The sequence below is a fragment of the Saccopteryx bilineata genome, chromosome 2 (assembly GCF_036850765.1).
Source record: "Saccopteryx bilineata isolate mSacBil1 chromosome 2, mSacBil1_pri_phased_curated, whole genome shotgun sequence".
Classification (NCBI taxonomy): Eukaryota; Metazoa; Chordata; class Mammalia; order Chiroptera; family Emballonuridae; genus Saccopteryx; species Saccopteryx bilineata.
The window spans coordinates 156,009,391-156,070,338 of record NC_089491.1 but is presented as its reverse complement, the minus strand read 5'-3'; the positions used below and the strand labels follow the sequence as shown (position 1 = coordinate 156,070,338).

Here is a 60,948-nt window from a genome sequence, read left to right as displayed (position 1 = left end):
TAACAATTATCAGTAGACCATCCTTTAATGACTGATCTGCAACACCTCCTCTGCCAGCACAAGGCTTTCTAATATGTGTGGATCCAGTTCTGATTTCTCTGCCTTTCTGGTGTCATTTACTATAATTATTACTATCTCAGTTACTATTTACTGATTCTCTCAGTTACTATAGTTTTATAATAAATCTTCAAGTTTAGAAGGACAAGTCTCCCTAACTTGTTCTTTCTCTTCTTTTTAAAAATTGTCTTGGCTATTATTGACCCTTTGCTTTTCCTTGTACATTTTAGAATTAGCTATTCAAATTTCATTTAAAAACCTTCCTGAATAGTATTTGGAATTTTATTTCATTTACAGAATAATTTGGGGATATTTGACCTTTTATACAATATGAAATCTTTCATCTATTTGTGGGCATTCCAACTGTGCCCAATTTAATTCTGTATGAGCAATGCTTTAGGGAATGCCCTTGTGTTTTTCTTCTTGGGTCTTGTGAGATATCTTCCAGGGCACAGCTCCTGATATACACATATCAATGGAAAAACATAAAAAACATACATTGAGTGACAAAAGTAAAGTATAGAAGAAAATGGATAGTAAGATTCCATTTAGTCTAACTCAGGAGTCCCCAAACTACGGCTTGCGGGCCGCATGTGCCCCAAGGCCATTTATCCGGCCCCGCTGCACTTCCGGAAGGGGCACCTCTTTGATTGGTGGTCAGTGAGAGGAGCATAGTTCCCATTGAAATACTGGTCAGTTTGTTGATTTAAATTTACTTATTCTTTATTTTAAATATTGTATTTGTTCTCGTTTTGTTTTTTTACTTTAAAATAAGATATGTGCAGTGTGCATAGGGATTTGTTCATAGTTTTTTTTATAGTCAGGCCCTCCAACAGTCTGAGGGACAGTGAACTGGCCCCCTGTGTAAAAAGTTTGGGAACCCTTGGTCTAACTTAATGTATTTTGATAAAGCTTCCTATTTTTACCTATAAAGTTTATAAATCTTTTATTGAATCTTCTGTAATAGTTAAGTTTAGCTACATGTAGCAGAGGCTTAAACTGACAGTGACTTAAGAGAGAAATTTATACTGAATTAAAGTTTTGAATAAGCAATATTTTCACTTGTCTCCATAATCCTAATGAAGAGGAAAAAAATGGCAATTAACTAAAGTCTCTATTGCAAGAATAACCTGTATTTTACTCAGAGACTTTTTCTTTTCTTTTTTTTTTTCATTTTTCTGAAGCTGGAAACAGGGAGAGACAGTCAGACAGACTCCCGCATGCGCCCGACCGGGATCCACCCGGCACGCCCACCAGGGGCGATGCTCTGCCCACCAGGGGGCGATGCTCTGCCCATCCTGGGCGTTGCCATGTTGCGACCAGAGCCACTCTAGCGCCTGGGGCAGAGGCCAAGGAGCCATCCCCAGCGCCCAGGCCATCTTTGCTCCAATGGAGCCTTGGCTGCGGGAGGGGAAGAGAGAGACAGAGAGGAAAGCGCGGCGGAGGGGTGGAGAAGCAAATGGGCGCTTCTCCTGTGTGCCCTGGCCGGGAATCGAACCCGGGTCCTCCGCACGCTAGGCCGACGCTCTACCGCTGAGCCAACCGGCCAGGGCTCAGAGACTTTTTGAACAAGCATATTAGCACAACAGAACTGAAAATGATTCTAGTATCTGAACCAATATCTTAATCCCTTTATGATAAAACTAAGGAAGACAAGCCAGAAAGGCATTCTTTGAAACTCACTGCAGCTTACTATCTATAAAAAGGGGGTAGTCCTTGTATATTTTTTGTTTTGTTTTATTTTTATTTAATATGTATGTTACTACTTTTGAAAATTTTATGTTTAAAAAATTTATTTATTTCTTCTTTTTTTTTTTTTTTTTTTGTATTTTTCTGAAGCTGGAAACGGGAGACAGTCAGACAGACTCCCGCATGCGCCCGACCAGGATCCACCTGGCACGCCCACCAGGGGCGACGCTCTGCCCACCAGGGGGTGATGCTCTGTCCCTCCAGGGTGTCGCTCTGCCACGACCAGAGCCACTCTAGTGCCTGGGGCAGAGGCCAAGGAGCCATCCCCAGCGCCTGGGCCATCTTTGCTCCAATGGAGCCTTGGCTGCGGGAGGGGAAGAGAGAGACAGAGAGGAAGGAAGGGGGGGGTGGAGAAGCAAATGGGTGCTTCTCCTATGTGCCCTGGCCGGGAATCGAACCCGGGTCCCCCGCACACCAGGCCGATGCTCTACCGCTGAGCCAATGGCCAGGGCCTAAAAAATTTATTTCTTGATTGAAAGAGCCATCGCCTAAATCAGACTGATTCCTGTTCTCAAAGTGGTAGCTAGAGGACATAAGGACGTGCTAAGAATGGACTGAGGTGGCTGGTATTGGAGTTTTATTTTTGTTTGTTTTAGTAAAGAATGACTGGTGATGAGGAGGAGGTGATGGAGTAGGCAGACGTACCAACTTCCACCTCCCAGAACCAAAGTTGATTACAATTTAATTTTAACAACCATCATCTGGAAAAACCAACTTTCGACTAAACCAAGAGGACTCTTTAACTAAGAAACACTGAAGAAGCCATGCAGAGACTGGTAGGAGGGGTGGAAACATGGAGAGGGCTGCCCAGCTCCTGGGAGCAAATGGCAGCCTGGAGAGAATCACATTGAGGGAAGTGAATTTAGCGGAGAGAGGAGGACCCTGGGCCCAAGGAACAAAGCCCTAGCCTGCAGCCCCAGAGCCTAGAAAAAGCATATAGACAGTATTTAGCTGTGAAACAAATCAGGATATTGTTTGTGAGAAAGAGACAGATTTCTCAGACCCAGGATTCTTTTTAAAGGGACTGCGCAGAAAACCTCTTTCACAACCACTCACCTGGCGATCCAGGGGATGGGGAGAGAGGAGAGGACCAGAGTAGCAGGAAGATAGTATAATCTAGGAAGCATAGGTAGAAACATTTTGATGGACACCCACCCTAGCCCCTGGGCTGAGTTACTCCCCAAATCTGAAGTGAATATTTCCCCTGGAACCAGCAAAACCAGCAAAGGGAAGCAGGACACCAGCCAAACAAGCTCATCTGTGGCACTCAAGCAGAGTCACATAGAAGGAGGGAGCCTTAAGGAATACAGTATTGAGTGCTAGGGTCTGAGGTGCAGTGCCTCCAACCACACTGCTGAGGGCTAGCTGGAGGGCGGGTGGAAGTGGGACATGGAAGTGCGGTCCCATCGGTGGTGGTAGAGGCTGGACTGGCCACTACTGAGGCCCGGCCTGAGAACAGTCTTGCCCGGCAGGAATGGAAGGGGCACAAGAAAGTGGTCCAGCCAGCTTCAGGCACCTTCAGTCCCAATTGCAGGGGAAAGGTGAGACCCGTGGCTGCTCAGCCCCACCCAGCTGGCAGAACCAGGGCTTCTGGCCCAAAGCATGAGCACAACTCAGCCCACGGGAGTGGGTGAAAGCCCAGGAATAGGCTGAGACCCATGGTTGAGCGCAGGTGCGCAGCCCCGCTGGGCTGTTACAACAGCCTGTGGTCCAACTCGTAAGTGCAGCTCCACAAATGGGGGTGGGGTGTAAGCCGGGGAATAGTCTGAGACACACGGCTGAACGAAGGTGCTCACCCCTACCTATGGTGCTGAGGCTTGCAGCCCTGGGCATGGTGCGCAGCCCCACCCATGAGGGTACGGCAAAGGCTGAGGTTTGTAGACCAGGGTACATGTACACAGCCCCTCCCATGGAGGAGAGGCGAAAACCGCAGCGACAGCCGCAGTTAGCCAGAACGGCAACACCCATACCCAAATGCCTGAACGCCCCAATGCCCAAAGAAGTGGCAGAGGGGGTGGTGGGCCTGCAGACAGACCACACCTAGGGAACACAGAGACCACACCCATTGGTCTCCAGTGGCCACACCCTTCTTATACACAGATAAAATGAGAAGGCAGAGAAATGCAACCCAATTGAATCAGAGAAATTCCCAGAAAAGGAATTGAATGAGTCAGATATAACCAAATTACCAAATTCAGAGTTTAAAATAATGATTGTTAGGATGCTCAAAAATCTTAGAATAACAATAGATGATCATAATGAACAACTAAATAAAGAGATAGCAAGTATAAAAAAGGATATTCAAATAGTAAAAAAGAATAAGTCATAAATGACAAATACAATATCAGAAATGAAGCCCACAATGGAAGAAATTAAAAGCAGGATAGATGAAGCTGAGGATCAAAACAGCAAGTTAGAAGACAAGATAAACGAAGGCACAGAAGCAGAGCAGCTAAAAGAAAAGAGACTTAAAAAGTCTGAGAAAACTCTAAGAGAGCTCTGTGACAACATGAAGTGAAATAGCATCCACATCATGGGGTTCCTGAACAAGAAGAGAAAGAACAAGGGATAGAAATATTGTTCAATCATATCATAGCTGAAAATTTCCCAAAATTGATGCAGGAAAAAGTCACACAAGTTCAAGAAGCACAGAGAATTTCATTAAAGAGAAACAAAGAAATTCACACCAAGACATATCATGATTAAAATACCAAAGCTAAGAGATAAAGAGAAAATATTAAAAGCTGCTAGAGAAAAAAAGACTATCACCTACAAAGAAGCCCCCATAAGGATGACATCCAACTTCTTAACAGAAACACTTGAGGCCAGAAGGGAATGGCAAAAATTATTCAAAGTAATGCAGAACAAGAGCCTACAACCAAGACTACTTTATCCAGCAAGGCTTTTGTTTAAAATTGAAGAAGAAATAAAAAAGCTTCCCAGACAAAACAAACAAACAAACCAAAAAAAACCTCAAGAAATTTATTATAACCAAACCAATGCTTCAGGAAATGTTAAGGGGCCTGTTGTAAACAAATCAAAGGTGGAAAGGAATATAGCAAAAGAGGAATACAGCTTTAAAGATTAAAATGGCAATAAACAACTACATATAAATAGTAACCTTAAATGTAAATGGAAAATGACCCAATCAAAAGACATAGGATAGCTGCGTGGATAAGAAAACAGGACCCATACATATGCTGTCTACAAGAGACACATCTTAAAACAAAAGATACATATAGACTGAAGGTAAAAGAATGGAAAGAAATATTTCATGCAAATGGAAATGAAATAAAAAGCTGGGGTAGAAATACTTATATCAGACAAAATGGACTTTAAAACAAAGGCTATAGTAAGAGATAAAGAAGGTCATTACATAATGATAAAGGGAGAAATCCAACAGGAAGATATAATCATTATAAATATCTACACACCTAACATACGAGCATCTAAATATATAAAGCAGACTTTGATGAATATAAAGGGTGAGATCAATAGCAATACTATAATAGTAGGGGATTTCAATACCCCACTAACATCACTAGATAGATCCTCAAGAGAGAAAATTAACAAAAAACAGCAGACTTAAAAAACACACTAGATCAACTGGATTTAATAGGTATCTTCAGAACCTTTCACCCTAAAGCATCTGAATATACATTCTTTTCAAGTGATCATGGTACATTCTCTAGGATAGACCACATGTTAGGGCACAAAAGCGGTCTCAACAAATTTAAGAAGATTGAAATCATATCAAGCACATTCTCTGATCACAATGGCATGAAACTAGAAATCAACCACAACAGAAAAACTGAAAAATACTCAAACACTTGGAAACTAAATAGCATGTTATTAAATAACAAATGGGTTAACAATGAGATCAAAGAAGAAATTTAAAAATTCCTAGAAACAAATGATAATGAGCATACAACAACTCCAAATTTATAGGACACAGCAAAAGCAGTCCTGAGAGGGAAGTTCATAGCATTACAGGCATACCTTAAGAAACTAGAAAAAGCTCAAAAAAACAACTTAATCCTATATTTAAAAGAACTAGAAAAAGAACAGCAAGTAAAGCCCAGATGTAGTAGAAGGAAGGAAATAATAAAGATCAGAGCGGAAATAAATGACACAGAGGCTAAAGAAACAATTCAGAGGATCAACAAAACCAAGAGCTGGTTCTTTGAAAGGGTAAACAATATTGATGAACCTTTAACCAGACTCACCAAGAAAAAAGAGAGAGGACTCAAATAAATAAAATTAGAAATGAGAGTTGAGAAATAACTGACACAACAGAAATACAAAGGGTTATAAGAAAACACTATGTAGAACTGTATACCAAAAAATTAGACAACCTAGATGAAATGGACAAATTCTTTGAAACATATAATATTTTAAAAATCGGGAAGAATCAGAAAACCTAAACAGACCGATTACAGCAGTCAACCTCGTCCCTACCGCCCACTAGTGGGCATTCCAGCTTTCATGGTGGGCGGTAGTGGAGCAACCAAAGTATTTTATAAAGATTTATTCTGCCAAACTTAGTGAAAATTCGACATAAAGTACTCGGTATGTAATTATTATTATATGCTTTAACTTGCTGTAACTCTGCTTTATAAATTTTATAAAGTAAAGTTACTTCCCTACTTTATAAATCACCATTACTGTGGAACTGGTGGGTGGTTAGAAAATTTTACTACTAACAGAAATACAAATGTGAGTGGTAGGTATAAAAACATTGACTACCCCTGAGTTACAACAAATGAGATTGAAACAGCTATCAAAAAACTCCCAACAAAAGTAAATTTAACCAAGGAGATTAAAGACTTGTACTCAGAAAATTATAAAACATTGATAAAAGAAATCAAGGAAGAACAATCAAGTGGAAGCATATACAGTGCTCATGGTTAGGAAGAATAAACATCATTATAATCTCTATATTACCCAAAGCAATTTATAAATTCAATACAATACCAATTAAAATACCAATGACATACTTCAAAGATATAGAACACATATTCCAAAAACTTATATAGAACCAAAAAAGAACATGAATAACCTCAACAATGATGAAAAGGAAGAATAAAGTGGGAGGTATCACACTTTCTGATATCAAGTTATACTACAAGGCCATTGTCATCAAAACAGCCTGGTACTGGCATAAGAAGAGGCGTATTGATCAGTGGAACAGAACAGAGAACCCAGAAATAAACTCACACCTTTATGGACAACTAATACTTGACAAAGGAGGTAAGAGCATACAATGGAGTAAAGACAGTCTCTTCAACAAATGATGTTGGGAAAACTGGACAGCTACCTCCAAAAAATGAAACTAGACCACCAACTTACACCATTCACAAAAATAAACTCAAAATGGATAAAAGACTTAAATGTAAGCCATAAAACCATAAGCATCTTAGAAGAAAACATAGGCAGTAAGCTCTCTGACATCTCTCGCAGCAATATATTTGCTGATTTATCTCCATGGGCAAGTGAAATAAAAGACAGGATAAACAAATGGGACTATATCAAACTAAAAAGCTTTTGCACAGCTAAAGACAATAAGAGCAGAATAAAAAGACAAACTATACAATGGGAGAATATATTTGACAATGCGTCTGATAAGGGGTTAATAACCAAAATTTATAAAGAACTTGTAAAACTCAATACCAGGAAGACAAACAATCCAATCAAAAAATTGGCAAAAGAAATGAACAGACACTTCTCCAAAGAGGACACACAGATGGCCAATAGGCATATGAAAAAATGCTCAACATCACTATTCATTAGAGAAATGCAAATTAAAACCACAATGAGATACCACCTCACACCAGTCAGAATGGCGCTCATCAACAAAACAACACAGAATAAATGCTGGCAAGGATGTGGAGAAAAGGGGACCCTCCTACACTGCTGGTGGGAATGCAGACTGGTGCAACCACTGTTGAAAACAGTATAGAGATTCCTCAAAAAATTAAAAATGAGACTGCCTTCCCACTTTTAGGAATATATCCCAAGAACACCATATCAGTGATTCAATGTTGCACTCCCCATGTTTGTGGCAACATTGTTCACAGTAGCAAAGATCTGGAAACAGCTCAAGTGTTCGTCAGTGGACGAGTGGATTAAAAAGCAGTGATACATATATACAATGGCATACTACATGGCTGCGAAAAAGAAGGAAATCTTACCTTTTCTGATGGTATGGATGGGCCTGGAGATTATTATGCTAAGTGAAATAAGCCAGGCAGAGAAAGAAAAATATCATATGACCTCAACTTATTTGAGGAATCCAATGAACAATGTGAACTGAGGAATGGAATTGAGACTGAGGAGAGATCAAAGGGACCAGAGGAAAAGAGAACAGAGGGAATGGGGATGATAGGATGGGATAAAGCTGAAGGGAAGGGGGAGGGCGCTGGCTTGAGGAAGGCACGGGTAATGTTGAGGGGAATAAGGCGTAGGGGGGATGCATTTGGGGCAACGCTAGAATCTATGTAAACAAAATAAATTAAAATCAATAAAAAAATTTATTTCTTACTAATTTATGTTTAAATAACATTTTAAAAGCATTGTTAATTTACATTTTTATTCTGTGATTATAAGTTCTTTTAGTTGAAACTATCACTGTACATCATTTTTTGAATTTGAAAATACAATTTTTGTGTCTAAATATATACCTATATATATACACACATCATTTTGCATTTTATCTGAGAGTATAGATATACATCACTGAAAAGAACATGCTTTCTGGCCCTGGCCAGATGACTCAGCAGTAGAGCGTCGGCCTGGTGTGCAGGAGTCCTGGGTTCAATTCCCCGCCAGAGCACACAGGAGAAGCGCCCATCTGCTTCTCCACCGCTCCCCCTCTCCTTCCTCTGTCTCTCTCTTCCCCTCCCGCAGCCGAGGCTCCATTGGAGCAAAGATGGCCTGAGCGCTGGGGATGGCTCTGTGGCCTCTGCCTCAGGCGCTAGAATGGCTCTGGATACAACAGAGCGATGCCCCAGAGGGGCAGAACATCGCCCCCTCGTGGGCATGCCGGGTGGATCCCGGTTGGGCGCATGCGGGAGTCTGTCTGACTGCCTCCCCGTTTCCAGCTTCGGAAAAATGAAAAAAAAAAAAAAAAAAAAAGAAAAGAACATGCTTTCTTGTCCCTGAGCTAATCAATTTTGGATCAAGTCATACTTTACTGGTTTTGACTACCTAGTAGTAGGAACAGCCAAGTCTAGCTTAGCTACTTGGTCCAGGAAGTAATTGCTCCTGGAGGTGAAGTGTATAAACCATCCAAAATAGCTTACTTATCAAGAACTTGTTCCAAGATCCTAGTTTCACTGTGTTCATCTATCCAACACTATTATATTGTAAATTTTACCCAATCCCAAACAGGTCCTGCCCTCAAGACTCACCTTAAAAACACCTAACCCAGGCCCAAACCTCCATGTATATTGTGTCCTGATTTTCCTGAGACATTACTTAGTCTCTACCCAGGTTGTGTCTCTCCTTATTCCAGGAACTGTCATTATTCATATTTTTAAATAATTTTCATTGATCAACAGATTCTTTTGGTATTTTTAGGGGGAATGCAAAATTTATATTTACAAATACTGTTATAATCACTGTTAGTATTTATCATATTTGAATATTTATAATTTAAGCTTTTGATTTCATTAGGCAAATAATAATTTTTTTTTTTTCCGGAAGGAGTTTCATTTCTCCTGGGTAAAGGACAAGTGAAAATTGCCTTAGGTTGTAAAGTGTCTTTAGAGGGTGAGTTTTTGGAATTTTTTTTGTTTATGGGTTTGTTTTTTTTTAGTTTCAATAGATTAGGAACTATTTTCCTTTAATTTTATTAAAGTTTAACATATGGTAGAAATATTTATTGAAGTATAAAATGTAATCTCCATATACAAAAGTACAATATCTTAAGTATACAGCTTAATACAGTTTCACAAAGTGAACCTTTTCTGCAACTCTCACTGAGGTCAAGAAACAACATTACTAGCACCTCAAAGAGAGCTGTGTACACCCTTTCAGTCAATACCAAGCCCATCCTGCATAAGAGTAATCGCCTTAGTATTTTTAATTTTTTTTAGGATTAGACTTAAATTCAGAGATTAGGTTTAGGGTTAGATTTAGGGTTAGGTTTAAGTTTAGGACTAGGGTTATGTATAGCAGTGGTCCCCAAACCCCGGGCCGCAGACTGGTACCGGTCCGTGGGCCATTTGGTACCGTCCTGCAGAGAAAGAATAAATGATTTACATTTATTTTCGTTTTATTTATATTTAAGTCTGAATGATGTTTTATTTTTTTAAAATGACCAGATTCCCTCTGTTACATTCGTCTAAGACTCACTCTTGACGCTTGTCTTGGTCAGGTGATACATTTATCCATCCCACCCTAAAGGCCGGTCCGTGAAAATATTTTCTGACATTAAACTGGTACGTGGCCCAAAAGAGGTTGGGAACCACTGATGTATAGGAATAGGTTTATAACTAGTTTCAAGGTTTGGTTATCATTAGTTTTATACCACCCTGTCTTTTAACTCTGTTGATTAGGTCTGTTTGTGTTTAAACTTTATTTAATTTTCTGAATGGCTTCTTTCATTCAACATTGTATTTGCAAAGTTCCCCCATATTTGTGTGTGGTGCTATTGATCATTCTCATGGTTGTATTTCTATTGAAAAGATAACACAATTTATTTACCTGGACTAATTTTAATATTATTTTAGCTTCTGGTTCGTGTTCTAAGCAGGTCTTAAACATTTGGATCCCACATATGTGACTGTAGCAGGCTTTAGCTTTTTATTTTTTTTCTTGATGACTTTGCTTTTCTTCCAAGTTTCTGAGCAGCCAATAAGCTAATTCACAGCTTTCTAGAACTGTGAGCAGAATATCACATTTTCTTTTCTAAGGATGAGACAGACAAAATTCTAGATTTTATGCAAGGGGTTTAGTTCTACTCCTTGCTTCACATAGGACTGAAGTTGTATCTTCTGTTCTGTGGAAACATATCTGATATATATTAGTTAATAACTACTCTCTCTCCATTGTAAATTATTTTTCTCACTATTAAATTATCCTGTTTATTACATTTAATTTATTTTTGATTTAAACTCTATTTTCCATGAATTGATATTTCACTATCAGCTTTCTTTTTGTTTGGTCACAGTTTATTTATTTACTAAAATTTTTTTCAGAGAGAAGCAGGGAGAGAGCGACAGAGAGACAGGAATATCAAACTGTTCCTGCATGTGCCCTGACTGAGTATCGAATGAGCAACCTCTGTGCTTCAGGACAACACTCTGGCCAGGGCTTGCTTGCTTATTTATTTATTTATTTATTTATTTTACTGATTGATTGATTTTTTTTAGAGAGATGGAGAGAAGAAGGAGAGAGGGAATAGGGGGAAGGGAAGCATTCATTCATTGTTCTACTTAGTTTTGTATTCATTGGTTGCTTCCCATGTGTGCCCTGACCCATGGAACCCATAATTTTGTCATTTCAGGACAATGCTCTAATTGACTGAGCTAACTGGCCAGCACTATTTGTGCACAGTTGTTTTTTTAAGCAAAGGGTGGGTGGGGGAGACAGGGAGAGATAGATAGGAAGGGAGAGAGATGAGAAGCACCACATCATAATTGCAGCACCTTAGTTGTTCATTGATTGCTTTTTCATTCATACCTTGATGGGAGGGGGGGATTCTGCTAAGCCAGTGAAGGCTTGCTCAAGCTAGCACCCTTGAGCTCAAGCTAGCAACCACTGAGCTTAAGCCAGCAACCATGGGGTCATGTCTATTATCCCACACTCAAGCTGGTGACCCCCATGCTTAAGCTGGTGAGCCCACGCTCAAGTCGGCAACCTTGGGGATTTGAATCTGGGTCTTCACTGCACCAACGTCTGTCTGGTCAGGCATACAATTTAAATAGTCTATTCCTACAAACAAAGTGTCCCTTGATAGAGGATTTGATCCAGAAGATGTGATATATACTATATATATATATAATATATATATTATATATATATTTATATCTATATGCATACATACAATGGAATACTGCTCCTACTGCTCAGCCATAAGAAATGATGACATATTGCCATTTACAGCAACGTGGATGGACCTTGAGAACATCATACTGAATGAAATAAGTAAATCAGAAAACTCTAAGAACTGTATGATTTCACACATAAGTGGGATATAAAAATGAGACTCATGGACATAGATAAAAGTGAAGTGATTACCAGGTAGAAAGGGGAGGGGAGGGGAAGGAGGGGAGTAAAGACGGACAAATACATTGTGAGGGAAAATGATTTGACCTGGGGTCAAATGAGCACACAATATAATCAATAGTTCAAGTGCTATAGAAATGTTTAACTGAAACCTGTGTAATGTCACCCCATTAAATTTAATTTTCTTAAATTAAATAAGTAAATAAATTTGTTTATTTCTTTATTTTTATGCTTTTTGTTTTATTTTACTTTATCTTTGCTCTTTTTAAAAAATCTTTCACTATAGTTTTAAATTTTTATTTTATCTTCTCCAGTGATTTGAAAGAAATTCTGTTACTGTTTTACTTAATTTTATAATAGTTCCTGTGAGTATTTTTTAGTGAAAAAGATCTTTTAGCTTATATTTTTTCCAATTAATAAAATAGAACATAAAATGGTATATTTGGTCATTTTTTTCCTAGTCTTGGTTAGACCCAGATTACATTAAAGGACTTGATATTCTTTTTTTTTTTTTTTACTTTGTGGGTTTTTTATTTTTAATTTTATTTATTCATTTTTTTATGAGAGAGAGAGAGAGAGAGAGAGAGAACAGGGGGTGGAGCTGGAAGCTTCAACTCCCATATGTGCCTTGACCAGGCAAGCCCAGGGTTTTGAATCGGCGACCTCAGTATTCTAGGTTGACACTTTATCCACTGCGCCACCACAGGTCAGGCAAAGGACTTGATATTCTTTATCTTATTTTTCAGTACATGTGGTGGAAGAATGCATTACTGTTTAACAATATTTGCATCCCTTCCTTAGAGGAAAATTATATAGTCTTGACCTGTGGCTTGATTTCAGGTGTGAACCTGCATTAACCTTCATTGGCTAATAAAATGTTGAGCAGACGCATTATGCGGCACTTCCAGGCAGAAGCTTAAGGATATTCTCTGCCGTTCTTCCTTTTCCCTCTGAAACTGTGACTGGCATGTTCTGGCTGCTTCTCTATTGCCTTGATATGGGTGTTGCTGGGCTGAGGGTGGCTATTCTGCACGGAGCCCCACTGTTGATCAGCGGTGGAGCTATGCTGTGAGTGAGAAAAGTTAAGGTCAGGTTTCATAGGCCACTATAGATTTTAGACTTATTTATTATCTCAGCATTACTTTGCCTTTGCTTCCCCAGACTGATAGAATCATGTTTGGAGAAGTATCCAACCAGAGGTTGAGGATGAATTTGCCTACAGAAAATTAATCTACTAAAATCTATCTACAGTATGGCGATCTGTCTATTTTGGTAGTAAGGCAGAGAGTCTTTGTAAATGTGTTTTGGAATATGCAAGAATTGTCCTGGGGCAAAGCAGTTCTACTTTACAGGTCAGGAAATAGTGTTCTCCTCACAAGATACAGGTAGAAAGGCCACGGAGAGCTAAATATTCAATAATGAAAAATTTTGTCTTTGTCCTGAAGGTAGCAGGAATCTGGTGGATGGTCATAAGCAATCATTTTTTCATTAACAACTAAGTATTGAACAGTAACGATGTGCTCATCACTATTTTCAGGGACGGCACCAGCAATGCACAAAACAGAGTTCCTGTTCAAATGGATCTTCCTTGTGGCAAGATGACTAGCTATGTCTCTGACACTGTGGAAATACCAGCACAGCCAATGCAATAGTCTCTGATAAGACTATCCTTGTTTATTGCCTTAAAAGTTACTAGGAGAAAATTTTGATCAACAGTTTGTAGTGTAATTCATTCTACAAGTATGTATGGAACTGTGTGCAAGACATGTTACACAGTCAGCCAAGACAAACGATACCTGAAAGATAGGGGCCAATTTTGTAATTTAAACTAAAAATATAGGCTTGAAAGCTGTCCTGTGATTAAATGAACTTTGAGGGTTTTGTATGAGAGATATTTGTATATTCTTTGTAATAGCGTTTGTGCTCTTTGATCTGACATTGTAGCTTTTTAACTTAGCAAAAAGAAAAATGTTAGTTAATAGAAATGGAGTTACCCAAAGAAAATCCCCTGAAAATTTTGGAATAAAACGATGCTGTCAATTTGAATTATCTTAAGGGGCAGAAGGGAAACTGTATTTAAAGAAAGTGAATAGATGAGGGAGCTGCAGGTAGAATTTTAACTATGAATACAACAGATATTAGAGATTTATGATATACATTAATCATATATGATATATGATCACATTAAAATTTTACTACACATAAAACTGCATGTTTCTGGACACAGAATTGGCAGTGTTTGCTTGAGGGAGAAAAGAATGTTGCCAGGTTAATTCTAAATTGTCATTAAAGATATTTGTGTTCAGAAATGAGGTCACTGTTTAATAAGTAAACTATTTTCCTAGGTTACTCGAATCTAGGGGGCAAAGTAGAATAATAATAGCAATTAAAAGAAAGATTTCTCTGACTCTACTTCCATCCAGAATGCATGGACACTTACTTTCTTGATATACCTGCTAAAAGTGTCTTCTTCATGATCTATGACATTTATTATTTGCTTCCACTTTCACTGTGGTTTGCTGATGATGCCTTTTGCATGCAGCACCTATATAAGGCCAGGACAGGGGCCATCACCACTGATTCTGGGAGACATTGACTTGGAAACTGCCCAGTCACTGATATGGGTGGTACTGCTATCTGTGCCAATAGTATTTGAATATGCATTTGAAAAATATCCATTCAAATACTATTTTTCCCTCTGCTTAATCCTTTCACCCTTTTCACCTATCCCTTCACCTCCACCCATCTGACAGCAGTGAATCTGTTCTCTGTATCCATGAGTCTGTCTCCTCTTTGTTAGTTTGTTTTGTTCATTAGATTCCATGTATAAGTGAAATCATATGGTACTTGTCTTTTTTTGACAGTTTATTTTACTTAGCATAATACCCTCGAGGTCCATCCATGTTGTTCCAAATGGTAAGATTTTTTTATGGCTGAGTAATATTCCATTGTATATATGTACAACTTTTTTTTATCTAATTGTCTATTGATGGGCACTTGGTTTGAAGAATCTGTTTCATCACTATTGTAAATAATGCAATGAATATAGGGATGCATATATTATTTTTGAACGTTTGGGCTATCCAGAAGCAGAATCGCTGGGTCATAAGGCAGTTACACTTTTAATTTTCGTTTTTTGTGACAGAGACAGAGAGACAGAGAGAAGGACAGATAGGGACAGACATACAGGAAAGGAGAGAGATGAGAAGCATCAATTCTTTATTGTGGCAACTTAGTTGTTCATTGATTGCTTTCTCATTGCTTTCTCATATGTGCCTTGACCAGGAGGCTACAGCAGAGTGAATGACCCCTTGCTCAAGCCAGCGACCTTGGGCTCAAGCTGGTGAGCCTTGCTCAAATCAGATGAGCCCGTGCTCAAGCTGGCGACCTTGAGATTTTGAACCTGGGTCCCCAAGTCCCAGTCTGATGCTCTATCCACTGTGCCACTGCCTGGTAAACCATTTTTAATTTTTTGAGGCTACTCCACACTGTTTTTCATAGTGGCTGCACCAATCTGCACTCCTATCAACAGTACATGTGAGTTTTCTTTTCTCCACATTCTCACCAGGTGTATTCTATTAATTCAATTAAAAAATCATGTTACACAATGGCTTCTAGTTACTGCTAGTAGAAAATCAAAGCACTTATAAGCCTTTAGTGATTTACATGGATATTCAAATACTAGAGGAAATGATCATTCTATTAGATCCAGCAACCCCATATTAATGCTGTAGTCTCCCAGGATATCAGAAAAGGAGTTGGTTCTATCATTAGCTTGTTGTGAAATCCTGGGCAGGTCATTTGCGGTCTCTTGACCCTAGTTTTATTACCTCTTGAATGGGAACATAAACCAAATGCTCTCACCAGACTATGAGAACACACAAGGCCATATAAGTGCTCCAATTATGATGGCTCCTATCACTCCTTGCTCACCCAGAATCTTAGGGTGCAATCCTGAAAAGTCTCCTTGGCCTATTATTTCTAATATCCCCAGGTGATAGAGTGGGGAGACATCTCAAAAGTTCTCAACAATTCTTTTCTAGTTTTCCACAGTATCTTCTTGGTAAGGTATCTCACAACTTCTTTAGCTAATGTCCTTCTTGAGAATGATGGTTTCCAGGCCATCTATTGGTAATGTTTGAGTCATCAGGGTATGCAAAACAGTACCAAGTCCGTGATAGAGTAAAGACCAGGCATGGCCCCCACCAATTCTACTCAGCATTTTGTTAACACCAAGTTTGCTCTCCTTACTTACAGAAACTCATAAAGTCATTCATGAATTTTTTTTAAAGCATCTGTCCCCCCCCCCCACCCCACCAAAGGCTAAATCCAGCTCTCCAGGCTATTGGCAGCTGGCTGCTATCCCATTTCCCTCCAATGGCTGTCGCTCACTTCTCCCCAGAACTTTCATTCTCCTTCCATATCCTTCCACACCCAAAACAAAACCAGGCTCTTATCTAGCAATTCATAGAAACATAAATTGATTTAAAAAAAATTAAACCCTTCAAAAAAAACTCTATTTAGTAATGAGGTCATGTATGTAGTCAATACCCAATTGTTAAAACATGATTTTTATTAGTAGTTTCTATGACATGTGAAAGAACAGAAGATTGCTATAATATGGTCCTCTCAAGTCACATGTGGTGTCATGTCACATAGCACACATTATTCTGTAATTGATTTCATCCTAGACTTTTGTAACATTCACCATCAGTGACTAAAATGGCTACTCACAATGCTGCTATTTTATTTGCTTAAGGCTGCCAAAAGGAGGTGGTACAAATGTAAAATTCTTTACATAGCCCCATGTGAATATAAATGAAATTTGTATCTAGTCATTGAGAAATTAAAAAAAAAAAGCCTGACTTGTGGTTGCACAGTGGATAAAGTATCACTCTGGAAAACTGAGATAGCTGGTTTAAATCCCTGGTCTTGCCCAGTCAAGGTGCATACAAGAAGCAACTACTACTATGAGTTGATGCTTCCAGCTCTTAGCCTCCTCCCTCCCCTCTAAAAATTAATAAATTAAATCTTAAAAAAAGAGAGAGAAATTAAAATTTTGAATGTGTTCAGTTCTTTTTAATTTACTCGGTAGAGTACTCATTTTTTCATCCAACACTACCAGTCAAATAACCCTATCTTAAACCTCAAGTGAAGTTTGAGATCTACTAGACCCTGCTACTAAAGCATTAGACCAAAGAATATTTGTTCCCTTCCTGCTCTAAATTGTGTGATCATATACTAAAGGCATATAACATTGTACTTTAGGTAGGGCTGGTAAATACAAACAGAATTAAAGAGAATGAAAGACAACAATGTACTTAAGGAGCATAAAGAAGAAGGAAAACATCAAGGAATAATTATGAGTATCATGGCTCTGAAGGTGGGATTTGAAGAATGAAGATTGGCTGGACAGAACTTGGAGAAGGGATTCCTCCAGAAGAGAGCACCACAGTTTTCTTTCAGGGAAGAACTTTGCTCTGATTCTGTTGGGTCTTGCCTCATTTTCCATCAGTTCTGTTTTTTTGCAGTTTGCTTTCCTCAATTATGTGAAGCTTAATGCCGTCTTTTCACAAATAAGTTAGTGTTGCAAACAAAGCAATTTATTGCCTGACCACTGAGCCAAACACAACTCAATCTCATTGATTAACATGGATATTTCATCTTTGCTCAATGTTGTTTCAAAAATTAAAATTTCAATCTGATTGATTTTCTTTTCACCAAATTTTCATATGAATAATCTGGTACTTTAAGCTCTTTGGAGAATGAAAAAGCCCATTAAAATTGATTGAATGGTAATATTTTCTTTAATGAGTGCTATTTATATCCATTCTTCCATCCAACTTGTTACTTATTAACTTGTCACTTTTAGTTATGAACAAATATAACTCACTTCTTGCTCCTTTGAAAGCAAGACATCTAGATTTACTTATTATAGCAATGAGATTCACTTGAATTTCTTAGCCCATAAAACAAGACTTCTACTTCTATAACTATAAGAGATACCTTCTTTAACATCATTTTCATCTGTAATAACTAAGTTTGGGTTAGAAAATATAGAACACTGAATAGAAAATTACACTGAGACTAACAAAACCCAGTCCCACTTTAATTTTCCATTAAGTTTTTGCAATATTACCTTGTTCAATATTACCTTTGACTTGTAGTCTTTTTATTTTCATCACCATTCCTGCTTTGTTTTTAGGAATGGTAACAGAGTTATAGTACTGTATTTTCAAATATTTAGTTTATTCTTTTAATCTCTGTTGTGTTTTTGAAAATATAATTATTCACAGGTTAATTTTGTACCCTGGAATCAAGTAATTTATAGCTTAATGTTATAAATTATTGCTTGATGACCAGAAGCAACTATTTAAGGTTCATAAAATGAGTCTAAAGAGATTTCAAATATAAACTTTATTTATTATAATCAAGGTGGTGTCATTTTTTTGCAAAGCCTTTTTTACTATCCTAGAAGTTTAATTTCTCCTTTCTAGTCCTGTATCTTATATAGCTAATATGGCACATATCATATGTTATAATTGTTGTCTGGGTTCACTACTGGACTACAGCTCCTTCAGGGGCTTTATCATCAGAGGAATTAAGGTCTGAAATAAGTAAGATACAGGCTCAGAAACCAACCTAGTAGGGTTGACATCCATGTTTAACCACTTGTATTTTTGTAATCTTAGTATTTCTACTTCTCTATTTCACTTCACTATTCTACTTCAGTGTGTTAAATAGATTAATACATGTAATTAGGATCAATTCAAGCTTTTTTTTACAATTAAAATTTTTTTTCAAATTCCAGTTTTAGAGGCCTAAAGTTTAAACACAGTTTTGTACCACTCCTTAAAAAAAGAAAAATAATTAACATGAAAATAACCATATTTGTTGGGAGATTTTTGTTAACTGTTTTGATCTTATTTGTTTTAATTGGTCTGTTTAGGTTTTCTGATTCTTCCAGATTGATTTTTAAAATATTATATGTTTCAGGAAATTTGTTCATTTCATCTAGGTTGTCTAATCCTTTGTATTTTTGTTCTGTCAGTTGTTATTTCTCCACTCTCATTTCTAATTTTATTTATTTGAGTCCTCTCTCTTTTTTCTTGGTGAGTCTGGTTAAAGGTTCATCGATCTTGTTTACCCTTTCAAAGAACCAGCTCTTGGTTTTGTTGATCCTCTGTATTGTTTCTTTAGCCTCTGTGACATTTATTTCCTCTCTGATCTTTATTATTTCCTTCTTTCTACTACATCTGGGCTTTACTTGCTGTTCTTTTCCTAGTTCTTTTAGATGCAGGGTTAGGTTGTTATTTGAGCTTTTTCTAGCTTCTTAAGGCATGCCTGTAATGCTATGAACTTCCCTATCAGTATTGCTTTTGCTGTTTCCCATAAATTTGGAGTTGTTGTATGCTCATTATCATTTGTTTCTAGGAATTTTAAAATTTCTTCTTTGATCTCATTGTTAACCCATTTGTTATTTAATAACATGCTATTTAGTTTCCAATGTTTGAGTATTTTTCAGTTTTTCTGTTGTGGTTGATTTCTAGCTTCATGCTGTTGTGATCAGAGAATGTGCTTGATATGATTCTAATCTTCTTAAAATTGTTGAGACCGCTTTTGTGCCCTAACATGTGGTCTATCCTAGAGAATGTACCATGAGTGCTTGAAAAGAATGTATATTCTGATGCTTTAGGGTGAAAGGTTCTGAAGATACCTATTAAATCCAGTTGATATAGTGTGTCTATTAAGTCTACTGTTTCTTTGTTAATTTTCTTTCTTGAGGATCTATCTAGTGATGTTAGTGGGGTATTGAAATCCCCTTCTATTATAGTATTGCTATTGATCTCAACTTTTATATCCATCAAAGTCTGCTTTATATATTTAGGTGCTCTTATATATTAGGTTCATAGATATTTATAATGGTTATCTCCTCCTGTTGGATTTCTCCCTTTATCATTATGTAGTGACCTTCTTTATCTCTTACTGTAGCCTTTGTTTTAGAGTCCATTTTGTCTGATATAATTATTGCTATCCCAGTTTTTTTTCATTTCCATTTGCATGAAATATTTTTTTTCCATTCTTTTACCTTCAGTCTATGTGTATCTTTTGTTTTGAGGTGTGTTTCTTGTAGACAGCATATGTATGGGTCTTACTTTTTTAATCCATGCAGCTACCCTATGTCTTTTGATTGGATCATTTAATCCACTTACATTTAAGGTTATTATTGATATGTAGTTGTTTATTGCCATTTTATTCTTTAAAGCTATCTTCCTCTTTTACTATATTCTTTTCCCTTTTTGTTCTGTTTACAACAGACCCCTTAACATTTCTTGCAGCATTGGTTTGGTTGTAATAAATTTCTTGATTTTTTTTTTTGTTGTTGTTTGGGAAACTTTTTTATTCTCCTTCAATTTTAAATGATAGCCTTGCTGGATAAAGTAGTCTTGGTTGTAGGCTCTTGTTCTACATTACTTTGAATATTTCTTGCCATTCCCTTCCGGCCTCCAGTGTTTCTGTTGAGAAATTGGATGTCATCCATATGGGGGCTCCTTTGTAAGTGATAGTTCTTTTTTCTCTAGCAGCTTTTAATATTTTCTCTTTATCTCTTAGCTTTGATATTTTAATTGTGATGTATGTTGGTGTAGATATCTTTGGGTTTTTCTTTAATGGATTTCTCTGTGCTTCTTAAACTTGTATGACTTTTTCCTACATCAGTTTAGGAAAGTTTCCAGCTATGATTTGATTGAACAAAGTTTCTATCTCTTGTTCTTTCTCTTCTTCAGGAACCCCTATGATGCAGATATTATTTCTCCTTAGGTTATCACAGAGCTCTCTTAGAGTTTCCTCAGATTTTTTCAGCCTCTTTTATTTTCTGCTCTGCTTCTGTGTTTTCATTTATCTTGTCTTCTAAATTGCTGATTCAATCCTCTGCCTCATCCAGCCTGCTTGTAATTGTTTCTAGTGTAGTCTTCATTTCTGATATTGTATTTGTCATTTCTGACTGGTTCTTCTTTATTATTTCAATGTCCTTTTTGATGCTTGTTATCTCTTTATTTATGTGTTCATTGTGTTCTTCCATTGTTGTTCTAAGATCTTTCAGCATTCTAATAATTATTATTTTAAACTTTGCATCCAGTAGTTTGTTTATTTTCATCTCACTCAGTTCATTTTCTGGGGGTTTCTCTTGTTGATTCAGTTGGATTGCACTTCTCTGTCTTCTGATTTTGTCTGTGTATACCCTCCTCATTTGAGTGTGTTGTTTGTAGAGCTGGCTAAGTCTGGGGTTTGTGTTGTCTGCCTCCAGTTTTCAGTTGTGTTATTTCTAGGTCTTCTTGGGTTGGCATCAGCTGTTGTTTGTAATTCACTGTCAGATTTGGCTTTTCTAGTAGAGCCGCTTTGAAGTCTTTGAAAATAACCATATTGAAAGGAGAAAAAGCCTGACCAGCTGGTGGCACAGTTGATAGAGCATCGGACTGGGATGTGAAGACCGAGGTTTGAGGCCCCGAGGTTGCCAGCTTGAGCATGGGCTTATCTGGTTTGAGCAAGGCTCACAGCTTGAGCCCAAGGTCACTGGCTTGAGCAAGGGGTCACTTGGCCTGCTGTGGGCCCCCAGCCAAGGCACATATGAGAAAGTAATCAATGAACAACTAAGGTACCTTGAAGAAGAATTGATGCTTCTCATCTTTCTCCATTCCTGCTGCTTGTCTGTTTCTGTTCCTCTCTCTGACTCTCTTTGTCTCTGTCACAAAAAAAGAAGAAAAAATAACAAGTTACACATTGTGAAAATCTAAAGAATATTAAAAATGTCATAAAACCAAGAAAAATACTTTAAGAAAACTAATAGCTTAACTTATTTTAAAATATATTTTTAGCAATATATAAATATTATTTGATTGCTTTTTCATATAAAGTAATTTTGTATTGTCTAATAGATTATATTTTTCTCTAGCATAGTGGATTAAAATTTGTTCTTTATTATTGATCATTTAGAAATATTTATCTCTGTTTCATGACTCTTTAAGAGTGCAATACATGGCCTGGCCTGTGGTAGCGCAGTGGATAAAGTGTCGACCTGGAAATGCTGAGGTTGCCGGTGTGAAACCCTGGGCTTGCCTGGTCAAGGCACATATGGGAGTTGATGCTTCCAGCTCCTCCACACCTTCTCTCTCTGTCTCTCTCTCCTCTCTCTCTCCCTCTCTGTCTCTCTCCCTTTCTCTCTCCTCTCTAAAATGAATAAATAAAATTTTTAAAAAAAGAGTGCAATACACATTTTTAGGATTATCATCAAATTTAGAAAATCTTTATCAAGATAGAATTTCTAGCCTGCACCTTCATGTAACAATGCCTGGTGGGTATGAACAATGAGCAGTAGCAACAGACTAGGTATACAATGGAGTGACTGTGAAACACATACATATTCTTCTCAAATTAAATACATGCTTAATTTAATTTTTTTCTAGCTAGATCTCCAAAATTCCTGTGATGTCACTACACATTTTTTTAATCATTTAAAATTTTTTCAATTACAGTTGACATACAATATTATGTTAGTTTCAGGTGTATACCCCAGTGATTAGACATTACATAACTTACTAAGTAATCATTCTGATAAATATCACATCCATCTGACACCATACATAGTTATTAGAATATTATTGACTACATTCCCTATGGTGTACCTTACAACTCCATGACGATTCTGTAACAACCAGTTTGTATAACTTAATCCCTTAACCTTTTTCACCCATTCCCTCACTCCCCTACCATCTGGCAGTCATCAAAATGTTCTCTGTATCTATGAGTCTGTTTCTGTTCTGCTTGTTTGTTTGTTTATTTATTTATTTATGTTAAATTGACAGATATGTATTTCTTGCCATTTTATTGTTAATATGCTCTATCTTTTCCTTCTTCTTCTTCCTAAAGACCTTTTAACATTTCATGCAATTCTGGTTTGGTGGTGATGAAATCCTTTAGCTTTTTCTTGTCTGGGAAGCTCTTTATATGTCCTTTGCTTAGCTTTGCTGGGTAGAGTAATCTTGGTTGTAGATTCTTGCTTTTCCTCACTTTAAGTATTTCTTGCCAATTCCTTCTTCTGGTCTGTGAAATTTCTGTTGAGAAATCAGTGGTTTTAAGGGAGTTCCCTTGTAGTTAGCTAACTGCTTTTCCCTAGCTGCTTTGAAGATTGTCTCTTTGTCTTTAATCTTTGGCATTTTAATCAAACATTTTTTTTTATTTAGAAATTAAATTTAATGGGGTGACATTGATCCATAAGAGTACATAGGTTTCAGGTAAACATTTCTATAGCACTTGAACTATTGATTGCATTGTATGACCATAGCTCCAAGTCAAGTCATTTTCTGTCACTGTGTATTTGTCTGTCTTTACTCCCCTCCCCCCTCCCACCCACCCCATCCTCTAGTAATCACTTCAGTTTTATCTATGGAATTTTAATTATGATGTGTCTTGGTGTAGGCATCTTTGGATTTATATTGTTTGGGACTCTCTGCTCTTCCTGGACTTGTATGTCCATTTTCTTCACCATATTAAGGAAATTTTCTGTCATAATTTTTACAAATAGGTTTTCAATTTCCTGATCTCTCTTCTACTTCCAACACCCTCATGGTATAAATGTTGATATACCTGATGTTGGCTCTAGTCTAATTTTTTAAAATTTTTTTCTTTTTGCTGTTCTAATTGGGTAGTTTTTGCCTCCTTATATTCCAAATTGCTGATTTGATACTCAGTTTCACCTACTCTAGTGTTGATTACCTGTAATATATTATCTGTGTATTCTTTATTTATGACTGGTTCTTTTTTGTTTTCTATCTCTGTTTTTATGTTTCTTATCTCTTTGTTGAAGTTCTCAGTTAGGTCATCTACTCTTCCCCTAAGTTTATTAAACATCCTTATCACCAGTGTTTTGAACCCTGTATCTGATAGATTGCTTTACTCTATTTTGTTTAGTTCTTATTCTGGAGTTTTGGTCTGTTCTATCATTTGGGACATGTTTCTTTTTCTCCTCATCTTGGCTGCCTTTCTGTGTTTGTTTCTATGTATGTGTTAGAGCTGTCACATCTATCAGGCTTAGTAGAGTGGCTTTATGTAGTAGATGTACTGTAAGGTCCAATGGAATAGCCCCTTGATCACCCAAACTGGGCATTCAGATGCAATCCTTTCCTATCTGGTTTATGTACACCCTCCTGATGTAGTTGAGCCTTAATTGCTGTTGGCATGTTAACAGGAAGGATTTACACCCAAGGTGATAAGCTGAAAGAACTGGCTGTGATCACTGACCACTTGCCTTTAACCCCCATGCAGGATCAATGGTGCATGGGCCCAAACCACAGAGCAGGACTTAGCAGGACTCTGGTGCCTTCTGAATTTACCCCTTGAGTATGTCACTTCTGGAGGTGGTTGGGTGGTGCTTTGACATGGTCTGAAGCTGTCCACCTGGGCTTTGGGGCCTCCTGGGAAGAGCACGCCAAGGTCAGCTACTGCCTGTGTTCTGCCTGGGGCCACCTGCCATAAGCTACAAAGCAAACTGCAGATAACTACTACTTTTGCTGGGCTTGGAGGTGTCTAGGTAAGGCCTAGTTGCAAACTATGGCCAGCTGCTGATAGTTTGCAGATAATGCCAGACATGGGTCCACTTAACAAGAAGTATGGGACATGCTGAGGCCAGATGCTGCTTGTCTGAAAGATTTTAGAAAAATATAAAGCCTGAACCAACACAGACTGTACATATGGAAAAGTCATTGCAAACAGTTTGGGTGTACCTGAAATTTGGATGGGGTGGAATCTTAGGGAATTGCCAGGGTGGGGTGAACAGTGTGAGATTGGTTGATGGAGTCTCAGATATGGTGCCCATCTACTGACTGTTGAAAGGAGGGCTCATTGAAGAAACAATGCCTTCTCCCAGCACATCTGTTTCAGAGAAAGCTGCCTCCTAGCTCTTGTCTTGAATCCAGACAATTCAGGTCCTCCTGTGTGTCTCTGGTAACTTTCAAGCTTCTGCCCTAGTACTGAAGTTCAGAGGAAGTGAATACAGTAAGTCCGTATGTGTGCCCTTTGAGGGGAACTGCTTGGGACTCCAACAGCCTTACCATTGACCAGGGCAGTAGCCAGATGCCCTGGGGATGAATTTACCCTGCTCAGGCAAGGGGCTCAACTTCATACCAGCCACATGAGGGATAGAGAAGGGGTTCCTTTGGATGTCAGGGGTGATCAGATTCTCACTCACTGGACCTCATCACCTAGGTGTCACCTGAGGATCGTTGTGTGGGCAGGTGACTCCATGTCCAGAGGGCAGGCTGATCTTCCTTCTCAGCATTGACAAGGCACATTTTGACAAAGGACTTACTTCACAGCTGACAGGTAGGTTTTCTCCACACTCACGATGAGTACTGACAGGAAAGATGAATTAGAGAGTAAAGAAGAAATAAGTCCAGGTCCTATCTGAGTCATCAAAGAATGTTGCCAGTCCCAGAGTGAGTCTCCCTCAGGCGAGCTGGTAATGTATGGTTTTGTGACTTTGGGCAGGAAATATTTTAAAATGTGAGTGCCAGTGATTTTGAGAGTGTGTTAATTAAAGCTAGGGTCAGTGAAACAAAGGAAGGACTTAGGTAGAAAAAGCAACAGGAAAGAGCCTAGGCAGTGATTTGCTTTGTCTTCCTAAAAATGTTATAGGAAAGAAGTGAGCCAAGGCGGGGCCACTTTTACATCACTGAAAAGTCAGAGGAAACTGAGGCACTGGAGATGGGTTTGGGGTAAGTTGAGGACAAGCTGCTGCCGCCTGCTGCTCTCTTAGTTGTAAGTCTTGTGGGGACCCTTAAAGTTTAGGGAAAAGAAAATAAAAAGCTTGTGCCCAAAAAGGGGCATGGGTGTGCTCTAGAGTGAGCCCGTGCTGGGTCTTTCTTTTGAGGGTTTTTATCTTTCTTCTGTGGGTGAGCGTCTTAGCAGAAAGCCCCGGCAACACACTCACAAGTTTTCCAGATGAGTTTTTAACATGCTGTTGAATCAAAATGAGCATATAGGCGAGTTTGGGATTATTCCTTCATCGGCTTTACTGTTTTACTTTTATCTTGAGTTTGTCTGGCTCTAATTGAGTTTTTGTTATTTGTTCTTTTGACTTTGTTAGTCCTTGGGTTTGGCTGGCACAAATGGCATTAATTGGGTTTCTGTCCTTTATTTCCATGAGCAGGGTGATTTAAGCTATTTTTTCTCTGGTCATGGAGGAGAGGTATGAACCATTAATTCTCAAGTGTCCTTGGTTAGGGAAGATAAGGCCTTATGATTCACTAGTTGGCTATAAATTGGTCAAATTGTTTGGCCTTGTTTAATTATCTTGTTTCAGATTCCCCATTCCACTTGCCCAGGAATTTTCCTAGCCTGTTATTATCCTTCTTCAATTTGTTAAGTAGCAATAGATAATGAATAAGTGGATAAAAATGTAGAAGCAAGGATAAAGATTATAAATCTAATAAAACAAACATATAGACAAATCAAGGCTAAGATATTAGACATAAATAAAAAATTTCTGTCTTCAAATTGTTTTCACAGATCAATGATGCTTTAAAGAGTATGTGGTGACTATTGGGAACATGAGTAAAGAGTGCTTAACTTGATGGTCCTGAGGTCATGATGAAGTCTAGGTCAGGAAACAAGCAAGCACATAACTTGAATTTATATTGGCTTTTTGTTTTGTAATTCTTTGGATGTAAGTGATATTTTCTAGGCCAGGTCATAAATGCTTAAGTTCATCCATTTCTCATGTCTCTGAAGATAAAAATCTAAGAATAAATATTACTGATCACATGATTTAAAAAGCTAGAGCAAAAGAATAATATTAGGTTTCATCATCTTTTCCTATGAAAAGGCTGATAATTCATTTAAACATTAATACAATGCTTTTGACAGCAACAATAAAAGATCTATAGAGTATGACTCTTATGCATATGTCGTCTTTTTTTTTTTTTTCATTTTTCTGAAGCTGGAAACAGGGAGAGACAGTCAGACAGACTCCCGCATGCGCCCGACCGGGATCCACCCGGCACGCCCACCAGGGGCGGTGCTCTGCCCCCCAGGGGGCGATGCTCTGCCCATCCTGGGCGTCGCCATATTGCGACCAGAGCCACTCTAGCGCCTGAGGCAGAGGCCACAGAGCCATGCCCAGCGCCCGGGCCATCTCTGCTCCAATGGAGCCTTGGCTGCGGGAGGGGAAGAGAGAGACAGAGAGGAAAGCGCGGCAGAGGGGTGGAGAAGCAAATGGGCGCTTCTCCTGTGTGCCCTGGCCGGGAATCGAACCCGGGTCCTCCGCACGCTAGGCCGACGCTCTACCGCTGAGCCAACCGGCCAGGGCTTGCATATGTCGTCTTATTTCAACAAAAATTAAACACCAGACTTAAAGAATTCTGTTTCATTCCTTAGAGGTCTAATACTTCTCACAATGTAAATCTGAAGCTTACTAACTGCCGACATTGCCTAGTATGTTAACTTGCACAGATACTGGGTATTTTTATGAATGAATGATACAGGGTAGGGCAAAAATAGGTTTGCAGTTGTTCTTATGATAAATTATACAATAATAATGCAAGAATAAACTATGTGTTTTGTGTACTTATAATTGTAAACCTACTTTTGCCCCACCTACTATTTATATTAAGTTCTACAGTAATATAATTATGACTTGTTTGTTCCCTTAAACTACTCAATCCTATTCATAAAATGTATGCAATTACTAATTACCACATTCAGCTGTATAATTATTATAACACAATTAATTGATAAGTTTGTGCCATTAAGTAATTGATTTTAGAAGCCTATAAGTAATAATCAGAAAGAAAAACATATAATATGATTAGTATCTTAATCACTATATTGTTAGTTATTCAAGGTGTTTTAATGGCCAAGAAACAGTGCTACAACTGACTGGGATCAATATAAAACTGCTTCAGGGGAGAAAAGCGAGAAGATTCTGTTAGATATTAACAATATAGAAGAGATTTCTATCCTTGATAAGATGTGGATTTTATTCCATCAAGTATTCTAGGGACAGCCCAGGACCTGGTTCCATCAGATTACCTGTGGAAACATGGCTGACAGGATCACAAGACACCTAGATTTTCCCGCAGATCTTTCACTTGGGTGCTGCCGAAGCTTCCGTATGTCTGTCTGGGTCTGAGCAGAAAGAGCTCAGTTTAGTTCACTTTTAGTTAATGAGGTGACTTTTGCCAATAGGAATCCTGTATTCCTATTGTATCAGGAGTTCCTATTTAGTGTATTGTATTTCAATCGAAGGGAAGAGGAAATAAAGTAGTAGCATATTCTTGGCAACACCTGGCTATTGTGGCATTGCTAAACCCCTTCTCTTCTGCATGCCAGGGTAAAGCACAGCGTTCTCCAAGGAGATGCACCTACTTCTTGTTCTCACTAATATTATCAATCTAGATTATATCTTGCTCCAAACAAATTTGTCACAAAGTTTGTGCCTCCTGTTACTGACAAATTATGGTGCTTCTCTCCCTGTCTCTGAGAGGGAGAATTTGATGAGGTTATCAGGAAGATGCTATTAACATGTGTAGGAAATGAGAGCAGACAGGCCCAGATATATCACTTTGTGGACAGTATTACACTTGCTTGAAATTCTATGCTTCCTAAATGTACCAGCAGGAAAGTAGCATCTTGCGGAAATGGCATAGAACTGGGAGTCTGATGTAGTTCACATCCCTGATTTGTCAATTGCTGGCTACATGACCTTTAGCAAATTACCAAACATTTATCAGTCTTAGTTTTCTAATTTGTAAAAAATGAACAATTATAGGCCTTGGCCAGTTGGCTCAGTGGTAGAGCGTCGGCTGGGCGTGCAGGAGTCCCGGGTTCAATTCCCGGCCAGGGCACACAGGAGAAGCGCCCATCTGCTTCTCCACCCCTCCCCATCTCCTTCCTCTCTGTCTCTCTCTTTCCCTCCTGCAGCCGAGGCTCCATTGGAGCAAAGATGGCCCGGGCGCTGAGGATGGCTCTGTGGCCTCTGCCTCAGGTGCTAGATGGCTCTGGATGCAACAGAGCGATGCCCCAGAGGGGCAGAGCATCGCCCCCTGGTGGGCATGCCAGGTGGATCCCGGTTGGGCGCATGCAGCAGTCTGTCTGACTGCCTCCCAGCTTCGGAAAAATGAAAAAAAAAAAAAAAGAACAATTATATATACCTAATAATGTGTTGTAAGATTCAAATTATATCTAGGACAGTGTATTTTAGGCATGCTCTTATATAGAATGGCTCACCTCATGAAACTGACCATGCTTAGCTTCTAGTGATCATTAGTAACTAAAATTTGTGTAGTGCTTTTTGCTGGTTACAGAATGTTTTAAAATATACTTTCTTACTTGCTGCAGTAGGAGAGAAGGGTTCAAATCACTGAGAAAGGTGCCTATCACATAAAAAGAGGCAGTGGGGACTCAGAAACCCATCATCTGGCTCAAAATTTCACATTTTTACTACAATAAAGAACTATCTCGCCTGACCAGGCAGTGGCGCAGTGGATAGAGCATCAGACTGGGATGCAGAGGACCCAGGTTCGAGACCCTGAGGTTGCCAGCTTGAGTGCGGGCTCATCTGGTTTGAGCAAAGCTCACCAGCTTAGACCCAAGGTCGCTGGCTTGAGCAAGGGGTCACTTGGTCTTCTGTAGCCCCACGGTCATGGCACATATAGGAAAGTAATCAATGAACCACTAAGGTGTCGCAATGAAAAACTGATGATTGATGCTTCTCATCTCTCTCCTGTCTGTTCCTGTCTGTCTATCCCTATCTATTCCTCTCTCTGACTCTCTCTCTGTCTCTGTAAAAAAAGAACAACAAAAAAACTGTCTCTCAGAAATTTATTCCTCCTTTGCTCTCCTATGAGATAACTGTTTTTTACAACTCATTTGGTATTATTATCCATTGTTCATGCAGTAATTTCTTTTTTTGTTGTTGTGACAGAGACAGAAAGAGTCAGAGAGCGGGATAGATAGGGACAGACAGAGAGGAGGGGAGAGATGAGAAACATCAATTCTTTGTTGTGGCTCTTTAGTTGTTCATTGATTGATTTCTCATATGTGCCTTGACTGTGGGGCTACAGCAGAGCAAGTGACCCCTTGTTCAAGCTAGTGAGCCTTGCTCAAACCAAATGAGCCCATGTTCAAGCTGGTGACCTCGGGGTCATGCAGTAATTTCTTCTTGAGAATCTATGTTCTGTTTTCCTAGTGAGTTAGGAATAGGTACCATGCTTTATGAATCTCTGTAACCCCCTCAATGTCCTAGGTTAGTGCTTACTCTGAGAAAACATTCAATAAAATTGAATTGATATGTCAGTGGGGGCTTTTTCATTATAAACAACAGAAAGAGATGATTTCAGCTCATCTAAGCAAAAAGTAACCTATTACAGCTGCACAGGCTCACATAATTTATGGGAAGCTAAAGAACAGTTTTGCCCAAGGTTGCCCTGGAGATGGAAGTGTCCCATTGAGCTTCTTATAGGAGATGCGTGGTCAGGACCCTGCTATTTGGGGGGGGGGGCAAATGTTAGCCATTTTCAATTTCTATGTCACCCTACTTAAGAATCATATTTCAGGGAGCCAGTACTTGAATGGCCCATTTTGGAGTGTGGGTCTGTTCCTCATTGAGGGGAAGTGAAGGTATCTTGAGTCCCACCAGACCATATCCAATGAGGTTGAGTTAATTCCTAAAAATGAAATTTAAGTGCTATTAGAAAGGAGAAACAAGTGCTGGCAGGCCAACCCCTTAGCTCTCAAAAACATGCAAACAGTCCACCACAATTAGTTGAATTATTTTAAAAGGCCTTGCTAATTGTTTTCAATTTTGTATGGATCCAAGAAAATAGGATGTGGATAGTGAATGACCTAGATTTATAAAGTTTAATTTATTTATTTAAAAAATTTTAATATTATTCTGTATTAGATTCAGATGTGCAGCAAAGTGGTTAGAAAATCATGTAGTCCCCCAACTGCTTCAAATACCCACCTGGCCCCTACATATTTATTACAATATTATTGACCATATTCCCTATACTGTAATCTGCATCTCTGTGACTATTCTGTAACTACCAACTTACTATATAAAGTTTAATTTAAAATATTCAAGGATATGAGGTCTAAGATATTTGGTTTTCATTTCCCCAGATCTGAAGCCACACAAATGTGTTTATGGAATGCTAAAAGCACCAATACATTTAATTTGATTCCTATACTGTCACTTCAGATAATGGAGATTATGTTGCATCTTAATCTATCATTTATCATATTGGCTTCTCTATCAATAATCAAAAGAATTATAATTTGTTAAGCAAATACTATATATCCTAACACTGAAGTATGTCTTTTATATTCATTACTTTATAATAATCCCTAAACTGTAGGTAGGTGCTGTTGGTTTCACTCCATAAATGAGAAAACAGAGACAAATTAGATTAAGGAATTTGACTTAGGCTACTCAGAAATTATGTAATTATGTTTGGACCAAAATCCAGGATAGGAATCTCAGACTTCACTTAATTATTCTGTGGTTCAATATCAGGGATTTTTATAATACAACAAAATTATGAATTGAAAAAATATGGTATTGTGTGTTTAAAGCAAATTTCACTATATTGCTCCATTTACAAAATATATTTCATAGTTGAATAGGAAGCAACTATAACAGAAAAAATAGTACTCAATAGTATACAGTAATTTATTTACATGGGAGAAATAAAGGGATAATTCTATTACAGATTTAATCATAAATAATATGCCATATAAGTAACTTAAGTGCCACACATATATATGTTTTTCAATTACAAGTGCTATATAATTTTTACTCTACAGATGGATAACTTTTCTCAATATTTTAAAATTGCTTCATAAATCTGGTATATAGTGTTGCATATTTTTAATTCCTAATAATATGACATTTTCTATGCAAGGTGTTTAAGCTAAAGAATTGTATTTGCATAGATTTTAGATTTTATGTTATTAACACCTTTTAATACAGATAAGTAACATTTTTTTTGTTTGTATTTTTCCGAAGCTGGAAACGAAGCAGTCAGACAGACTCCCGCATGCGCCCGACCGGGATCGACCCGGCATGCCCACCAGGGGGCGATGCTCTGCCCATCTTGGGGCTTCACTCTGCCGCAATCAGAGCCATTCTAGCGCCTGAGGCAGAGGCCACAGAGCCATCCTCAGCACCCGGGCAAACTTTGCTCCAGTGGAGCCTCGGCTGCGGGAGGGGAAGAGAGAAACAGAGAGGAAGGAGAGGGGGAGGGGTGTAGAAGCAGATGGGCACTTCTCCTGTGTGCCCTGGCCGGGAATCGAACCCGGGACTCCTGCACGCCAGGCCAATGCTCTACCACTGAGCCAACTGGCCAGGGCCAGATAAGTAACAATTTTAATCTCCACTGCTAGAAATTTTTTTTTGGTATGTCTTAATGTATTTATAAAAACAATATTTAAACCATCAAGAACATTTTTTCATAGTCCTTACATAATAACATTTAGGACCAGCTGAAACATGTCTCCTCTGTGTCCCAAGCAAGTTCTGCGATGGATGTAGAGCAGGTGTTCCTATTTTACAGTCTCAGACAGGAAATTAGTGGTTAAGAAGGACTAGATAACAGGCTTAATAGGGGTGGACACAGAGCATTCTGGAAGGCACAAAGTCTATGCACATATCCTTATTTTAACATTTAAAAGAACCAGATGCATTCTGACTATTTTACCAGATGTGGCCACCCACAAGTCACACACACACTTAGGTACTTGGAAGGTCATTACACAAGGACGCCTTACTCCAAACAGACTGTGAGGTGGCTGATCTTGAACCTTGCCTCCAGATGATGAAACCTGTAAAGTTAGCACACTTCTCATGCAGTAGTGGGATTCAGCCAGTTTGTACCAGTTTGGCAAAACTGATACCTTATGTTTTGCTGAGTTCAGCGAACTGAATGTTAAATGGTACTTGTAATCAGGATTCTCTTTAAGGTGGGCATCTGGGCAGCCACCCAATGTGGAAACCACAAATTTACATTCCTTACTCTTTTTTAACATTCATTTGTGCATACTCTAAGTGCCCATAGTAATGTTCATTCTGTCCATTGGTGAAAAAAAATTGCAAGTGAGGAGGCCAATTGCAAGTAAAGAAGCAGTATGGAAATATCTTAAACAACAGTTTTATTGTATTTTGTCAGGTATTTGTGTGTGTGTGTGTGTGTGTGTGTGTGTGTGTGTGTGTGTGTGACAGAGACAGAGACAGAGAGAGACAGAGAGAGGGACAGATAGGGACAGACAGAGAGGAAGAGAGAGATGAGAAGCATCAATTCTTTATTGCGGCAACTTAGTTGTTCATTGATTGCTTTCTCATATGTGCCTTGACCAGGGGGCTATAGCAGAGTGAATGACCCCTTGCTCAAACCAGCGACCTTGGGCTCAAGCTGGTGAGCCTTGCTCAAACCAGATGAGCCTGCACTCAAGCCAGCAACCTCAGGATTTTGAACCTGGGTCCTTTGTGTCCCAGTTTGATGCTCTAGTCACTGCACCACCGCCTGGTCAGGCTTGTCAGGGATTATTTAATATTTTTTCATTACTATTTTAAAACTCTTCCTTATAACATAATCTAATTTTGTTTACCTCTTTTATTTTCTTATTTAAGTATTAAATGCATGAAATAATAAACTACCTTTTGGTATTTTTAATATTTAAAAGAGTCATTAGGGCAGAGAATCGGTTGTTAAATTATTTGAATCCCACCACTGTTCTCATAGCTACTTTCACTTCAGAGTGACCATTTATTGATGTGAAACTTTCTTAATGGAGAGGATGAGGTACTGCCTGATATTTTCTTTAATTTTTAATATTTATTTGTTTTATTTTTTAGTGAAGTGAAAGGCAAGGAGGCAGAGTGACAGACTCCTGCATGCCCCAGGACCAGATCCACCTGGAAATCCCCCAACCCGGGGATGCTCTGCCCATCTGGAGCCATTGCTTTGTTGCTTGGCAACTGAGCCTTCTAAGTGCCTGCGGTGAAGGCTATGAAGCCATGCTCAGCACCTGGGTCAACTTGTTCCAACCGAGCCATAGCTGTGGGAGGGGAAGGGAGAGAGAGAGAGAAAGAGAGACACAGAGAAAGGAGAGGGGTAGAGAAGCAGATGGGCACTTTTCCTGTGTGCCTTGATCAGGAATTTAACCTGGGACTTCCACACACCAGGCTAATGCTTTACCACTGAGCCAACCATCCACTGTCTTGCCTGCTATTTTCTGTAGTACTGCAAGCCTTGCAGATTTCAGGCAAGAAGTCAGAAGAAAGATAATGTCAGGAGTCTGTTTCTGACTGATTATAAAGCAGCCCTGGCTCACAGTGTTCTCCCCTTGCAAGAGTATTAACATTTTTGCTAGTTGATTCTTTGTTTGCTTATTTTGTTTTGTTTTTGGTTACTTGATGGTTTTAAGAAATTTGTTATGATCCAGGAGTGTTTGAATACTTCTTTCAGGGTCAGCCTATGCATCAACAATCTTTTTTTTTTTTTAAGTGAGAGGAGGCGAGATAGAGAGACAGACTCCTGCATGCCCCCTTACCAGGATCCACCTGGCAACCTCTGTTTGGGGCTGATGCTCGAATCAACTGAGTTATCCTCAGCATCTGGGGTTGACACTTGAACCAATAGATCCACTGGCTGCAAGAGGGGAAGAGAGAGTGAAGGAAGAGATGGAGGGAAAGAGGAGAAGACGGTCGCTTCTCATGTGTATCCTGACCAGGGAACAAACTCAGGTCATCCGCACGGTTGGCTGATGTTCTATCCACTGGGCAAACCAGCTGGGCGCATCAATAGTCTTGAAGTGGGCTCTGAAATGAGGCTTCTGGCTCCCTCTGATACAAACTCAGGAAATACAAATTTAACCCATAATTTCCTTTTTCAATCTTTTGGCGTAATGCCAGTGGCCGAGGCCAGGTAGGTCTACATTGGATTCCAGCAGACGGGAGAAACTGTGGAGCAGAAAAGCGTTGGGCCATTCCGTTTAATAGAGTCTCACGATGGCGGACAAGCACACAGGCAGAGGAAACCGACTCTCAGTCAAACAAACAGCAAAATGGCCCCTCACAGTGGCTGGCAGGCCATCTGCCATCTGCAATGCCCCTGAGTGCAAGCACCCATAGCCTTACATAGGCTATGCACATGTGGCGCTGCCATGCACTGACACACCAATCAGGCAAAGGGCTTGCATCCAGTAAACCGGTGAACAAGCCCAACACAGCTGCTTCCCCACTCTTGGTATGTGCTTACTGCAAAAAGAGGCTTTCCAACTAAAAATTTATAGCAAAGTACTCCAGGGCTGTAGAGATCCACTTTCTCACTGGACACTCAACCTTTAATCATCTCAGGGAACAGGTTGTCCAGAGTGCAACAAAGGGTGGCTCTTCTGGAGGATGGAGCATGTGTGGACCACCCGAAATCTGCGATCCTAAACTCTCCAGCTGATCCCAGGAGCAGATTCCCTGGCTTAATGTCTCTATAAATAACTCTCTTAGAGTGACAGTAAGACAGGACATTTGCCAATTCTGTGATAAAAGTAGCAGTTTTCTGCTCATCAAACATAGATGGTTTCAAGTTCTCTAGAGACAGGTGCAAGCAGTACATATTCTAGTATTAGGTAAACTCTGGTGACATTGTGGAAATGCCATACAATCTGAGAATTTGGATGCCTGAGGTGGGATTATATTTCTATTTTTCTTCTCAGCTGATGACCAACTCCTGCTTTCTCTAGTTGAGCTTTAAATAAGACTTTCAAACTTGACTTTTGGTGGTGCAGTGGCTAAAGCTTCCCCCTGGAATGCTGAGGTCACTGGTTCAAAACCCCGGGCTTGCCTGGTCAAGGCACACATGAGAAGCAACTACTACAAGTCGATGCTTCCCTGTTTCTCTCTCATTCCACTTCTCTCTCTCTCCTCGCTCTAAAACCAATAATTAGAATCTTTAGAAAAATAAATAAATAAGACTTTCATAACTAGAATAAACTTGCTTTGTTTTTCTCTCACCAAGTAAACATTTCCAAACTTTCCTTTATCCAGACGGCAACCAATGTCAAAATCTTCCAAAGCCATTGTATTATTTTGATTCTTCATTTTGTTGTTTTGATGACAGTTCCTTTCCAGAAATATTTCCAGGGGCTGGTGGCTGGGGCTGCTCACTCTTTTGAATAACTTCTGTTATTCAGTGGCCCAGAGACAGAGGAGACAGAGCAAGGGACATAGTTTGCCTGCAGTTGCTTCTGCTTCTGATTCCGAACCAGTTTATGGCTGGAGACACGCTTTTGTGCTTGTGAAGGAACTTGCTGGGAGGAATTGGAAGGACACAGACCCACTGAGCTTGGCCACTATTTCCAGATAATGGATGCTGAGAAGGAAATTGCTGAGTCACAGGAATATGTTTCAGACCATCACCAGGTGGAATTGTAGTCTTAACAGGCCCTGAAATACATTTTTCTTTAGATTTGTCCATAATACCTGTTTACTCTGGCCTTGACCCAAGGCCACCAAGTACTTCAGAGAGCCTAGCCCTCCAATGTGAGAAATCTTTGCATCTGATCCTCTAGACTTCCATAACCCACCTATGTGAAAATTCATTTTCCTGGGGTTACGAATGGGAAAAGAAACACATTTGAGTCATATTTCTAATGTAAAGAGAGCAAGTGATTTCTGCTTGATTCCATTTCATCAAGGGACCAAGTTTCCCACTCTGCTAAGCACTTCAAATAAATCATCATCACATTCAAAACTCATGACAACTACATTAATTTTGTATTAAATTTTTTTATTTTATTGTAATTTTGAATTTTAAAAACAAAATTTAGCTAAGATTTCTTTTTATTTCCACCTGAAAGACAGTTCTGTTCACAGGCCATTGAGCATGTTCAGAACAAAGACAGACTCTGACATTCCTTAAAAGATGCTTCACTGTCTTTTTCTATACATTTAGAGGCAAACAAAAAGGGAGAGGAAAGAAAAGGAAGAGGAGGTTATGAAAACTCATTATTGGATCTTGAATTATTTAGTAATGCCAACAGAGAAACAGGCAAGTCCTGGAACTTGAGAATTCATGTTCATGAAACTGTTCTATGTTGGGGCTAGTTTCCTCAAGGTTTTAAATATTATTAATTTTTTGTATGTGCATCTATTTTGTGGATAGCACAGTGTTAATCTATGTGGAGGAAAACCTGAAGATGTCTATTCTCAAAGAGTTTATACCATGGATTGGGAGATGGGACTTATGTACATGGAAAACTCAACAATGGAAAGATGACACTAGAAAGGGCACATGATAGTAAATGATTAATGATGATAGATGATAGATAGATAGGTGATAGATGATAGATAGATAGATAGATAGATAGATAGATAGATAGATAGAGATATTGGGAGGTGGCTGGACCCAGAAGATTTCCTGCAAGATAGTAGATTTGATTTGAGGCCTAAAAGAGAATAAAATAAGTAAGAAAGACATTCTTCAGTGAAAAAATTTACAAAAAGTCATAGAAGTGAATAGAGTAATTCTAGCATATTCTGCAAGGGAGAAGTAGAAGAAATGAATGTAAAGTCAAATTGTGGAAGGGTTGTAGGCCAGGGTAAGGCATGTAAATTTTATTCCATATGTGTTTGGAAACCAATGAAGATTTTTGAGGAAGAACAGAAAATGTTAGAAGTAGTATTTTATGAAAATTAACTCATATTGAAACTAGAAAAAACATTAGGAAGCTTTAGTAATAATGTTGGAATGAAAGTAGGTCCATATTAAGATGGTAATATAGAAATAGAAAGTTATTTAAAAGAGATGTTTGAAAGGAGACTAGACTTTGGGTGGTGAGTACACAATGGAATATACAGATGATGTATTAAAATTATACACCTGAAATTTACATAATGTCATTAACTAATGTTATCTCAATACACTTAATTAAAAAAGAAAAATGTTTGTAGGAAATTAAGTAAGAATGATAAAAAAAAAGACAAACATACTTCTGAGGTTAAGACCAGGGAACCGTGAATGTTTCATTATTGACAGAATTATTGAAGGCAGTTGTGCAATCCAATTTTGGAGAGATAACAAATTCAGGTTTGATACATGTTTGCTTTGTGATAAGGTGTCAAGAAACTAGAGAACTGTTGATACTGGCATTTCAAAAAGAAGAGCCAGCCCCCCCCCCCCGTACCCCTCCTTTCTAAGAAAAAAACACACAGAAAAAAACCAAACCTGTATTCTGAAACATTTTATATGCTTTCTAATAATCATCCTTCTTGTTAAGCCCAATCCGGAGGGACCCGAAACACTGAAGACACGTACAAGGTCTGTCGATTACACACCAAAGCTTTATAGTCTAGCTTGGCCAAGCAGCAGCAACTCCGACAGAAATCTGAGGGAGAGCGCGCCGGCCCTTTGTTCTACTTGGTTTTTATAGTTTTGTAAGTGGGAAGAACAGAAGCAAAAATTGTAATTAGGAGCCCTTTACCACTATTGGTTATAGTCATATGTCCTTTAACATGATAGGATCATGTTCAATTTGCAGGCCATACATCATTTTGGAGAAAACAAAATTTACAAGTCAACACAATGGCAGAAAGATATCTTTTTACATATTAAAAGGCATTCCCATATTATCTAGTGTTCATCTGCTGTCTCTCTGTCCAGAGTCACATGTGTTAACTACACGCATTTACATAGGAGAGGTAGTTTTCGTGGGGACAAATGCCCGCAAATGGCTCATAGTTATAAAAAAAGGTTTATTTTGGCTTTTCTCTCCCTGCACCTGGCTAGCCATTCACCCCTTTCCCCACAGGTGTGGTGGAATGTCTGGGGATCCATGTTTTCCTCCCCTTTGCATTTACAATACAATGCCAAGGGCCATCCTGGTTATGCCAATCACACAGTACAGAGACTGTTCTCACAATTTCTCTGCACACCTTAACCCAAATTAATAAAATGTTCTCCAAGCCTCTTAAAATATTAATATTAATTCTGTAGTTTTTGGTACCTTACAACACCTGCGGGTGAAGTGGCTCAGTGGCTCCTCATTCTGATATTCTTTATATGTACAACTAAGAAAGCGGGGACTAGGTTTCCTAATAAGCTAGCCCCAACACTTTTAGCAAAAGTATTGAATAATTTCATTTACCTTCTCTCCTTATCCTAGACTAAACATAAACATTTCATTTCCCACTACATGGCCTGACAAAAAGGGTAAGTGTAAACCCTGGAAGATGTGGGGATGTCTTTGATATGTAAAATGACATTTACTGCTACTGTGTTAGTATGTAAAACATTTATCACTACTGTGTTATCTTGTAGTCTTGATATGTAGGAATGGTTTTCCTTTTAATAGATCCTATAGATAAATGTTGCAAGCTTATCAGTAAATAACTTTTGTATGGTGTGCCCCCTTCTTTACCCCCCAACCTGTATGTGATCATGTCTATATAACTAGCCTCAGAGCTATATTAGAGGCTGCACAATTTATGTAAGCTGTACCCTGTGTAAGTCATATATGTAGCCAGCTTATTAATAAATCTCCTCCTAAAATTTCTTCTGTATCCTGCCTTGGTGTCTCTGTGTAACTCGCGGATTGAGCTACTTTAGAACAGTTTAAGAGGTAACAACAGTAGAATATATATGTTTTCTTAAAACACTACATGCTAATTTTGTACATATAATTACTCTTTTAAGGAGACTGTTGAATCCATTTTAAAAGACATTGTTATGTAAATCATACACCCTTATTTTATAAATTTTAGTTTTCCATTGTTAAAATTTTTTTTTCTTATATATGCTTTGGGGATCAACACACAACCTTTATATACTGGGATATGCTCTAAGCAACTGGGGCATAAGCCAGGGCTTGTTGAATACTTGGAAGCAGCATATAATTATAATGTCAACTGTCATCTGTAAGAGCTAAGAAGTTTCCTATGCATCCTTTTTTCATTTCCACCATGGCCCGGAGTCATTTTCACTGCAGCTCTGGTCCCCAAATTTGGCTTTACATTGGAATAAACCTGGATACTTAAAAATATATATACTGATGCCTGATCTTCACTCTCAGCAGCTATACTTTAGTTGGTTTGGGATGTGCCCTGGGTGTTGGGATTTCTAAAAGCTTCCCAGGCAATTCAAATGTGCAACAAAATTTGAAAACCATTAATTCACAGCTAACCACCATGGGAGGAAAACATTTTCCTATAGGTTAACGTCTAAAAGCAATCATGTTGGGCAGATAAAATATACTATGCTCACTTTGTTAAAGACGGTACTGCCCACCGGGAAGCCCGTCACCCAGGTGATGGTATTGGTTGCCCTTCTTGCTTGGGATGGGTGTGATTATATTAATGTGTGTTGGGGGCGGGCTGTAGACAGGCAGGATCCTTGTAGCCTGGGGCTTGGTTTTGGGACTAAGCCTTTCCCACCCTTTTTGATGTGGGGTGGTGCACTCTCATGAGGAATCCCATTATGCCTCAGATAAGTGACTTTGTATCAGAGACTTCCTTGTTTGTATATTGAATTAAAGGTTTTGGTTTCTGCACTATAAAGTGGGGCAGACCAGGAGCTTGCTTTCTCTCAGTTCCTGAGATTAGCATTAGAGGAGAGCAGAAAAAGGCCACATGGAGGAGGCCAGGAGGCCAAGTTGGTAGAGTGCCGAGTGAGAAGCCAGTTAGTGCAGACTTAGTGCAGAGTTTGTGCAGGGAGAAGGAAGGAGATGGGGAACAGAGGTGAATAAGTCTAGTGAGCTAGAAACCTTTGATTCTAGGAAACTCGGATAAGTCAGCAGCTTTGTGAGCACTGAATGAGTGGGTTTTGGAACCCAGTGTGTGTTTTTACTTGCCTGCTGGGTGCAAGCTAGGATTAAAGATGATGGCCCACCGTTCTTGGCTCCATTGTTTCATTACCATCTGTCCAAATCTAATGTGAACCTGTATGGGCCAGGCAGCTGTAATGGTGACTGTGCCTACTGGCTTTACAAATCAGTATGAACTCAATGAGTCTTGAGAGTAAGTTTAAGATAAATGTTCCTTATCTCTGTTTATTTTCCTCTTTGCTCGTTTTTCAAAGTTATAATCAGGGATAAAACTGAGCACTAAAGGTAGTTCATGCTTCAAAGAACTTGAAAGTCAGAGGCTGCCAATTTTTCAGGACCCTAGGCACTTGCTGGCACTCGGGGGAATGAGATGGGAAGAAAGAGTTGTGACAAGGAATGGGGCTCCTGGAGGTAAGTACCATCACTGGAGGCAACCCAGCCTCAGGAGTCTGCCCTCCTGGCCTGTTAACACCCTTTTCTGCCCAAATATCCAGAAGCTTGCATACAATACTCAACCAGGGTGGGTCCATGATTCCACTACTGAAACATTCAAGATTTTTCTGTGCTGCATTCCTTCCTCTTTATCTGTTGAAAAAAATAATTGAAAAAGTTATCATCTAAATATGCCTTGCTGCCTTTTATAATTTATCTCATTTTCTATATTATTTCCAGATAAATGAGATACCAGATAATTTGCCATAATTTCAAAAGCCCTATGGACTGCTAGCAGCTAAGTAGAGTAGAGAAGGCACCTATGGAAAACAATTATAAATCATCACTGATCTGAGATTAAATTAGTTGCCCCAATGGTCATTTCTTTTATGAACAAAATAGAATTTATTTTATTTTATTTTTTTATTATTATTTATTCATTTTAGAGAGGAGAGAGAGAGGGGAGAGAGAGACAGGGGGGAGGAGCTGGAAGCATCAACTCCCATATGTGCCTTGACCAGGCAAGCCCAGGGTTTCGAACCGGCGACCTCAGCATTTCCAGGTCGACGCTTTATCCACTGCGCCACCACAGGTCAGGCTAGAATTTAAAATGCAGAACAATGTAGTCTGGAGGCAAAGTCTAACAAAAAATTTCTTTTTAAAAATATACCAAAGTATCTTGCATACAGATGTTAAAGTATAATCAACAGGTACTAAAATTTAACTGAGAATTCTGCTTATTCAGCAAGGATAAAAAGTTTTTTGAATGTAATTATTTTAGGTTCAGTTTTTGGCTAAGGTTACAAGATGACAAATGGGAGGTCACCTATCTGACTTGCAAAAGAGATAAACAAAAAGTCATTTCATGATATGCTTAAATTATTCTTCCAAATAAGATATTAAATAGGTTAGGAGATTAGAGATTAGAAGAGACTATAAAGAGAGCTGGGGTGTTTTTTTGGGGGTGTGTGTTTTCCTGAATCATCCTCTTTAAAAGAAGAGGTGTGTATGTGTGTAGACTTTCCTCCAGCTGTAGAATTGCTTTTATCCTGTCCCAGGGTACTGAGAGAATGAAACTAAGAAAATGAAAAGTGGAGACAAATGCTAGATCATAGGGGGAGAGGAAAAGCTATAAATGACCAGAAAAATTGCTTAATTTTTTTTTCAATATTTCAATGCTGGTGAAAGATGACCTGTGACTGGTTGCCAGGAAGACCCAATGAGGAGGCTCAATGAGAAAATATATGGAGGCCCTGGCCAGATCGCTCAGTGATAGAGCACTGGCCAGCCTGTGGATGTCCTAGGTTTGATTCCCAGTCAGGGTACACAGGAGAAGCAACCATCTGCTTCTCCACACCTTCCCTTCTCTCTCTGTTTTTTTTTTTTTCTCTCTCTCTCTTCCTATGGTACCTTTACTAACATATTAGTTACTAAATGAAGACTATGTTTTTTGCCTAGAAGTGACTGAAAACTCTTTGTTATGTAAAAAGTGACCAGAAAGGTTGTGGAACTTGCTCTAAATTTTTCAAGGTTAGAGATAATCTAGTCCCACTGTTGCAGGAAAATGACCCTGATGAAGGAGACACTCAGACAACCTACTTAATAGAGGAAGAAGAATTTATTAGTAGCCAGTGGAGCACGTGAGACTAGTAGCACCAAACCACAAGCTCCCCGAATTAGATTTTCTTACAGGTTATATACCTTTACATTATCTAAGCAATGGGCACAAGATTTCTTTGTTTAAGGTTTCCTAAGACTCAAGGAGAGGGGAGGGGGAGTTTTGGTGGGGTCAGCAAGAAGGAAAGGATTTCCAGATCACTGGGCATAGCTACATACAGATCCTGCTTTTCTTGTTTTGTGTTGCAAGTGGCTCTAAGCAACCACTGAGAGAACTATGGGATGTAGTTAATATATAACTGGCTGACTCAGTTATCCTTGCTGGCTCCTTTCCCTTGTATTCTTCTGGTTTCTCCCATCTCAAAGCAGAAGGGAGGTTTGCTCCTTCCTCATTTCCTCCTTTGAGACTCTAGAAATTCCTTTTATACTGGAGTCTCGCATTCTTCATCTAATCCAGGGGTCCCCAAACTATGGCCCGCGGGCCACATGCGGCCCCCTGAGGCCATTTATCCGGACCCCGCCGCACTTCCAGAAGGGGTACCTCTTTCATTGGTGGTCAGTGAGAGGAGCATAGTTCCCATTGAAATACTGGTAGTTTGTTGATTGAAATTTACTTGTTTTATTTTAAATATTGTATTTGTTCCCGTTTTGTTTTTTTACTTTAAAATAAGATATGTGCAGTGTGCATAGGGATTTGTTCATAGTTTTTTTTTATAGTCCGGCCCTCCATAGGTCTGAGGGACAGTGAACTGGCCCCTGTGTAAAAAGTTTGGGGATCCCTGATCTAATCCTAAGAGGAAGGCCTGATAGTGGTGGGTAAAGTATACATGGGTCGTAGTTTGTTGCTGTACTGTGGCCGCTATCATGTTCCTTATGCTGTTCATTAACAGTAGCAACAAACACAGACATATCAGGCAGATTCCTAGGAGTATTAAATCTACCAAAGGTTGAGAACCATCCCCCCAAAAGGCTAATGGGGTCCCATCCATGCCAGACCTGCATGAGCACAGCTGCCAGTTTTGTCATCTTTTTGACAGGGTTCTCAATTGCCTGGCCTCAGTCATCTGTTAGGCAACAATTGGTGAGATTAAATTTCCCACACATGGCCTGACCTGTGGTGGCGCAGTGGATAAAGCGTCGACCTGGAATGCTGAGGTCACCGGTTCGAAACCCTGGGCTTGCCTGGTCAAGGCACATATGGGAGTTGATGCTTCCAGCTCCTCCCCCCTTCTCTCTCCCTGTCTCTCCTCTCTCTGTCTCTCCCTCTCCTCTGTAAAAAAAAAAAAAAAAAAAAAAAAAATTTCCCACACATTTCTCCTTCGGTTGCCAATAGATAGTCTAATGCCAACTGTTTTGGTAGATGGCATTTCTCATCTGAGTTTGTTGATGTGCAAGGAGGGTTAGGGCTTTCCCAGTCTCATTGGTAATAATTTCTAGAACTATCTGCAGTTAGATAATCTGGTTTAGCATGTAAATGGGGGTATGGTATCCCCAAGATCCATCCTCTGCCCACGTGGCAGTCCCATAGTGTTGGATTGTCCATTCTGGGGGCCACTCATCATCTCTCCAACCTCCTATCTGGAGTTCTCTCTTTACCCATTGTAAGGGCTGTGGGGCTGGGTAGCCAAGCAGTTCCTCTGTTTTCAGAGGCAGGAGAAAGGAGGATGGTTTGATCATACCAATTATACAGCTACCTTCCCAATTCCTGAAGAGATGGGTATAGGCCCTGTTTCCACAAATCTGGTAAAGTCCATGTGGTGCTATCCACTCTCTGCCCCTGCCTGGGTCCTGCCAGGCTCCAGTTAGCTTGGGGAATCTGGCCAATGAATTCCTCTCTGTCTGGTTTCCCCACCACACGCTTTGCTTGGAGGTGGCATTATAATACCATTGCCTGAGGCAAATTAGTTCTCCAACTGGTTCAGTCAGATCTCCTCCTCCTCTGGCTAAGCAGTACTGCCCTATGATAGCATGTTTCAAAATCCACTGACTATTGTCACAAATCCAGGGGGCTGTGCCATTAGGTAAAGTCTCAGTGGGAACCAGTTCCTTGGCTTCCCATGGCTACCGATCCCCTACTAAGGTGCCTCCACACACATAGCTGGAGGTGATAGTTAGGGAATGAGCTATCCTTTCTGCTAGCCTGAGGAATATGTTTTTAGTAGATTGGAGTGATGAGGGCAGGGGCTTAATTGCTTCTTCATAAAAAGACTTATATACCATATTTTTCACTCCCTAAGAAGCACCTTTTCCCCCCAAAAGCAGAGAGGAAAATGCCCCTAGGTCTTAAGGTATTTTCCCCCCAAAAGTGGAGGGGGAAATGCCTATGTGTCTTATGAGTGAAAAATATGGTATTTTATTAAATATTTTAACACACCGTTTAGTTCAGAATATTTTTTTTCTTATTTTCCTTCTTAAAACTCTAGGTGTGTCTTAAGGTCAAGTGCATCTTATGGAGTGAAAAATATAGTACTTGGAAGGCTCAGGGTTGGTGGTTCTGCACCTGGCTTTGGATGACGAGCTGAGCATAGGGGTCTAGGTCAGCTCCACTAATGTCAAGGGTTAATATCTCATCATTCTTCCAGCAGGGGTCCAGAGGATTGGTTATAACTAGCTCTAAGGGATTGCACCCATGGGTAGTGCAATTTGACAGGGCTGTTTCTTTCCTCAGGTGTATTTACATCCCTTTTCTTCTTTTCCCAGGTTGCTTATAAGACACATGACCATTGTGCACAGCTGGTTTCACAGCTGTGAGCATACATACTTTTCATCTACCCTGTAGCTTCTCTCTCAGCTGAGAAGACCACAGGTCCTACCCTCTGCACATGGTGCCTGGCTTATGGCTGCACATGTATCAAACCTCAGCGTAACTTGACTGGGTTTTTTTAAAACTTTGGTCTGGGCTATTATTATTGGTCCTATTATTTTCCATATCCTCCTGCAACTATTTTTTACTTCAAATACTATTGTGGTAGGAGGATCTGTAGCATTATAACAGACATAAGACTGGTTATTTCCTGGGTCACACACTGAATATTGAGTCTGATTATAGGTACAGGTTCCTTTCTGAGTTCCTTACACTCATAAAAGCTATAGAAAAGCAAGATGGTGGAGATCTTTTGACCTTCCTTGATGATATGGATACATAGTTCATAGTCCTCTGCCAGGCATCCCCAAACTATGGCTCGCGGGCCGCATGTGGCCCCCTAAGCCTATTTATCTGGCCCCCACCACACTTCCGGAAGGGGCACCTCTTTCATTGGTGATCAGTGAGAGGAGCACTGTATGTGGCGGCCCTCCAACAGTCTGAGGGACAGTAAACTGGCCCCTTGTGTAAAAAGTTTGGGGACCCCTGGTCCTCTGCCCTAGTTGCCCTCCCTCCTCAAAGTCCAATTATAATGAGCCTCACAGCAAGGTTCCTCAGGCTTGGTTGTGTGTGGACCAGCCAGCGTCTGGTTTGTGACTGGAACAGGGTATGTTGTCTTTTTCAAGGTCAAGTTACAAAGGTTGGCAGGGTCAGTCTCTGCTGACTATGAGGGCATCTCATCAGGGGCTGCAGGCTTCAGCCAGTTGTGGTGAATCCAGGCAGGTATGCCTTTTACCTTGGCAGCAGTGGGAGTGGTCAGGATCACAGTGTAGGGTCCTTTCCACCTGGGTTGGAGGGGAGCTGGCTTCCAATCCTTGACACACACCTGATTCTGGTGGGGCAGTGGAGGCACCTCTGGCTTGGGCAAGCTTATGCTGGGACTTGATAGATCTGGCACTAATGGGCCTGCACCAGTGTCGGGAGCCAATCAACAACTGCTGGCTGACAAGGTCACAGCAGGAGAAGACCCACAACTGCTGGCTGACAAGGTCACAGCAGAAGAAGATCGAAAACTGCTGATTGACAAAGTCACAGCAGAGAAGACCAATGGCTGCGGGTTGATGAAGTCACCCAAAGGAGAGACACAATGATACTTCCCCCTTTGACTTTTTGAATTAATCTGGCCTTATATCCCCCCTTTTCTAGGTGTGTGCTATTATTTATGGCACAGGGATAATAGTACCATGCTTTCCCTGTAGATTCGTAGTGATTTCTTTGGAAATGAGACAGAGGGTGTGAGTTCCACAGAAAAGCCTGTAAGCCCCTTGAACTGGGCTCGTGAACATAAGAGGCTGGCTATGATATCCCTCATAAAGGGTTAAGTTTGTAGGAGAATTTCTTCTTATTAATCATGTTAGAAAGAATAGATTGTGACTTGTGAATGGGTAGGAGGCAGTGGCTGTGCACAAAGCACCTTTTGGCCTTCACTTAATTCAACATTTTTCCTCCCTAGCCTTTTCATGTGATAGAGTAGAGAAACATTCCTTTCTTCTTGCTTATTTGATCTGAAGATAGTGGTACACTCTGAGAAGAATAGAGTTAGAACTTAACTAGTGTATAAATATAGTAAATAAGTAATATTTGACTAGACAATAGAATCTTAGGTAAGGTATAGTAGAATGGTCCATTGTGTGGCCTAGGATGAGAGTGCAGTCGGCAAGAAAAGAATGTTTTACTAAGAGAATTGTTTTTGACTAAAGGCAATTACTGGGCTTTCTCAGTGAGATGTTCTCATGAGATTTATATACTTTCCAAGATTTTTTGATAATGAGAGGAATGTAGGGGAATCCATAGAAGTAATAACAGTTAATGTGTTCTGAAATTATGTTGCTACTAGGCTATCTTGCAAGTGCACTCTGTATATCTTTGGGTGAAAGCTATTCTTAATGTTATGTCAATTTCTTTATAGGCAAGCCTTTTAGAATCTTGTGAGAAAAAGTAGGACACTGCATAAACTCGAGGCCATTTACCTGAGCAAGCGGTGGTCCATTGTTAGTCCTTAATGATTTCGTCTGCTAATCTCTCTCTGCCCCTTGATTCACAACAGCAGTAAAGTTGAGTTAACTATTAGTACTAATACTTTAAAAGCTTTTACCGATGTTATCGCTATTCAAGTTATTTTGTACTTTGAATGATTTGCTACCTGGTTTGTAATTTATAGATATAAATTAACTGTTATCCGGAAACATGTAAACATAGTGAAACAGAAGCAATGATTAATACCATGTAATTGTAACTCAGTGTGTGTGTATAAAAAGGGAGCTATACTAGCATTTGGCAGAGATGCCTGGCAGTAAATGCTAACTAGAGAATAAAGAGAAAGAAAAGAATTCGGCTCTCTCACTCAATTCGTGCCAACGTCGTCTCTTCCTGTGGGACCCCTGGATTCCCTCCGGGGCTGGATCCTGGCACACCAGTAACAGTCTATGAGGTAGCCAGGGGGCCAGGTACGGAAGGGTGAAGCCTTACCCGTACGTAAGGTGGAGGAGCCAAAATTTTTGCTTCTTCTGGTTCATTAGGGGTTAAAATTTCTGGCACCAGTGGTGGCAGCGGCTCTCTAGATTTGGTAGAATACTTACTTATCTTTGCTACCAACACAGTGGAAGCCTGACCTCTAAGCCAAGGGGGAGGGTACCAGTGTCATACAGGTGTCTGTTTTGGGAAACTGGTCAGGATGGCCTGAATATCTAGTAACTACCTGCCACACTTTCTGCACAAGGGACCTATCCAGGCTCCCTTCTGTTGACCTTCCCACCCCAAAAGTGGGCCATTCTAGTTCACTCAAGGTCCTCAATTTCCCTGGGGACATAGTAACTCCATAATCCCTGAGAACCCTTTCTTAAAGTTCTTGATCATTGTGGCCAGGAAGTAGGTTTTTCCTGTGAACCACCTATGCCTCCCAGACAAACACCAGTCACGCCATAAGAAGGGATTGGGGTAAGGTAGGGGAAACTTGGTGGTGACACCACTCAGTTGTCTGTCACCTGCACTTGCCCTCACAGAGAAGATAGCAGACCCTCTTGGCTTATGGAAGGCTGATATAAACCATCAGCATGCAATTCTGCCTCTAAGCTGTATGAGTCACCACATAAAACCATGGTTTGGGACTGAACACTCGCTTCAGCCCTATGGGACAGAATTGAAACCCTCTCCCAGTGTCCATCTTGTTCACTCCACACTCACTCTCTTTCATAGAAACTCTCATAACCCCACTCCTAACCTGGGCAGGGTGACGAGTCACCACTTCAAACCCGTGGGGCCCACTTCCCACACCTGTAAAGAGTGACGAGTCACCACTCCTAACTTGTGGAAGGTGATCAGTCACTACTCCAGAGGATGATCAGGCCTTCCTTTTGCCCAATGGGGCAGAAACTCAGCTAGCTACCCTGTGCCTAGTATGCTTTACTGTGGCTCTGACGTGCTCCCGTTTTCTCGTTGCTGATCTTTGCTGGGACCAGCAGATGGTCTGATCTTTGCTGGGACCAGCAGATGGTATATCCCCTTCTGTCCTGTGAAGTGTCCACATGGGTAAATCTTCCGTGTGCACTCAGTGGGTGCACCTACAGCAGGGGTTGGGAACCTATGGCTCGCTAGCCAGATGTAGCTCTTTTGATGGCTGCATCTGGCTCGCAGACAAACCTTTAATAAAAAAATAACATTAAAAATATAAAACAGCCCTGGCCGGTTGGCTCAGCGGTAGAGCGTCGGCCTAGCGTGCGGAGGACCTGGGTTTGATTCCCGGCCAGGGCACACAGGAGAAGCGCCCATTTGCTTCTCCACCCCTCCGCCATGCTTTCCTCTCTGTCTCTCTCTTCCCCTCCCGCAGCCAAGGCTCCATTGGAGCAAAGATGGCCTGGGCGCTGGGGATGGCTCTGTGGCCTCTGCCTCAGGCGCTAGAGTGTCTCTGGTCGCAACATGGCGATGCCCAGGATGAGCAGAGCATCACCCCCTGGTGGGCAGAGCGTCGCCCCATGGTGGGCGTGCCGGGTGGATCCCGGTCGGGCGCATGCGGGAGTCTGTCTGACTGTCTCTCCCTGTTTCCAGCTTCAGAAAAATGAAAAAAAAAAAATATATATATATATAAAACATTTTCATGTATTACAATCCATTCATTTCCTACTGCTCATGTTCATGGTTGCGGGTGGCTGGAGCCAATCACAGCTGTCCTCTAGGACAACACCAAATTTTTATTGGATAATGTATAATGTACACAGGTCATTGTATGGCTCTCATGGAATTACTTTTTTTTTTTTTTGTATTTTTCTGAAGCTGGAAACCGGGAGGCAGTCAGACAGACTCCCGCATGCGCCCGACTGAGATCTACCCAGCATGCCCACCAGGGGGCAATGCTCTGCCCATCTGGGGCATCGCTCTGCCTCAATCAGAGCCACTCTAGCACCTGAGGCAGAGGCCACAGAGCCATCCTCAGTGCCTGGGGCAACTTTGCTCCAATGGAGCCTTGGCTGTGGGAGGGGAAGAGAAAGACAGAGAGGAAGGAGAGGGGAAGGGGTGGAGAAGCAGATGGGCGCTTCTCCTGTGTGCCCTGGCCAGGAATCGAACCTGGGACTCCTGCATGCCAGGCTGACGCTCTACCACTGAGCCAACCGGCCAGGGCCTGGAATTACATTTTAAAATACATGGCGTTCATGGCTCTCTCAGCCAAAAAGGTTCCTGACCCCTGACCTACAGGGTGGTTTGGGAGCCCAGAGTGGGGTACCCAAAGTCCGCCAAATGTGGGCATCATTCTTCCTCACTTCCTGGCCAATGCACCAGAAATCTGTTGAATATAAATGACCCGGATGGAGGAGACACTCAAATAACTTAATTAATGGAAGTAGGAGGATTTATTAGTAGCCTGTGGGGAATGTGGGGATAGTACCACCAAAGCACGAGTTCTCCAAATTAGATTTTTTACAGGTTATATGCCTTTACAGTATCTAAGCAATGGGTATATGATCCCTTTGTTTAAGGTTTCCTAGCACTCAAGAAGAGGGGAGGGGGAGTTTTGGTGGTGTCAGCAAGGAAGAAGGGGTTTCCAGATCACTGGTCATAGCTATATACAAAACCTGCTTTTCTTGCTTTGTGTTTCAAGTGGCTCTAAGCAACCATTTAGAGAACTATGAGATGTAGTTAATTTAAAATTGCCTGACTCAGTTATTCCTGCTGGCTTCTTTTCATTATATTCTTCTGGTTTCTCCCCTCTCAAAGCAGATGGACGCTTGCTCCCTCCTAACCACTGAAAGGCAGTGGGAAAAATAAAATTGATTTTTGATTAGGTGTTGTACATTCTGTTTCCTCAATTCTAGGGCTATATAGGCCTGTTTTACTGTAGGACAGTTGCTGCTACCAAAAGATGAATCCCAGCAAAGGGAAATTACCTACTGGAGACTCACTTGAAAGAATTACAGCTGTATTACACCCCCCCCCCCCCATTCTCCACCGGCTCCAGAGAAAAGTAATGAACATACCTACTACACTTTTATCTCCATGGTGGGTTCAATGACCTGTGACAACCGCCTGACTTGGACAAGCTTAACATGCCATTAGAATTCTGGCTTTAGGTAACACTTGCTGTCCCAGAATGGATAGTATTCTTTTTCCTTTTTCTTAATATACAAATCAGAATGTCCATTTAAAAGAATTTTCTCTTAAGGTAACAATGAGCAAATTTAGGAAACCATCAGACATGAGGAAATGATTTTGACTGTGTAATAAATATGGTGTCTAGTCTCTGTAGGGAAACACATGACTCCAAAGTTGAGAATTTCAAGTCAGGCAGCAGTGCACCATTGTCTCATGACAGAGCAGTGGGGAAGATGTCTTTTGCCTGCTCCCCTTCATCCCCCTGCGAAATTAATACAGTTCTGGAGGTAGGGATAGCAAAAAACAAACAAACAAACAAATGGACTATTCGATATAGGAGAGTTGAATAAATTTGGAAACTGAACCTTATTATTAGTTTTTAAATTTAAGATGAAACATTTCTAAGTACATTCTGGATATACTTTTTATAATTTAGTTTTGAGTCTTAGTACTCTTGCCTCTCTATTCCACAGGTTCAAAAGCGCATGGTATTTTTTTTTAAAAAGGGCATGCTATTGTATCTTTAAAAGGCCTTGGAGATGTTCTCAGTACTGTTTTCTTCAAAAATTGTTTTCATTAAACTGGGTTATATAATTCAAAGGTAAATAATTCTCAGGCTTAAGTTCCATCCACAGTTTTATTACTCCTGTATCTTATTTTCTTCACTGAAAAGACCAATGAACTGAGATAAGAAGTGTAAATACATCTTTTTTTTTGTATTTTTCTGAAGTGAGAAGCAGGGGGAGGCAGACTGGGATCCACCCACCATGCCTGCCATGGGGAGATGCTTGGCCTATCAGGGGTGGTGCTCCGCTGCAACCAGAGCCATTCTAGCACCTGAGGCAGAGGCCATAGATCCATCCTCAGTGCCTGGGCCAACTTTGCTCCAGTGGAGCCGTGGTTGCGGGAGGGAAAGAGAGAGACAGAAAGAAAGGAGAAAGGGTAGGGTGGAGAAACAGATGGGTTCTTCTCCTGTATGCCCTGTCTAGGAATTGAACCTGGCACTTCCACATGCTAGGCCGACACTCTGCTGCTGAGCCAGCTGGCCAGGGCCTAACCACATCTTTTTTTAGTTGTCCAGAAAATCTGGAATTAACCTCAGGCCTGATTTAATCTAAAACTTACTATTGAAATTCTTAATTACCATTTCAATTTTATTATTATGAACAATCTATAAGTCATTTAATTTAAATTAATTAGTTTCATAAGTGCTATTTTATTTTTTCTTTTCTTTTCTTTTATTAAGTGAGAAGCGGGGAGGCAGAGATAGACTCCTGCATGTGCCCTGACTGGGATCTACCTGGCAAGCCCCCTACCAGGTGATGTTCTGTCTCTCTGGGCCTCTTCTCCATTGCTTAGCAACTGGGCTATTTCGGTACCTGAGGCAAAGCCATGGGGCCATCCTCAGTGTCCATGGCCAACTTTGCTGGAAGCATTTGAGCCATAGCTGAGGGAGGGGAAGAGAGAGACAGAGAGAGAGATAGGAGGAGGGGTGGAGAAGCAGATGGTTGCTTCTCCTGTGTGCCCTGACAGGGAATCAAACCTGGAACTTCCACATGCCAGGTTGATGCTCTATTGCTGAGCCAACTGGCCCTGGATCCATTTTATTTTTGTTAAAAATGTTCATTTATTCTCTCTCGCGGTTCCTGAGATTAGCATTAGAGGAGAGAGCAGAGAGGAGAGCAGAGAGAGGCCATGTGGAGGAGGCCAGGAGAAGCAGCCAAGATGGTGGAGTGCTGAGGGAGAAGCCAGTTTGTGTAGAGTTTGTGCAGGGAGAAGGAAGGAGATGGGGAACAGGGGTGAATAAGTCTGGTGAGCTAGAAACCTTTGATTCTAGGAAACTCGGGTAAGTCAGTAGCTTTGTGAGCTCTGAATGTGAGTGGGTTTTGGAGCCCAGTGTGTGTTTTTACTTGCCTGCCAGGTGCAAGCTAGGATTAAAGATGATGGCTCACAAGTTTTTAGCTCCATTGTTTCTTTACTGACTGTCTGAATCCAATGCGAACCTACATGGGCCAGGCGGCTGTAATGGTGGCCCTGGCTACTGGTTTTGCAAGTGTTTTTATTATGCATTTATCATATAATGTATTATTGTTGTTTCTTTTATTTAAATAAATGTTTCTTTTATTAAAAAAATGCTCATTTATTAAAGATTTCAAATTTCACATGTTTGACGGGACTTGCATATATCATAATACCTTTTCTTTTCACAGTACCTTTCTTCAAAACTTTTATCTAAACATTTTTGGATAATTTACACTGATCTTTGACATACACAGAGTATTAGCTGGTATCATAATTATGACAAAATATTTTTGGCTTTGACCCACTTAATAACCTTAATATGAAGCAAAGTACATTGTGCTCGCTTCGGCAGCACATATACTAAAATTGGAACGATACAGAGAAGATTAGCATGGCCCCTGCGCAAGGATGACAAAAAAAAAAAAAAAATAAAGCAAAGTACAGTGGTACCTTGAGATATGAACAAACCGACATACAAATTTTTTTAAGATACGAGCTACGACTCAGTCCATATTTTGTTCTAGATCCCAGTGAAATTCTGACATACGAGTCATAATTCGAGAAGCTGCCGCTAGTTGGTGCTCGGGTCCAATATCGGCAGTTTGATATACAAGTTGACTGACTTACGAGCTCGGTTACAGAATGAATTAAATTTGTATCTCAAAGTATCACTATATAATAAATTTTCCCTTGACTATATTTTTTTATTTTTATATGTAATTTTATAGCTATTATTATGCTGTATTTATGTCAATTTTTAAAATGTATTTATTAGTTGGATAGCCATTAAAAAGCTTTTTATAGTTTAAAAACAACTGCCCAACTGCATATAACTTTACTGAAATATATAAATATAATCATTTGACAGATATTTTAAAATCAATATATTTTTATTTTTTAATTGTTAAAAATAATTTTTAGTGAGACAAAGAGAGAGGGACAGATAGGGGACAGATAGGGACAGAAAGACAGGAAGAGAGAGAAAGAAGAGAATTATCAATTCTCTGTTGCAGCATCTTAGTTGTTCATTGATTGCTTTCTCATATGTGCCCTGACCAGGGGGCTCCAGCCGGGTTAGTGACTCCTTGCTCAAACCAGGGACCTTGGGCTTCAAGCCAGTGATCTTGAGTTCAAGCCAGCAACCATGGGGTCATGTCTATGATCCCACATTCAAGTTGGAAACCCCACACTCAAACTCTCGAGCCCATACTGAAGCTGGGTGAGCTTCCACTCAAGCCGATCACATTGAGGTTTCATACCTGGGTCCTCTGCATCCCAGGCCAATGCTCTATCCACTGCATCACCACCTGATCAGGGTATATATTTTTTTCCTCTTTGGGCTTAGATTTCTTTATAGTTCTTTTCTCTGCACCCCTTATATCATCTCTTTTATCCATATCCAAAACAACCCATATTAATAACAGTATGAATCACTCCAACAAATCCGATGTATCAACCTGCAATTTTCTTTGTACTTACGTACTACTACACTGACATATATATACATATAGAATTTCCAGTTATTGGGATTCCTGTCTCTCCAAAAATTGATTTTATGTATAGTTTTCTGCTTCTTGATTTATCACTCAATAATATCTCTTAGAATATCTCTAAATCATGTAATGTATCTCTTGGTTATTTACAATGGCCACATAATACTCTGTTATTTGATGTATTTCTCAGCTATCTATCTATTGAAAGCATTCATTTTTTTCTTTTTTCCCCTTATTTTCTAAGTGAGAGGAGGGGAGATGTAGAGACAGACTCCTGCATGTGCCCCGACTGGGATCCACCCAGCAACCCCCATCTGGGGCTGTTGCTCTGACCACCTGGGGCATGCTTGCAATGGAGCTATTTTAGCTCCTGAGGTGGAGACTCCATGAAGCCATCCTTAGTGCCTGGGCAATGCATTTGAACCAATTGAGCCATGGCTATAGGAGGGGAAGAGAGAAAGAGAGAGTAAGAGAAAGAAGGGGAGTGGGGGAGTGGAAAAGCAGATGCTCTTTTCTCCTGTGTGCCCTGACCAGGAATTGAATTTGGGACATCCACATGCTGGGCCAATGGTCTACTATTGAGCCAACTGGCTAGGGCTATTCGTTTTACTTCTATGCTTAAACTCTTCTGATAAATGTTGTAATAATCATTTCTATAAGCATGCTCCCACAAATTGGCTTTTGTGTTTGTGGGATAGATTCCCAAGAGTGCAATTACTGTGTTAAGGATATTTGTAGTTTTATTTTTAATAGGGCTTCATATTGCTTTCTGAAAAAGCTGAAATACTTCAAACTTTTAGCAATGCATGGGAGGACATTTCCCACACCCACCAGTGATAAGTTCTATAGCTCTATTCAATTATTTTTTTTTAATCTTATAGGTGAAATATGTAATCTCTCTGTCACTTTAACTTGCATTTCCTTGAGTACTAGTAGATTTGATCCTTTAATTTTTTAAATTTTATTGATTTTAGAGACAGAAGAAGGAACAGAGAGAGACAGAAACATCAATCTGTCCCTATATATGCCCCGATCAGGGACTGAACCAGCAACCTCTGTGCTTGGGGTAATGCTCTAACCAACTGATCTATCCAGCCAGGGTGATTTGAGCCTTTTATTAAACCTCTGTTGTCCATTTGAATTTATTTTGTCAATTATCTGTTCATATATTTTACTCATTTCTCCCCTCCTCCATTGAATGGTGTGTGTGTGTGTGTGTGTGTGTATGTGTTTGTCATGTGTGAATACCTGATAGAAAGTTTATATATATTATAGCTATTAGCTTTATGTTAAAGTGATTTTAATTAGTTCAACTTTGGTTATTGTATTTTGGCTACTGTTTTTATGCACACAAATTTGATAACTGCACAAAATGGCAAAAGGACAGTGAAAATGATCTATAATATCAACATCTTTCCTCTGATTTTTAGTATATAATGAACATAATGAGTCTCTCTCTTTGACTCCTTACTCCTATCCTCCATAAATAACTACAGTCAATATTTTAGGATGTAGCCTTGCAGTTTTTAATTCATGCATGTAGAAATATATCTAGGTCTTTATTGTTGTTGGTAAAATAAGTTTGTAAATATAATGTATATGTTTGCTCACTTAAAGTTTGCATTGAGCGTGGGGGACAGGCTGTAAGCATTTCCAGTCGTTATAGCCTAAGGCAGGGGTCGGGAACCTTTTTGGCTGAGAGAGTCATGAACGCCACATATTTTAAAATGTAATTCCATGAGAGCCATACAATGACCTGTGTATGTTACACATTATCCAATAAAAATTTTGTGTTGTCCTGGAGGACAGCTGTGATTGGCTCCAACCATCTGCAACCATGAACATGAGCGGTAGGAAGTGAATGGATTGTAATACATGAGAATGTTTTATGTTTTTAACATTATTATTTTTTTATTATTAAAGATTTGTCTGCAAGCCAGATGCAGCCATCAAAAGAGCCACATCTGGCTCATGAGCTCTAGGTTTCTGACCCCTGAGCTAGAGCATTGAATTGGGATGCAGTGGACCCAGGTTTGAAACCTCAAGGTTGCTGGCTTGAGTGTGGAATCATACACAAGTCAAGGCACCCCATGATTGATGCCTTGAGTCCAAAGGTCACTGGCCTGATGCCCAAGGTTGCTGCCTTGAGCCCAAGGTCGCTGGCTTGAGTAAGGGCTCATTTGCTCTGCTGCAGCCCCCTGGTCAAGGCACATATGAGAAAGTAGTCAATGAACAACTAAGGAGACTAAGGAGCCGTAAGGATTCTAATTTTCCTTCCTGTTTGTTTCTATCAGTCTCTCTTTCTGACTTTGTCTCTGACACACACACACACACACACACACACACACACACACACACACACACAAGAGGAAGAGGGAGAGGCTGTCAAGGGAGACAAACCTCCTGAATCTTCTCCCTCAGTTTTTATTGATCAGAAACAGAATGAAGGTAACAGGATTGCAGGGGAGGGAGATTAGGTGATAAGGGGAAAGAATGACTAACGTACTTCTAGCTGAGATGGATAAAGGACTAATTTTGGTCAGTACATTCTTTTTCTTTTGCTAATTAACAAGCACAAGGGAGAGACAATCTAGAACCTCTAGGCTAATTTTTAAAAGCTCATTCATATGCATTCCTTTGTGTTTATACAAAGGTCACTCACCCAGTTTCTTGGTGTTTGCATCCAAAAGACATTCATATTCAGGGCTTTTTTTTTTTTTTTTTAATCTTTTTTTAAATTTTATTTATTCATTTAGAAAGGAGAGAGAGAGGGAGAGAGAGAAGAGAGAGAGAGAGAGAGAGAGAAGGGGGGAGGAGCAGGAAGCATCAACTCCCATATGTGCCTTGACCAGGCAAGCCCAGGGTTTCGAACCAGCGACCTCAGCATTTACAGGTCAACACTTTATCCACTGCGCCACCACAGGTCAGGCCATATTCAGGGCTTTTAACTGAAGTTTCCCAATCCAAGTCATAGGGTTCAAGATTATAGGGGTGATTCTTTACAGGCATTGTTTTTTGTTTTTTTTGTCCCTTCAATTCCTTAATTTACTCACTCCCTCATTTATTCTAAAGACACAGAAGTTTACAATAGGAATAACAGGTTTAAGAAATACTTGTCCATTTATTTTTTTTTTCCTTTGACATAGGAAGAGAGATAATACTTTTTTGACCTGAGATTTAAACAAAAAGAATCAGAAAGGAAGCAAGATAATTAGACTTGACTGTGATTCTTTGAGAAGTTGGCCTTGAATTCTGGCTCTTCCCCTTTAGGCCAGAAACTCTTTCTGAGGTGATAAGGCCCTCAGATGTTTGGTGATTTAAAGACAGCACATCAGCACCACCAGCAGAGGTGGGGGGACCACTCCCAAGTGGCAGCAATAGGGAGGCTCTCATCCCCACACAGACAGCCCACTGATACCCAGTGGAAGAGGCAGCATGACATAGGCATAAAGAAGTGTCCCTGGATTGCTACTACTTAATGGGGTAAATTCTTTTATGGATACCTGAGTTAGTAATAAAGGCCCTATAAGCAGTTAAGACATTGGTTACAGATACAGTAAGTCGTCACTTATGTTATCAATAGGTTTTGGGAAGTGCAGCAAAATGATGTATCAGCAATTTCATCATTTTACATTTTGATATAAATAAAAGTTAAGTTCCTACAGCATCATATCAACATTATAATGAAATGACGTTGAATGAAACATTATTGAAGGACTTAATGTTATTTCTGAAGGATGGCAAAAAGAAGAAAACAAAAGAGACCAAATGATGAGCAGGGTAGGCTTATGTTCCTTCTCATGCGAGGCCTCTGGTGCTGTTTAAAGGACTACAATCTTGACTGACCTGTGCTGGCGCTGTGATAAGGTGCCAAGGAATTGCAAAAAATGTTAACATTAGTATTTTAAAAGGAAGGGTCAGGCCCCCCGTACCCCTGCTCTCTAAAAAGAAAAAAAAAAACCCAGAGGAAGAGATTAAAGGGGCAAAAATTAGTAACTAATCATAGTTCTCTGGAAGGATAAAACTTATCTAGAAACTCCCTCTTCCCCTTCCTTAAGATCCTTCAGAAGACAATGTATACATATCTTAATTAAAAATTCCTACACTGATTCTAACTCTTCCTCCCCTCCTGGAATCCTGAGAGTGATGTCTACTTCTAATCAAAGGGATCAGAGCCCACTCCCCTTGCTTGAAAAACCTGCATTCTGTAACATATGCTTTCTAATAATCATCTCTCTTGAAATCCTTTATATGTATAAAAACTTGTAAACTAAACAAGCAGGGACTAGCTTATTTTTCTTTTTAAATTAATTTTTAGAGAGGAGAGAGAGAGAGAGAGAGAGAGAGAGAAAGAGAGAGAGAGAGAGAGAAGGGGGAGGGAGGAGCAGGAAGCAACAACTCCCATATGTGCCTTGACCAGGCAAGCCCAGGGTTTTGAACCAGCAACCTCAGCATTCCAGGTCAATGCTTTGTCCTCTGTGCCACCACAGGTCAGGCCGAGACTAGCTTATTATATAAGCTAGCCCCAACACTTTTAGCAAAGGTATTTTCATTTGGCCTCTCTCCTTATCCTAAGCTAACCATTTCTCTGTGGCAACAGGGATGGGGGGTTGTAAAGCCAGTAGCCATGGCTACCATCACAGCTGCCTGGTCCATGCAGGTTCGTATTTGATTCGGACAAACGGTAATAAAACAATGCAGCCAAGAACTGGTGGGCCATTAGCTTTAATCCTAGCTTGCACCGGGCAGGCAAGAAATACACACAGTGGGAAAATATTTCCCCTTCCATTCAAGGCTCCCAAAGCCACTGACTTATCCGAGTTTTCCTAGGATCAAAGGTTTGTACCTCACCAGCATTATTCACCTCTGTTCCCCATCTCCTTCTCCCTGCACAAACTCTGCATAAATTGGCTTCTCCTTCAGCACTCCGCCATCTTGGATGCTTCTCCTCTCCTCCACGTAGCCTTTCTCTGCTCTCCTTTCTCTGTTCTCTCCTCTAATGCTAATCTCAGGAATCAAGAGAGAGCAAGCTCCTGGTTTGCCCCATTTTATAATGTAGAAATCTAAACCTTTAATCCAATATACAAACAAGGAAGTCTCTGATACAAAGTCACTTAGGATGGAAAAGGCTTGGTCTTAAAACTAAGCCTTAGGGTATAACAACCCTGCCTGTTTACAGCCTGTCCCCCTCACCCAATGCAAACTATAAGTGAGCAAACCTATATATCATATTTACAAACTTATTTGACCAACAGGGGTAGATACTAGAAGATTTGGGAATGTCTTTGCTGGGTATATAAAACAATTATCACTACTGTGTTACCTTGCGGTCTTGATGTGTAAGAATGCTTTTTCCCTTTAATAAATCCTATAGATAGATGTTGTAAGCTTGTTTAGTAGTTGACTATTGTACCATGCTCCCTCCTTACCCACCTCAACCAGTACTTGATTTTGTATAAAAGAAGGTCTAGAATGGTAAGAGAGCTACATGATTTGGGATTATACCCTAACTAGCCGGCTAATTAATAAACTCCTCAAATTTCTTCTGTAACCTGCCTGGTGTCTCTATGTAACCTGCAGATTGCAGTACTTTACAATAGTGCAATGGATAAAGCATCAACCTGGAACACTGAGGTTGCAGGTTTGAAACTCTGGGTTTGCCCAGTGAAGGTACATATAGGAGTTGATGCTTCCTGATCCCTACCCTTCTCTCTCTCTCTTGAAAATGAATAAAAAAATTGTTAAAGAACTGTGGTCTCACAATAAATAGCAAATGGACACATGAACTAGTAATATGGCTCCTATTTAAAATCTCCAGACTTGTGTGGCATATGGAAAAAAAGAAAAAGAAAATGTTGGGCAGATAAAATATATTATGCTCACTTTTTTAAAGATGGTGCTGCCCATGTGGAAGCCTATTGTCCAGGTGATAATACTAATTGCCCTTCTTGCTTGGGATGGGCGTGATTATATTAATGTGTGTTGGGAGACAGGCTTAAGCAGGCAGGGTCCTTATTGCCTAAGGCTTAGTTT

The 60,948-nt window shown here is 40.0% G+C and overlaps 1 non-coding gene and 1 pseudogene across 1 annotated transcript; one reads left to right on the top strand and one right to left on the bottom strand.

Annotated features, from left to right (window-relative positions):
* Positions 1-9,916: 9,916 nt before the first annotated feature.
* LOC136322360 (aurora kinase A-like) lies at positions 9,917-36,563 on the bottom strand (annotated as a pseudogene).
* A 17,195-nt stretch (positions 36,564-53,758) lies between these two features.
* LOC136327906 (U6 spliceosomal RNA) lies at positions 53,759-53,865 on the top strand. The gene has a single exon (XR_010729963.1). It is a non-coding gene; the product is annotated as a U6 spliceosomal RNA (small nuclear RNA).
* The last annotated feature ends 7,083 nt before the right edge of the window (positions 53,866-60,948 follow it).